Source organism: Strix aluco, chromosome 5, assembly GCF_031877795.1.
Source record: "Strix aluco isolate bStrAlu1 chromosome 5, bStrAlu1.hap1, whole genome shotgun sequence".
In the NCBI taxonomy this organism is placed as follows: Eukaryota; Metazoa; Chordata; class Aves; order Strigiformes; family Strigidae; genus Strix; species Strix aluco.
Genome location: NC_133935.1, coordinates 19,233,957 through 19,305,851, shown reverse-complemented (window position 1 = coordinate 19,305,851; position 71,895 = coordinate 19,233,957). Strand labels below are relative to the sequence as shown.

General features: G+C 44.3%; 2 protein-coding genes across 6 annotated transcripts; one reads left to right on the top strand and one right to left on the bottom strand.

Annotated features, from left to right (window-relative positions):
* Positions 1–25,295: 25,295 nt before the first annotated feature.
* BPGM (bisphosphoglycerate mutase) lies at positions 25,296–54,288 on the bottom strand. Of its 5 annotated transcripts, none has more exons than XM_074826278.1 (5): positions 54,230–54,288; positions 41,602–41,694; positions 40,452–40,632; positions 38,628–39,283; positions 25,296–28,518 (listed from the first exon to the last, which is right to left on the bottom strand). In XM_074826278.1, exons 4-5 carry the CDS (start codon positions 39,226–39,228, stop codon positions 28,340–28,342), a joined length of 780 nt encoding a protein of 259 aa, XP_074682379.1. In that variant the 5' UTR covers positions 39,229–39,283; positions 40,452–40,632; positions 41,602–41,694; positions 54,230–54,288; the 3' UTR covers positions 25,296–28,339. The 5 variants fall into 5 exon arrangements, with proteins under 5 accessions (XP_074682379.1, XP_074682378.1, XP_074682377.1 ...); XM_074826277.1 differs by lacking the exon at positions 54,230–54,288 and adding an exon at positions 43,293–43,474; XM_074826276.1 differs by lacking the exon at positions 54,230–54,288 and adding an exon at positions 42,626–42,886.
* A 65-nt stretch (positions 54,289–54,353) lies between these two features.
* Positions 54,354–62,456, top strand: LOC141924198 (aldo-keto reductase family 1 member B1-like). Its single transcript, XM_074826265.1, has 10 exons — positions 54,354–54,494; positions 55,122–55,289; positions 56,559–56,675; positions 57,955–58,032; positions 58,684–58,806; positions 59,277–59,377; positions 59,554–59,635; positions 60,145–60,228; positions 60,987–61,069; positions 61,807–62,456. Exons 1-10 carry the CDS (start codon positions 54,429–54,431, stop codon positions 61,847–61,849), a joined length of 945 nt encoding a protein of 314 aa, XP_074682366.1. The 5' UTR covers positions 54,354–54,428; the 3' UTR covers positions 61,850–62,456.
* The last annotated feature ends 9,439 nt before the right edge of the window (positions 62,457–71,895 follow it).

Here is a 71,895-nt window from a genome sequence, read left to right as displayed (position 1 = left end):
GAACAATTTGGGTGTATAACAGGACACAGAATTTTTATAGGCCATTTTTCATCATGGTATTTTTTCAAACCCCCCACTCCCCACAAAGATGTGGAGACCCCACATTTTACAGATGTCCCCTTTCTAATTCTCTGACTTTGCTTCTTTGGTGCTCCTGGCAGAAGCAAGTGTAGACACAATGCTGGTTTGGATTTTAGGGTATTTTGCATGGATTCACCTACTGCGTCTGAGGGTGTTGCACACCCAATAATCTGCAAGGCTCAGGTTATTCTGCTTTGCAAGGAACCAAAGGCAAAGGACACAGCACAGGACAATATGGCATGAACCAGGTGGTGCTGTCATCAGTCCAGAGATTCTCACAGGCTTCCACAATGCAGAAAAGAGGAGGGGACATGAAATGACAGACAGAATATTAAAGCAAAGGGAAGAAGCAAAGATCCTCCCCAAGCACTCTCTCACTGCTCCTCTGTAAATAAACAAACATGTTAATAAAGGAAGAACAAAAATTCAAAATGACTTTGCAACCAACTAAAGAAAGCCCTAGAAAGGGACAGGGTCTATGGAAGCCAAGATACACAGAAATCATGATAGAAAGAGAAGTGTTGGAAGGAGAAAAAGGCAGTGAAACATAAGATGGCAGGGAGAACCAGAAACTCAATCAAGATTAAAAAACATTTTTATTATACTTGGCATTAATAACGCAAGTCCTCTGACTATGGCTAAGATGTAGAAGGAACATCTATAATACCCCATTGTATATTAATTTAACATCAAGAAAAAAATTAATACTCTGGGAACATGATGCACCCTTGCTGCCAGCTGCCCGCTGTGCCTTCTTGCCCTCCTTGCCCTACCCCTGGACAAGCATGCTTTCAGAAGAGGGTCAGTGAGGTCTGGGGGCTGGAGCTTGCTGCACAATGAGGCCTTGAGAAGGGAGAAGGCAATGTCCTTCCCTGGGGACATGCCCCTGCTGAGGCGGGGGACAGCCCCTCTCCAGTGAGTGGCTGAAGCCACAACCCCAAGACCCTGGTTGCAGGTTTTCAGTTTTAGGAACAGTCTCTGTTGCTGCAGGGGGTAACACATCATCAAGGCAGCGTGTTATCCAGCAGTGCAAAGCAGGCGCATCACGCATTGTGTCCAGTGCTTTGGCTGTTTCACACACACATGCATGATGCATGCACACACACAGGGGAAGGCCTGCAAATAGCAAAAGCAGAGAGCGGTGGTGGACCATCAGCATCTGTCTTTTACCATGTGGCACCTATTTCAGTATGCACTCAGCAGTACTGTTGAGATGATCACCCAGTCAGCAACCTGTGACCCCTCACACCCAGAGCCTTTGTTTTAATCCCCAAGACTGCTGGAGATGGCCTGTGGAGTCTCAGAAATGGGGTTTGTGTAGATAGCGCTTGAGGTGTAAAGATTTCTAGTTTTACAAGCTAAATCATTGCTGTGACATTTCCCTCAACAGAAGTGCAGGCCTCTGCCACTTGAGCTAACAGAGAAGAGAAAAAGTAGAGGTGGCGGTGCCACCAAATGTGGGAGAAAGTAGGAAAGAAGGGAAGGGCAAGGAGGCAGCAGCCTTTGCGAAGGAAAGTTGTGGCAGTGACATCCCCTGGGGTCCGCATTGGCTGTGAATCTGCCACCACTCAACCCCCAACTACAAATAGTCTGAGATGGCTGCACCTGCCCAATGAGGGGCTCCTCAGCTTTGCTAGACACTTAGTAAGCCACCCACAGAGCTGAGGCCTCTGTCCCATGCAGTGCTAGTGTCACCTGGGGCTCATCAGAGCTACAATCAGACCTTACATTTTGCTGTGAAAACCCACTAGTGATCATTGGTCTTAACTCTGAAGGATGCAGCAGCACTGGCAAAAATGCTATGCTAAGAGACACCTCTGCCTGTGACATGTAATACCTTTGCTAAACAGGAATATCACAGGTGTAAAGATTATTTCGCTGTCCTCCCAAAGCACACACAGTCTGACTGGGAAACTGAAGAACCTCTCTTTCCTATGCATATGGACTTTCCCTCCATGTTTCCAGCTTCCCAAGATGATGCAAAGTGTGAGATTTAAAAGTCATGACATTTCCATACACAGAGTATCAGTCACCAGCCCAGAACTTTGCCCATCCTGGGCATCTTTGAGGGAAACACACCTGAACAAAGCCACAGCAGCAGCCATTACTGCTGCACTTTCACTTGGTAAAACAGATTTCTTGTAGGGGGACCCTTTGATGTAGAACATACTAAAAAGAAGGGTCTTTTGCTTTTAATGTTTCACTTACAAGGAAAAGCTTTGACCGCTTTGCATTTCAGGGCTCAGTAGGCAAATTCTGGACCACAGCTAACCAGGTAAATGATGACTGCTATTCTCTCTTCCTCTCTCTTCCCCAGCTGAGGAATATATTATGTAGGATCCTGCACAGTGGTTGAGCAGAGGTTTGTCAAACTGAGGGGTTTGACAAACTGAGGGCCAAGTACATAACAGAGACTTTCAAGTGGTTGTGCTGATGCAGTAATTTCATAGTTTGCTCAATTCCAGACTTTAACCTCAGTGCCAAGAATCAATGCCACATAAAAATGAAAAGTCTAAAATAATTTTTAAATACACACAGAGAGAGAAATGCAATACAAAATATAGCTAAAAATAAAAGAGCAAAAGTAAGCAAATAAGGAATGCTCAAAGTGGGCATGGCAGTTTCCTCTGGATCAAAATTAAGACTTGGTTACCACCCAGTCTAGTGAACCTGGAATGGATCTGGAAGACATTAAAGATTTGGAATAAAAAAATACAGAGTTGAAAAATTATATTTAAGTTTGGTTACTAATTAAAATAAACTGCAAAAATAACACCAATGGGTTGCCAATATTATTTGTACTTCTATACTACTTCCAAATACCCTGGGCAGAATTGCACTGTTTAATCCTTTGAAAGAGTAGAACATTTGAATAAAAATGCATAATCAAGTTTAAGACTTTAAAAACAGTGCACAGAAATATGTATGTTCTGAAACTTAAAAGCCAAGTACCAATTGTATTGGCTCTTGATGTTTTAAATGATCATCATGGTACTAACTCGATCTCAAGGAGCAGCAGGAATGGGGACCCCCATGCAGGCTCTGCCCTCACCAGCAGGTACAGTCCCAGGGGGCTGACCACAGGAGGCCGGGCAGGTCTGGGGGCTGCTAACCAGGTCCACTGTCACCCCCCAGCAGGGCGAGAGAACAACCAAGTCCAGGTCCATGCAGGGGGTCCCTTCAGGAGCAGGAGAAAAGGGGCCAGACACAAGACTGGAGATGAGGCCGCCTGCAACATTGGGTCAAGATTCAGCCAGGAATCAGGGCAGAGGCAGGGCTGAAGACCTGCACACCTATGGCATGGCTCAGCTCAGACTAGACCTGGTGCCCAGGCTGGATCCAAAATGAAGCCCCTGGGCCCACAAGCAAAAGGTGCAAGGTAGGGGTCTCAGCTGGCAATTCATACACCATCTTAATTTAATGCATCTTTTGGCTACTGAGTGTATTCAACTCTATAAAGTGCCTTTGGATTTGTATGGAAATGTCTTCAGATATATATTTTTTTTTCTAAAATGGATGTTAAGAGTACTGAAAAAGAAAAGCAAAATGCCTGGGTTTTTTTCTTCCTTTTTTTTAAAGCACAGTCTGAACTAAACTAGGTCCTGCCAACTACCAATTTGCTGTAGACAGTTTGGGCTGTGACTCCATGAGATCAGCCAAGGTCAGAGAGCGCAGGACAGAGCCCTGCTGAGAGGTCTCCCGGAGGAAACCCAAGTGCTGGCAGACCTGGTGGCAGTGATCCCCCAGACAACCTGGATCAGAAGTCCAAAATTGCTTCTTATGGCTAAAAGATTGAGTCTTTCACGTGAGATTAAAGATGGAGCTTGTGGTCCATAAAAAGATCCCCTTAGACATTTTGTGTCAAGAGGAATCCTTGCCCCCTGATTCTCATTCCCCCACTGCAGGACACCAGTCAGCTCAAGAGACAAAGAGCTCCCAAACTGCTGCTTGATTTTCAAGGGGACTTGCATTTCAGAGCATCTGGCCTATTCTGTCTTCCTGAGTTCTTTCTGGTATTTGCCCTACATACACAATACATCCATCTTAGCCCATGCTGAAGACACCATATGAACAGACTCCTCAGATGCTGTCTGGGCACTTCCATTTCCAGGTCAAAATACCAGGTAGAATGGTCTTGAGTGGTCTACAGGGTAGGTTTGATTCCAGGTTCATCTGACCATGTTCACATACAAAATAGTTCAAGGGAACTGAATGTCCTCCAACATAAAACCTTCAGAGGACCAGAGATTCAAAAAACTGATCAGATGACTGGTTCATTTTTACTCAAGAAACTATGGTATGCTTTAAAGTCTCTTTTGCCTTTGATAAATTACTTGCTCTCTTGTACATTAGCCATCCCAAACCTCTGCTCAGCAGCTGCCACCCCACTGTAACATCTTGCTTTCTTCTCCACAGGAACTTTGTAAATTCACTATCCTTTTCTTGTAATCCATCTCTCTCATTACTTCTGTCAAGGAACCACTTCAGCTTCTTTAATTCACCCACATTTTCCCAGGCACAGATAAAAGCCTTTGGTTGTGTTCATGACAGGAAATGCCTGGTTATCTGTTAGGTAAGGTGAAAAATTAAACACCAAAAGCTTCCAGGACAGGTTTTGGTCTTTTAAAAGCAGTTCTCAGCCCAGTCTTATTGTCCTGTTTCCTTAATACAATCAGAGCATCTTTGACCTTTGTCTGAATCCCGTGGCAATGCTTAAAGACCCTACCAGGGGCAGCAGTGGTCATGAATGGCACAGATCTTCACAGGATTCCCATCAATTCCTGCACTTCAGCAGAAGGCTCTGGTGGTCAGATATTTTGAAGGCTTCTCCTTGATGTTTTTCACCAAAGTGTATCCATTCCTTTTCCATGGGTTCAAAAGATCAGCAGTCAGTCACTTTGTTTTATGCTGCCTGTCTTCTGCCCTCTGAATGCACTTAGCATTGCCTCAGAGGAAAAAAATAATACTTGGTTATCAGATCTCTACCATTTCTAATTAATCTAGAAGTTTTCCCCATCTGTATTTCTTCCCTCTGCCTTTCTGTATTGATTACTTAGCTCAGGAAAGCAGATCCTGAGCAGATTTTCTTATTTCCCTAATGCAGATTTCTGATTTTTTTTATCTTTTTACCTGCAAATGTTACCTGTTCACTAGGTCAGATGTGCAAATCTAAAGTTTTTGATGACAGTCTATAGGTAAGAATGTGGAAACCCCTGAATCAGGCTCATATAATCCAGGGACAAGTAGGATGAGAACACGACATTTTCACCGTGAGCTGTGAAGGTCATGCAAGGCCACAAAACCCCAGAAGTGAAAAAGCTATGATCCTTAGAAATAATAAGTAATGACCTCCTTTACCTCCATTGTGATGTCCATAGGGACTGTATCACTCACAAATGAACTAAGCCAGTTTATAGATAGAGCAGTGAAGTGATCTAATGGCTAGTAATAACAAAAATAACTATTTAAAATGGAAGAAGCTGAGAACACTGTCGGTCTAAAGCTTCATGGTAAGATAAACCAACTGCCTGACCTGAAATTTGTCTAAGACAGGACTCCCGGACAAACACTACAGCAAATGTCACCTGGGCATTACTCAGCATTCACTGTCAAGATCTTGGCTTTTTATCTCTCCAGAAAAGCAGGATTTTAGCACCCCGTTACAGTCAATAGTGATAGACATGATAGACACACAGCACAATGTACTGGACCAGTATATTGCCTTCAGTGTAGTCCTGAGAGTCCTTCAGGCTGACAGTGGACCAGTGGACTGTGGACCAGTGGACCGTAACACCATCAGACTTCTACCAGGCAGGCTCTCAGTGCCTCATTGTCTGCTGGGGAAAGGGGGAGGTAAGTATGGGAACAGACTTCCTTTACCATTGCTCCAACACTTGTACCCCAGAATTTATAGAAAAAATAATCTTATTGTTTAAGAAAAGGATGAAAATGGTACTGTGCAAAAGAATTATACCAAGGATATTTAATAGCACAGAGCACTGCACAGAGGGAACTGGATCAGGCCCTCTATAGATGGCTATGTGTTGTTCACTGCTACTCTGGCATTTAGTGCTGGACCAATAAACAAGGCAGCCAAGGCCATGCAAAACCATTGAGATAGTCTCTAGAATTCCTGTATAACTTTGGCCTTAACAGGCAAAAAATATCTTTACATCTTTTTATGGGGTTTTTGGTGGGGGAAAGAAACCTTCCTTATTAAATCTTTTTTGAAAATAAAAAACTGTTTTCACTTAAAAGCAAAAAATCCTGTTAGCCATGGAAGCCCTATGTCTTCAGCTTGCATGTTTTCAGAATATATATATATATTTTAATATATGCTGTATATATATCTATTACACGAGCCTAACCAAACTCAGAAGTAATAACAGGAGTTTTCAAATAAAATTAGGAAACTTCTATCCAAAGAAAAAGGCACTTACTGTGCAGTCAAGTGTCCCTGCTGCTACCATGCTACATAGTCATCACATGTGGTTGAAATATGCACATCACATTGTCACCACTCCATAAAACACATGCATGCTCAGACAGAGCAAACAGGTCTCGGTCATGCTGCTTCCAGCCTGGTCATGCATGGTCAGGGGGCTCAGGCAAGAGGCGGTGGAGGGTGAGCCTGGCAGCAGGTTTGGGCACCCTGCCAGCAGGGTCACCTCACTGGCCATGGCCACCAGTCACAGTCAGGACAACAGGGACAGAGAAGGCTGTGACACCTGGCAGGACTGTGAGGCACAAGCCAGGCTGAAGAGAAAGCAGCAAGGTGAGGATGGTGCCCAGTGCAGGTCAGGCTGTGGGGTGCACCAAGGGGCCTGCTGGACCCATGGGTCTCACCCAGAGCCAGTTGAAAAGAGCAGTTTTCTTCCATGACTATCAAACAGGACCCCAAAAACAAACTCTGAGAAAAAAATACCATATGGCCTCTTTTTTTCTCCTTTCCTTGTGTTCCTCACTCACAGTTTTATTGAATGTCTTATGGAAAGAGAAGAGGAAGAACAAAATGGGGAATATGGCATGAGATGTGTCTGTCAAGGGTTAGGCAAGATGGTCTCAGAAGTAGAAAGACAAGGCAGGATGGAAGAAGGAAGGGGCAAATCCTGACCCCTCTGAGCTTAACAGGGGTTCAACAGGCACCAGAGAGGGTCCTGAGCATTTCTATGCTGGCGTGCCCTGTCTCCACTCTTCTCTCATCAGTGCCCTGCAAGATGTGGCCCCTCACACAGTCCTCAGAGACTGCTTTATTGCATTAAAGATCTGCGAGCTGGTGCCCTCGTGTTCCTTCTATTATAAAAGAGGAATGCAATCTGGCTGCTGAACAAGAACAGTAAAGATGGGTTATAACAGATACAGTTAAAGTACTTAAACCAACTTTTTTCATTTTATCTCTTCTCCCCCATTTGATTCACATAACAAGTAAATCCACCCACTGAATATAAACACAAATAGATTTTCATGGGAAAGTTCATTAAAAAAAACCCAAGTCTTTCTAAAAAATAATTTAAAAGACATGTCAGTGAGCAGCTGTAAGCTAAAATCACTGTCATTGTTACTCTTCCAACAAAATCTAACTTAGAATCTTCCTGAGTAATACCCATTTTTGCATCGGTCAAATTCATAAATTATGTTACTTTTCCCCAGGTCCTCTGCACAGCCAAAACTAAGCCAGGATATGCAATAACTTTACTCACTAGATGGAGCAAGAGTATCTAGATAGTAGAAGGTATGCCAAAGTGCTATAATGTGAGTCTCAGAACTGGGACAGCGCAACTTCACTTGTAAGCCTCAGAAAACCATGGACAGAGTTGTTGTCTTTTAGGCTTATTCCAGCAATGTCAGTGTCATGCTTAAGTAGCTGATCAATAGTCAAAAATTATGGGGAATTCCCTGGGTAATACTGATATGGTGAAGCTCTTCAAATTGAGAGGGGCTTCTGCAACCCCTTCCTTTCTTAGTTCCCATTCTCAAGAATGCTGTTATTGGGAGCTTCAAGTGACCTTTACAAACTGCGCTCCTACTGGCTTTGTTTCTGGAGGAACAGTAATTTTCCGTGGTGAAAGCACTTCTCTTCTTCAGAGCAAGCTCCACTGTGCAGAGCTTTCTCCCTTTATTAGTGGTACAGGGACACCTTGCGTACTGCAGCCCCATGGCAGAAAGCTGCCTTGTTTTTTGTCTTAAAGGCATGAAAGGCACCTCTGCGTAGCCACTGTTGGAGTTACTCTGATGCTGAGTGAGGCCAGTAGTCAAGAGCTAGAGTAACCATCATCAGAGTAACCAGCTGAGAATTAGCTCGCCTAGTTGATGGCTAAAATCTTTTCACATATCTTGCAGCTCACTTAGGGATAGGGATCAGGTGGTTTCTGTCTCATTTATGATTTCAGTCTCTTTCTCCTCCTGTTCTTGTGACTGCTCTGCTGCAGAGAAGCCTGCCTCCTCTGATTCTTTCTCCCGCTCCCTCTCAGGAGAAGCTTCTTCACCCCTTCTAAATGAGCTGACTTCTGCTTCCATTGTTTCCTTTTAGTTATAGGGCTGACTGATACAGTGTCTGGTTTAGCCATAGTGTCTGTTGGTATGTTTTCAGATCCAGAGATCCTTTCTTCTCCTTGAGGGCACTGCATAATATCAAGCAGTGTTTGGTAGATGCTGGCCAGGGTCCAGCACAGTGCGGTAGGTTGTGCCTCTTCAGAATAGCCACAGCATTTTTTTTTTTCCAAACATTCTATCAATTCATCAGGATCCTGCAGTTGTTTGGAAGTGAAGTTCCAGACGGTTGGAGGTGAGAATTTTTCTAGATACCCGCCCATATTCTCCCACATGCCTTGCCACCCATGGCCATACTGTCGCAAAGCCTGGGTCATATTCCTAAATTTCTTGTTCACCTTTGACAAAACCAAAGCAACATTACTAAGAAATACCAATAGAAGTATCTTAACTACTCAAAGATGTTCAGGACACTGCAAAGTTATTGTTAACAAGGAAAAAAACATCACAGAAAAAGGTGGTGAAGGTGCCATTCTGTATTTCCTCCACAAAAAGCTCTCAGAGGAAGAAGCATAATTGTTAATTGTCTCTGTGAGATGGTATCCAAAGTACAGTAATGGCTTCAGTACAGAGCCCAAGCTCAAGGTCACTGTTTTAATAACAAATCTCCCAGGCAAAACATCATTACAGAGCACAGCAAACTGCAAAAGCCAACACCAATCTTTAATGTGTACAGCAAAAAAACCAGCACGGCACAGATCAGATGATAAACTAATATCAAGAACAGATGAATCAATATCATGACCCACAGCTGTTAACAAATATAAATCTCTTCTAATACGCTCTGGTCAATCTGTTATTATCTAAAACCCTTTGAGCTCCACGCTGGGCACCAAAAAGAACTGTCATGATTTAAGCCCAGCTGGCAGCTAAGCACCACACTCCCCTCCCCAGCGGGATGGGGGGAGAGAAACGGAAGGGTAAAAGTGAGAAAACTTGTGGGTTGAGACAAAAACAGTTTAATCATTGAAACAAAATAATAAAATAATAATTGAACAATAAATTGTAATGAAAAGGAAAATAATAAAAGCTAATTTTAAAAGTAAATAAAAAACAGAGAGAGATAAACCCCAAGAAAGTCAAGTGATGCAAATGAAAACAATTGCTCACCAATAACTGACCGATGCCCAGCCAGTCCCTGAGCAGTGGTCCCCCGGCCAACCTCCGTCCTAATTTTATTGCTGAGCACGATGTCATATGTGTGGAATATCCCTTTGGTGAGTTGGGGTCAGCTGTCCCAGCTGTGTCCCCTCCCAACTTCTTGTGCACCCCCAGCCTCCTCACTGGTGGGGTGGTGTGAGAAGCAGAAAAGGCCTTGACTCTGTGTAAGTGCTGCTCAGCAATGATTAAAACATGGCTGTATTATCAACACTGTTTCCAGCACAAAACCAAAACATAGCCCCTTACCAACTACTATAAAGAAAATTAACTCCATCCTAGCCAAAACCAGCACACAAAGACACGCCCCACACAAGCTAACAAAGTAGCTGCCCCTTATCCTCTCAAGATGCATCTACACCATTGCATGAGAGCAGTCCCAAGGCTACGTCCAAGAACAAACTCACTTCTTGCCCACGTCTCCTACTGTCGGAGACGCCATCAGAACACTGGCTCTGAAGCAACCTGCCTCCTCTGCATGGAGAGGCATATACCCTGTGCTTTATATGCACAGATATCTGTAAGAAGACCCTGGGCTCCAGAGCTTGCTCATAATCATGTACCTTCTGTATCAGCTTCCGATGCCCATGGAGAACAGATAATGACTGATAACAGGCCCAAATATCACCTGTCACAAGGACGCATGGGATTTACAGGCATCTCTATCCAAGCTGCCCATAAAACAACACAGACACCATAGGCCATGTCTTCTGGAAGCCCCCAGTGTTGTGGCACACATAGGACTGCTAGGGTCTGCACCAGCAGGAGGCAGACAACATATCAGTTGCAGTTCAATTGTCACCTCCCTCTTAAACGTTAACTGTCACCCTTCTGCTGACCCTTCTGCCTCCTCCCTCCCAGCCCCTCCACTTTCAGGGCAAACTGCATCCTTTCCTCCTTCTTCCTGAGACTTCACAGTGGCAAAATAGTTTCTTTCCTAACTGGAGACTCAGCAAGCCATTTGTGATTTGGCTTTTGACACCCATTTTGAGGAAAGGTTCTGGTGAGGAAAATATCATTCTGCAGGGCTGAAGTTTAACAAAAATATTAACAAGTGAAAATAGGATCTAGGCAAGCCTAACAACTTTTTAAGAATGTTAGGCAACCTTAATTATTGGCCCCATTGTCAACTTCTGCTGCTGTCAACTTCTGCCACTAAAAGAAATGACAGGACAAATAGTAATTAAATCTACTAGCACAGAAAGCTATAAATGCCTACAGACTGTCTCATGTTAAAAATAAATCATACACTGAGGATCATTTCTCCCCTGTATTTGACAGCCCAGAATTAGAGTGAGTCTTTGGTGAAACATAAGGAGAAAACGTCACCTTTCTCCACAACCATACCCATGTGTAGGGGCAGCAACTTATCCCACCTCAGAACCCATAACATCGTGAACTTTCTGCTGTCTTTGGAGAGCTGCAATTTTACATGGAGATATGCGGTTTCTCAACATGGAAAGCGGTTGACATGAGAACAATGATTTGGCAAAATGACATATACGCTATACTTTTCAGAAAGGAAAAGACAACTCACTGCAAACATTCTTTGTGGCATGAAACTCTTCTATAACATATATCTCCTTGCAGAGAGCTTTAGCAGAGTGACTTGCCCCCAGGAATGCCATCTTGCAACAGGAACCTTCCTTTTTGTCACCTTCCTTTGAGACTGTGACATATTTAACAAAATTCCTTGATAAATAATATTGCATCCTGGGAAGGCTATATTCTGACAATTAAGAGACAGAGCGAGATGCAAACAAAGACATAGAAATGATCAAAAAATGCCAAGTATTTTTGTAGAAGATTACAAGATCTTTTTTTCCCCTCACAAATTGTTTTCCTTTTGGACAAAGAAGCCTGGACTTAAAACTGAGTTTTCTCCTGTTTTCTTAAAACAATTTTCTATTAAAACAGAATCATTTCCAGTTTTTATAAACAAAACATTTGTACCTCAAAGTTGAGGTTTCTCATTTCACTTTTTTTTTATGCATGAAAAACTTTTGTCTTCTGAAATGCTCTAAGGGGAAAAAAACTTTAGCAGCTCTTCACAATAGTAGATGAGAGACTTCCAAGTCACACAGAAGATGGTAAGAAGATTGCTCTTTCTGCAGCAGCCAGTGGCTTGCAGACTTCAAACTGCTTTTTTCTCTTTTATCTCAGTAAGTATCTGTAGACATAATGAGACAAGATTTCTGACTCATGTTTGCTTGGATTCTCACTGGAAAACTTTATACTGTCTTTAGGGTCATATATGGGGAAGAGGTACATATACTCAGTATCTTATAGTTTGGGGGAAATGCTTTTTCTCTCCACCTACTAATTTTTTGCCTTGTTTCATGTGGAAAACAGGATTGTCAGTCATGCACCATGCCAGTGTCTCTGATACATTTTGAACCCCTTTAAATTCCAGCAAGGGTGGAGGATTGACAAATTGGGCCTAGTTACCTGTGATCTTAATCTCTAACTTTGAATGAAGCAGGCCCCAAGCCCCTGCATAAATACTCCATGGGAAGAGAATGGAAACGAGAGGAGAAGAACTTAGGAGAAGAATTCTTACAACATATTTAGAAAGCAGAGAAAAACTTAGCAAATCATAGCAAAAGATGTCAAGCAAGCAAGATTCAGTTGGATCCCTACAGAACCATCTGTCTTCCATTCTGCTGCTCACTCCTCCTGACCAGGAGGTACTTAAAGAATAATTTGTTCAGTTGCTTTTTATTTGTATTTATCCAGCTATTTTGAAAAACTACAAGAAATAAATCTTCCCACCTTGCTGCAGGTGCTCTTCAGCTTGTTCCCATGTACATGCAGGAACCTAGCACCCCTGGAAGCATCCCAGGCCCTTCAAGCACACAGCAACGGCTCCATAATCATCAGCAGCAAAAACACTTGCAAGACTTTTTAAGGGTCTTCTCATTCCCTCCATGTTGGAGAAACAAATAGGACTCACAGCTTTCCTGGAAGACCAATAAAACAGTTATTTGAGCTCAAGAGCAAAGCAAGCAAGCACTAACGCTCAAGGGGCTTCTGCCAGCTGTTCCTCACAACAGCAGAGATCCAGCTCTGCTCCCTGCTTCTCCACCCCAAAAGCGATGGGATAATGCTCAGGGAGGGGAAGCAACTGGTATTGCTGCTACAGATGGCATGGTACAGCCCCTTAGAAACCCTGCATCGCCAAAGTTTCTTATATATAAAATGTAAAAATGTGTATGCTGTTACATATATGCATATATATATAGATAATTATCTGTTACAGCCTTTGACATTTTTCATGCTTGCTCTTAGCCTAGAGTGGAAAAAAAAAAAAAGAATCCTTTGAGTTTTAAGAAATCTAATTCATTTCTGCTGGTTGGGGTAGGGAGATGAAAAATGTCAAAAAGCTTTGTGGGGTTTTTTTTTTAAAATAAAGTTAAATCTTTTTCACTTTAAAGAACATCAAGCTACTATGTGCAAACACACCAAAACAGGCAATTTTAATGAAGTAACAAGTGTACTCCATTTGTATGATTTTCCATTACAATTACTGTTATACTGTCATATATAGGACAGAGTGTATATTTATACATAGAATAGAATTTTCATTTGAAAACTTTTCTAGCACTGAATGTCTGGAAATGTTAATCTGAGAAGAAAGGCTAGTAGACTATAAGCTTGCAATTGTATTATTTGTTCTTTCAGGCTTACAAATAGAGCTAAGTATTCCATCATACTTTTAGGTCACCAGATGTCCCATTTAGTGGTGCTGTGCATGTGTCAGCATTGCCATGCAGGTTTTGTGAACTCTAAAGATCCAGAGTATTAGTGGCCCAGTGCTGAAGACTCACCTCCAACTTGTAAGAAGTTACTTGTAAAGTCATATCACAGATTGAAACAGGAGAGTTTGTGAACATTTGCTCATTAATGTCAGGTAGGTATCCACTGTCTCCTAAAACCAAAATCATTGAAGAGATAATTGAGACATCGCTGTCAGGAAGACTGGAGCTTTCATCATTTGAAATCTCTCTTACCTGTACATACACATCAAATACAGCTGCTGACACACTCAGCAGCATAAAGGAAGCAGTTCTAAAAGGATCAATGGGATCAGGATTGAGCCTTTAATTATCAGATGCATCCAATTATACTGACTGCAAAGTAATGATTGGGTGCTGACATTAATACTGTAAAAAATGTTTTACAGTTACAATGACATCAATGAAAACCTTAATACATTAATTTCCTGACTCAGTTTTATTTACTTCAAGAGGCTTGAGCTTGAGAAACATAACTGAAAGAGCATAACAAATTTGTATTTCTTGGTATTTTGCCTAGATTTGTTATGCAGCTGAAATCTAGACACTGGTCAAATGATTCTTTATGGGTATTAGCCATAGGTCTTTCCTTTTTACTTTAATTTCCTGATACATTTCTATTTAGAATTTGAAATTGTCTGTCCTGAGAATTTCCCTTGTGGTTGCTCCACTTTAATCAGAGAAATTCATGTGGGCATTTTCTGGAAGCTAAGTATGCGCAGGTCTGAACTTTTTCTCAACCCTTCAGACTGCAGCTTTCAACACCAGAATTCTGTAAAACATTTAACACTGATAGTGAGAGAAAAGAGCCCAGTTCCCTCCACCCTGACCCGTCTCCCCAGCAGGACCTGCTGGAGCCTACAGCAGATGAAAACCAAAGTACTATAAAGCGTTTGACTTTCTGAGAAAAAACATGGATCTGTTTCTCTCGTGGGTCACACTATATTTCCCCTAATGTAATTCTTCCGATTTGTGCAATCACAGCCTGAAACCAGGAGTGTCATATCCCCAAGACATCTTTTGACAGCATGGGTTTGCCCACACTGAAGCTGAGGAGCAAGCACAGAAGGGCAGCCAGCAGACATCCCCTCAGGGTGTTTTTGGGCAGTGTATGAACCTGCAAGGCATGCTGGAAGCTGTCTCCATGGCCCTGGACGGAGTAAAAGAGAAACTGTAGTCATACATGAGACCAAGTTTACTGGGTCATTATCTTTATCAACAGCAAAATCCAGCTTTGGAGCAGATGACAAAGTAGAGCATAAATGTACTTGTCCATGGTTTTATTTGCGTGTAATGTGTCACATCAAAATTAATTCTGCAGCTACGAAACCAGGTCTTATCAGGCAGGGTGATGCCTCTGTGCAGATACATGCTTCTGTAAAACACATGCTAAATTAGATGTAGTCATACTGGAGCTCCCCAAGTCACTGGAGAGAAGCAAATAGTGGGAAGCCACCATTAATCTCACAAAAATTAAATGTCTAAAATAGGTCCAATGACTCACATCCTAAAAAGGCCTGTTACTCTCTTATTAAAAGGAGCTAAGGGAGAGTCTTGCTCAAGTGGGGATATTTCTACTGCAGACATGTACAAGGAGATGGGGTAAAGCCTGTTCCTCTCGGTAAAGAAAACACTGTTATCAGGAACATGCCCTGAAGCGCTGCATCACAACAGGCAGGAACTCTTCCTCCAGGTCTAACTTTGTTATCATGGTTGTTTAACTCTAACTTGAAAAAGTCCCTGGCCATTTGCAACAGTATTACAAAGACTTGTGAGAATGATCTTAATGCCTGTTGCAGAGCTGGAAGTGGTCAGACTGGCCTATTGCAGGCTGGTTTTGGACATTAATTTACTTGTATGAGTGAACTATTGAAGTGATACTGGCTGGCACCTACAGCATGATTCTACCAGTGCAATGTAAATTGCTGCCAGACACTTCTGAGCTTTATTCTCTTTCTACAGATTTTACATTGTAAATGCTTGTAACAGTTCCTGTAGTAAGAACTAGAGAGGTCACAAATACAGTAAATATATATGAATTTTTTCATCATGGCTCCTGGTTTCTATGACTCCTGGGGGCAGTTTGCAATGCCCCCTGCAAATCCTGCCTCAGAAATCCTCCTGGAAAGGATCACTGTCCACAGATTACAACTACACAAACAAACAGACAGTGGTCCATGCCAGAGTGCTGCTAGCAGTGGGATGGGTCTGTCCACAGGGATCCGTACTGTCAGAACCGGGGGCTATGCTGCTGCAACAGGGAGACTGTGATTTTGGTAGCAGAGGCGGGAAACGTGGACATCGGCTCTCTCCACTCTCCTGTCCTGCTCAGTACACCACAAAGCTGTTTCTTGTGCTATCCACTCATTTACAGGGACCCAAACAAAACCTCTTTTTGCTCACTCTGAGTAGCAGTACGCCTGCAGCCTGGGTAGCTGTTGACATGATCACAGGATGGCCAGTGCTCTCACAAAGCAAGCAAAGGCTACAGGGGCAAGTGGGGTGCTGGGGCCCCATGCATGTGGCTAGAAGAGCAGGGAACTCCATTTTAAAAACAAATTAATCTTAAGCACACACAAAACCAAAATGCACAAAACCCTTGTAAACAAAAGGTTTCAGAAACCTCATTTTATTACTCAGAGCTCCATTAGGTGAATGACCAGGCTAGAATTTAGGATTATTCATGCTTTGCAATGTCTAGCCCTCTTCCTGTCTGTCCATCAAGGCTGCTGCCTTTAAGAGCCCTCCCAGGAATCTAGAAAGAAACATGCTGACGAGATACAGAGGTTACATTTCAAAGTCTGCTGCTTTATTTCTGCATCCAGAGGATAGAGAGTCTCTGGTGAGCCTGGTCCTCTCCCTCTGCTGTCAGCAAGACTTCCACCATTTCCCGTAAGGAAAACAAGGATCAGGATCCCAGGTTATAAAAAGCAAGGTGAACACAGCAAAACATGAGTGCAAAGAGAGAGATGCACTATTGTGCTTTCAATCAGGAGCTCTGTTGTCATCAGTGGACACACTGAACGCATGAGGGCTAAGCGTTTGTGGAGCAACTGGACCTGCATGACAAAGGCACTTCCTGGCCTCATCTTCCCGCCCCCCCCCCGCCCTGTCTCGGAGAGCTGTACAAGATCACGTATTCAAACACATCCAGTTAGATGACTCTTCCAGTGACTGTTTTTTCAGAAATGCTGAGTACAGTGGAAATTGTTGCATTGAACACTTAAAAACAGGGACACGGGAGGCAAACCTATTAAGCACCTTGAACCAGGCTTTATAAACCCTTTTCCATGAAACCAAATGCAAAGCTACAGAAAACTGGAAAATACATTGCAGTGTTTTGACAGCCTTTAACTTATCCTTTCAGGAGGACAGGCATATCTAATATAACACCCTTAATATTTCTGTAATCAATTTTTCCCTTTGTTAACTCAACCAATTTTTCTTCATTCCTGGCACACTACCCTTGGACCCCAAAGGAATTAACATCAACTGGTGCCTGTAAGTATGACGCTGTTTGTAGGGACATCATTAGCAAAAGATCTGATCCATGAGGTGATGAACAACCACAAATCTCACCAGCAGTGGCAGAGGCACAAACTGAAGTCTTTGGCGAGCCACAGCAGTAAAAAAAATCATTTGTCATGTAGCACTGCTGAGCCCACGCACAACAGAAACGCTCTGCAACAGCCCATCAGATCATAGCATCCTCCTAATGCATCCAATTGGTCCTGCTGTGCAAGTAGTTCTGTCAGCTATGAAAAACCACTGTGCATGAGCGGCTGCTTGTGGGAGAGAGAGTTTCACTGGAATAAGAGAAAGAACAAAACAAGCAGAGAAAAATTAAGAGGAAAATGGGTCACTTTAATGTTTCTCATGTGGGGGGCTTTCTCCAGTTAAAATATAAAAATCTTCATTTTCCCCTGTGCATCACAGGAATGCAGACAGGACTGTCAAATATAAAACGTGATCCAGCTGGAAATCCATACCTCAGCACAGCATTTCTCAGGCCTTTTTGGCTATATCTCCCTCTCAGATCTATTCCACACTCCACCCTGTCTCCTCCCATCTAAGCACCTCTTATAAGCAGGTCTGAAACTAGCAGGGCACAACACTGAGGAAGGTGTCATGCAGGTATGCTGCATGGGAGCTGCTGGAGAAGGTACTAGGTGGTTGGATGTAGAAGTTTAGGGCAGGACCACATCAAGGGATGGGGCAGAACCACAAGACTGCAAAGATGCAAGAAACACGGTAGCCAAAAGGATCACCGAGAACCAGGTGGTGACTTCTCAAACAAACATGAAGGCCCATGTGATTTTTCAGTCAACCGTCATTTGTTTCTTTATTGCATGGACAGCAGCTTTCTATGGAAATGGTTTTGACATTTGCTGGTGTTTGTTTTTTCATTTATGTCCTGTTCTGAACGAAGTCGTCAGTATTTCAGATGGATTCTGACCAAATCTGATTAATGCTTTCTAAACTGAGAAATCATCACCAAAATCCAAGCTCCTCTGGAATTTGAGTTCTAGGGTAGCAGAAGGGAAGAATGGAGAAGCTAAATAAGGAACTAGAGGAAGATAGGAGATAAAGTACTTTGAGGGTATTGCCTCATCTGGAAAACCCTAACAACTTTACTGCTGATTTATTGAATATGGCAAGTGACACGCATTATCAAGCACAAAGTCATGATACTTACCTTTTGCTCCTATGCTAACAAGCAAAATGGTCCACTTAAACTTGGAATGCAGTTATACAGTAATTTCCACTGCTACCCAGTTTGCCCTCCTGCAGATTTGCACCACAGGGAAAACCTGCATGTAGTAGGCCTAATCCCAGTGCACACAATTGCAGATTAGAATCAGTCAATAGCAGAAGACTACCCATAACAGGAGGTACTGAGTATATACATAAAATGGATTTACAGAATTAGTTGGGGGTTTTTTTTATTTGTTCTAAGTCTGAGGCATAAGACTTTCTCATTTCAAAGCAGCTTGATACATCTATTAAAAGAACCAGTGGCGCTTTCTGGAATATTTGTTAAAGCCAGGTTGGAATCCAGACTTAGGTCTTGGAACAGTGGACACTGTTCACCTGGACTTCAGCAAAGCATTCAATACTGTTTCCACAGCCTTCTCCTGGACAACCTGCCAAGATATAGATCAGATGGATGGTCTGCCAGATGGGTAGGAAACTGACTCACAGGCCACACTCAGAGGGTGATGATCAACAGTTTTTACTCAGACTGACGAGTCCCCCAGGGATGGATACTGGGCACCATGCCGTTCAACATCTTCGTAAGTGATCTGGACAATGTGACTGAAAGCACCCTCAGCAAGTTTGCTGATGACACCAAACAGGGTGGTGAGTTAGATGCGTCAGAAGGGAGAGCCATCTTTGAGAGACCTGGACAGGCTGGAAGAGTGGGCTAGCAAGAACAGTATGAAGTTTAGCAAAGAGGTGCAAAGTCCTGCACCTGGGATGACATAACCAAGGAGCCCAGTACAGGCTAGGATATGTGCAGCTGGGGAGCAGCCTTGTTGAAAGGGACCTGGAGGTCCTTGTGGACAACAAGCAGTGTGCTCCTGCAGCAACAACAGCAAACTGGATCCTGGGCTGCATCCACAAGGGCGTTACTAGCAAAGATAGAGATGTGATCACCACACTCTACTCGGCACTTGTCAAGCCTCATCTGGAGTGCTGTGTCCATTTGATCCTCACAATTCAAGAAAGAAATGGACAGACTGGAAAGGGTCCCAAAGGAGGCCCAAGAAGATGATCAAAGGGCTAGAGAACCTGCCCTATGAGGAAAGACTGAAGGAGATGGGTCTTTTCTCCCTAGAGGAGGCTCAGCAAGAACTTCATCACAGTATTCCACAGTAAAGGGCGGCTACAAAGAAGACTGAAGTTCTAACTTCACAAGGAGCCAAACAGAGAGAACAAGGGGCAATGGGTGCAAGTTGCACCAGGAGAAGTTTCATTTCAATACAAGAAAAAAACTTTACAGTGAGAACAATCACTGGAACAATATCCCCAGGGACACGTGTAGTCCCTGTCACTGGAGGTTTTCAAGATGCAATTGGACAGGGTGCTAGATAATCTCATCTAGGCTCCCTTTCCCACAAAAGGTTGGACCAGATGATCTTTCAAGGTCCCTTCCAACATGGGCTGTTCTACAATTCTGTGATCTTATAGTTCTTGAAGTCAAATTAAATTATCTGTATTTCTGAAGCCAGTTAAGTATTAAGCTTAGCCAAATTTTTTCTCTTAAATTGGAATTGAGAAGAGAGAAAAGAGTAACTGCAGGCATCAGTTTTACTGTCCTATGTACAAGAAATGAAAATCATGTCCATAAGAGACTGCAAGTTCAAGTGGCACTAAATTAAAAACTTGGGACGCAAAAAAAATCTTAAACATTGTTATAGTTATACTGATTAATAATTTTATTAAAACATTGATATTGAAGGTCATATCCTTCCCTTTCAGAAATAACTGTGTTTACATTTTCCCCAGGGTGATATGGACCCAATATATTTCCTTTATACAGCACTAATATTTATTTTTTCTGAACATCTTTAGCAATAGCCCAGCCTGAGGTATGAACAGAGTATAAAGATGGTACACAGCTAAGGGAATCTGCCCTAGTACATATTTGCAATACAACCACCACTGCTTAGTGCACTGCTCAAGCAAGACATGGCTGTCCTTTGCAGAAGTGGGAGGGAGTCCCTAATTTCTTCCACATCAATAATAACTGCTCCAAAAGCATTGCCAGAGCTAAAAGCCAAAAGAAGGGCAACAATACTCCTCCCATCTGGGAGAACCCTCTTCATATAGGCAGTTCAAGCATATGCCTAAAACCCACTGTATTATACTAAATGTTAACAAAGTTTTGATTTTATGACAGTTCACAAAGGTGTTGGTAAAGAGAGATGCCAGCAGGCCCATCTATTTAGTCATGAAAATGACAGGAGACTTCTGCCCCAAACCAATAGGTTCTCAGGCTTTTTTTTTTTTTTTTTTTAAATCTTAACACTGACTGCTAAACCCTTGCAGGCAAATCCTCTCTAAAGTGCATAAAGATTTTCAAAAGGAGCTTCACTCACATTGAGGCACTGAAACAAGAGCCACACTGTTGAAGCAAACCCTGTGCTGGAAATTCTACATCCTACTGAACAAGTCCGCTTGGAACATTTCAGCTCCTAATGAAAGTGCGCAGCCATACGAGGCCACAAAGTTCTGAGGTCCCCATTTCACAGATGAGAGAAGTGACCTGCCTGTGATGAGGTGCCTATGGCAAAACCGAATCCGCAACTTCTAACTTACCAAAGTTAGAAAGTACCAAAACCTGTAGCCTATCCTCCTAATGAATAATAATTTGCTACAGAATTTAATTAACTTGTTACACTTAAAGCCATAGCTTACTGAGTTCATAAATTAAGAAAAATCAAAATGCAGAATTCCTGTGCTGCAGAAAAATCACACTGACAAATCACATTCTAGTTAATTCCCTGAGGGAAGCCTCAAAATAAATCAAACCCTCACAATCATAAATTCTGATACTTTTGGGAAGGTAAAACACTAAGAGGATACTTAATGTGCCTGAATTTTCAGTTCTAAGATCTATTAAATAGAAAATCTGCCCAACTTCAAGTACAAAATATATTTGTACTTCAGCTAAAAATACAAACTTCACCACCAAAACGTTAGCATTTTATAGGCAAGTTCTAGATTTGAGCAAAATGAACCAAGCTTACAGATCAGAAGTGCTGATATGGTGATCTCATTTTCCACTTTAAATATTGCACTTTAGGGAATTCAGACTTATGTACCTACATAAACCTACTTGACAGTGGCATGAACAAGGACATTCAGAGCATAGGACTGATAATAGAAAGTTTTACTTTTTTTTAGAAAAGTTAGAGAAAAGAAAAATAAAAACCAATTCATCCATTTATATATGCATAACAATAACCATGTGTATTTGTAATCATTATTTGCATATGTGTCTGACTGCATCTGATATTACCAATGTATGTTACTTAATGTTAAAATGTAGTTCATCTACTATATAAGCCAGCAGAAGACTGGGATCAGATCAAGCCCAGTCTGGCATCAGGAAGAATTAAAGTTATGAAATGTAACAGGGACTCTGAGAAACAAATTAACTTTACCTATAAATAAGAGAAGGCACACAGTTTTAAAATTAAGAGGAATATTTGACCTTATATTACTAATAATCACTGTATAGGTACCTCAGTTATCCCCAGTAGTAAGACGAGGTGATGAAACAATGGTTCTCAGATCTTCCCAGAAATCCCTTATCAGCAGCTCACATGAAGGATTTACAGCTTCATGGAAGGTATTCCTAGCTGTTGGCTGTGGAAAACACTTTAGCCAACCACACGAAAGAGAAAGCACAGAACATAAGATTTCTAGTATTGAAAGAATACTTTTCATTTCAGTAGGTCTGCTAAGGCTTTCGTCTGGGAAAATGAGACCTGTGAAAGTTGATTCTGCTTTGTTATTGCCTGACAAAAACTGAGTGTCAGTTCCCACAGTACTTCATTAAATTGAAATTTGTGTGTGTGCATGTACTTAGAAAAACATTCCTTTACAGACACGGGCTGAAGTATATGGCAAGTGCAAAAACAAAGCTCAGGAGTTTCATATCACTAACAAGCATTTTTCACACAAACATGTTAGAGAAGGCAGCAATATTGGGGCTTACAGTACAAGACTAGGAGTTTGGTTTGCTGGGGTCTTTTTCTATCAGCTACACCTACACACTCACTCCACTTGGATAAGAGGGCATTTAGACTGTGTCCCTTAAAGCTCGATTTGAAAGCATTTAAAATGCTTGTAAGTTTCCAAACTTCTGGTGGGGGAGAAAGAATACACAGTCCTTTGAAAAAATTAGTACAAGAGTATCTGAAATCAGACCCCTGAAACCTGAGGCACCCTCCAACTTCTATTATTTTTTGAAATTTATTTGGCATCTACTCATTGCTGAGCTCCTTTTCTCATGGAACACTGACTTCCCCTTGACCTTTCCTGACACACAGAGTTAGGAATATGTTATCACTGACTGGGACTGTGACCTTTTTATTTTTTTTTTCCAGACTAAAGATGTCTGCAAATAGCCAATCTTGCTCCTATTGAATTTATCTAGTCTAGTGAAGCTGCTGATGCAAGACAAAAATAGAACTAATTGCCAGTCTGCACAAGCAACCTAGATGATGACTGCAATTTATTCCACACCAGAACTAATTCACCTTCACACCATTTGTTAAACTATAGGGCAGCACTGGCAGAGATAAAACTGCTACCTTTCAGGAGAGGCTGATTACACCTTGTTATCCCTATCTGCACACAGGAGTGTAAAATTGTTCCGTACTTACATACTTGCCACAATGCACTTGCTCCACCTGTTGCCCACTTGCATTTCTGCAAATCCATCTACTGTTGCAATCTGTGTAAGAAATTGCTTTGTCGTTAGGGATAGTTATGAATCTTTATGCCTGCTTGCTCACACCTAGCATAGCCAGTACCACTGCCTTCTCTACAGATCCTGGAAAGCACAATCAACAGAATTTCAGAACAGCTGGAGAGCCACAGATCTGAACCAGAAAACTAGCTCAGCTTTCATCATAGTACACTATAGAGTTAGAGCCTGACAAGCATCTATCAGGAAAGTAGCATTCACTAGGTAGTTAACTCCTCAAAGCATCTCCAATTTAGATTATGTGATTACCAGCAAATGCACATTCCTCCTTTCCAGCACTTCTACTAGGTTAGCACCAAGAACAAGGAGAAAATATGTCTTTAACTGAAAGAGACACTAAACAGCACTGGCAGCAAAGTCCTCCATGGTACTCCATTGTGCTGCTTGTTCCTAATGGCTCAGAATGACTGACCTGGGAGATGGCAAAGTGCTGCTTGGCTTCTCTAAGGCCAATAGCAACCAAAACTTAAGATTTGCTGTCACTGGGCTCACACTGCTTTTCTAGAAGAGATAATTTCTTTTACCTAGTTAATATGTACTAGTACTTTTCTTTCATGCAAGTGCCAGACAGAAGGTGGGGAAATGGCTCAAGCTCATATACCATGCTGTGGGGGAGCTGGAATAGATCTAGGAAAAACACAATTATATTAATGAAGCATATGCTTGCAGACACAGCACTTCTAATGCCAAGGTCCCATTAGGGCCACAACTGCTTTCTGAAACCCAAGAGTAATCACAGCATCTGTGTTGTCATCTCTAAGCTGTGGATCAATGTCCCATCCTTTAAAAAACAGCAATCAGGTCACCTTCAGGACACTTTACTGTACTGAGCTTGACTGCACAGCACAGCAACATCCTTAAACTGGTATCTGCTGCCCTCCCCTGCTCTGTCAGCATAATGTGAAGAGCAAGAACAGAGAACCTCTTCCCACTCTGCCCCCTTCCTTCTGTAGAGTGAGGACAACACAGCTGCTAAATTCTGCTAGAATAGCCCCAAGGAGGTCTGGGAGCTGACTAACAAGCTAATAAGGAGGTACAAGGGAAGAGTGCCCTGTCATAGCCATTCTGCCCTCTGTGTGATGCTAAGTCAAGTTCCCTGTTGTATTCACTCGCTGCAGAACCTTCAGCCACCATAACACAAGGAAGAAGCAGCAACACCCATTTGGCAGAGCTTTCAAAGGGGGGTTTCTTCTCTCCAAACCCTTCTGTACTCCATGTGAACCACTGAGTCTGTTCCAACCATAGCTGAGCTTTCTTGAGCAGCAGTTATTATACCCGATTTCTTTCCTGCCCATGGGAATTTAAGACTGAGAAGAGGTTATAGCCAGCACAGAAGATGGACAAGGCAGTTTCCCAACACAGAAAATGGTGGACAGGACTCCAGAAGAATCTGAGGTGTAACTACAGCAGAATTTAGCCAAGGCAGAGCAAAGTATAAAAGGTGACTGGGGGAAGGCAGGGGGGCATCACAGAACATCTTAACACACCAATACAATTTTGAATTGGTTGGCAGCACTCCCACATTAACTGCAAAATGTTAAATATCAGTACACAAATGGCTCAGGTCTGCTCCATTCCCCACTCACTCTCAACACAATCATAAGACCAACTTTTTAGAAGTCAGTTTCTTCCGTACGCTTTTGTTTTAAGCCACAGAGTTGCGTCTTCCCCATTTCTACCTGAATTGAGGACTTCTTTAGGACCTTTATACTGCCTCCCATTACCCCAGTAGCCAAGACCTTTCTGTGAAGGTCAATAACAAGGAGCAGTCCTCATCAGGCTTGCAGTTCATTGCACTTGTCATTTGAGTCATAACTCTACTTGACACCAAGTACTTTGGAGAGTGAAGGGGTTGTCTTTGTCTCCAGAAGCTAGTTTTAAACACACCATCAAAAAGTAATGCTTCTTATTAAAAAGAAAAGCAAGCATGGGAAACAGTGAAGCTTTATTGTTGTGGAACTGTTTCATCTGTTGTTCCTATACAAATACCCACATAGTTTCAAACAGGTATGTATTCCACTCCAGCCCAGGTTCTTTACATGTAAACATAAGTCAGTGTTTAACACTATTTTAACCCAACTGACTGCATGATATGTGATTAACAACTGCTTGATGACTTCTGGGACCCTGCTGGTCAGTTTTATTTACCCATCAGCCCTGGGAAGGCGGCAAAGGGGAAGGGAGTAGAAGGAAGAAAGACTGAAACGAAGTTAAATTCTATTTCAGGTGAATTTATTGAGTTACAAAGAACCTGGCAGCTCCACCATATTTACAAAGGTTTTCAAGAGTATTCTAGAGCTATTACTGCTACTGAACCACAAGTTAAAAATGCATAAACAAACCAAATCAGCTATATCCACGTCAACTGTAGAAACACCAGTTACCTTACAGGACTTTGAGGCATACTCAGACATGGATAAAGTCTTTTCCAACCACTGATCTCTAAAGCCACCAGCAAGATTCTCATTTCTCCTTCTAATGTAGTTATGCCTGAAGATCAGGCATTCTCATACAACTGTTGATGGCAGATTGTTTCTGTTCTTCAATATACATGTTTTGAATCAGGAATTTAAATCAGACAGCTATTCAGAAGCAAGCATTTCAAGGCATTAAAATAATCTTAAAGAGCACAATGAAATCCCCAGTTGGTTCCATTTGATACTTTTGGGAGGTGGTATCGCTGCCAGATGTGCACGTAAAATCCTGTCATCACTTCGGAGTCACAAAGCAAATGAAGTCAAACTTTCCCAGGGCACTGTCACTATTGATGTCTTAAGCAGCACTGCAGAAACTGCTGTTCTCTTCTTACTGTCCATGACTCTTTGAAAAGCTGTTTACAGTCGATTTCATCCATTTGACTGCAAGAAGAGATATTAATGCTCTCTATATTCACTCATCCACCTTTCCATTCCCCACTCCCTCCCTAGAATAGATCATGAATTCTCTAAGAGAAGGGGAGGAGAGAGCATGTCACCCAGTTCAGCTGGGTTCGTTTCCGAGTATTTCAGCTGCACCTCAAGTCCTGAAGAAGTTCTACATTACAATACCACAATGCCAAATGGATATGGACAGATAGACAAGGCCTGTAAGCCCACACATCTGGATGCAGGCAGTTCCCACTGACAACAGGTGGCTCTGCTTGCCTTAAACCTACAGTAACTTTTATTTGATACTGAACTTGACACATTGCAGAATGTTTGGGTAAGAACCTAAGCACTCAAGTGCCAGCAGCCCCCCTCAGGGCTTTGACAGGTGAACAGTTGCTGATCAACAATCTAACTCTGTAACACTGACTTGTAAAATATCAACTAAGATTCAGAGTTACTCTATGCACAGAAAACTAAAAACCCAGAAAGGAGTAAGTCAGTATCAAACAGTAGTAGGGAAGCTGCTAATAGTATTTCCGAGAAAAACACTGAAATATCATTGCTTGTACAAAGCAAGAGGAAACCTACCAGCTTTACGTTTAAAAGAGAAATATGTAAATTTATTCCTACTGCAAGGGCTACAAAAACAAAACCAAAAGGAAGCCCAAGCATCAATCATGCAAGAGAAATTACCATCTAGCAAGTCTTTTATGGAGTATGTGTGACACTAATGTGAACTGACACCAGACCTGGCAAGTCTACCTCTGTATAGCAGGGAGACTGTCAGAACCACCCCACACTGTCACACTGCTCTCCTCAAAGGAAAAAAAATCCTCTTACACTTATGAAGTGAGCTACAGAGCTGCTCACTACAAAGCAGCAGCTACTCTATGATTTTAAAAGTTCATACTATCATCATACCAAGGGAATTCTCATCAACTTCTCGAGATTTGTAGCTGGGACATGCTGAGAACACATTTAGCTCAAATACACACAAGTGCCAGCCATATTGGTAACTGAGATCAGAATCCAGATGCTCAGGTGTTGAAACACTGGGTCAAATATAAATTTAAGTAACAGTTTTGTATTTGCAAGTAAGATCAGAGCAAGTCTTCCAAAGTGGAATTACCCTGATGCTTGTATACATGAAGAAAACATCAAACTGCCATACATGCTACACTACACCCAACCACAGTATGAACTGTTCGAATTTAGTGCCAAACACAACAGCAAGGCCACACTCAGCAGGAATCAAGCTATGATTGTGAGGAGAGTGTTATAGAACACTTTCAGGCATGGCAGAATATCCTTCCCTACCAGCATGATGGCCAAATGAGCTGTACCCAGTAACACATCTTACATGCCTTATGTATCTTTTCCAGCCCTCCAGAGAAATTGCTACAGAGAATGCCACATAATATTACTGTGGAACATGTTATCAAGAGATCTTTACAACTCAGAAATGCTGAGAGGGAGATTTTCCTACATCTAGTTTTACTGAGGTAAACAGGAATTATTCTAACAACTTGACTAAGAGATGATCAAACCTCTAGTACATGTTACTTGAGTGTTTCAGAGCTATTCAGGTCACTCACTAAGAGCTAAGTGATAATTTAAACACTGAGCAGGAAACCTCTGTGCTTGTTTTTGGACTAAAGTCTGAGTTAAATCCTGTTATTGCAAGTCAGCAAAATGCAGTCATGCTAGGCTTTGCAAAGATGGTGGAGGAAAAGGGATTCCTTCTAGATTATTTAAGAACTGGAATATAGTGTAACAAAAGACAAGTATGGTAACTATAACAGTCTGAACATCTCTACAAAATTCTCTGGACCATGAACTGGCCTTGGAAGACTCAAAATATCAAAGGCAAAGAGCTGTACAGCTGAAAGTGTTCTAAAAGACTGAAGGAACTCCATCCAGAACAAACTGTCATGGCCACTGACACAGAAGAATCATACTGAATAACTCTGTTACCTGGTGCCCACTTTATCAGTGAGAAAATTTTAGTACCTATAACAACCTGGACTTTGTCCAGTAAGCTGGTGCTTTTCCCCTTCACAGATTAGGACTGATTATTGGTAGACACCAATAACATATCCCTTCATTTCTGTACTGGGCCACCCCTCAATCTTACATCTGGGGCAGACTGCCCTGCAAGTTCCCATTACCTGAATGATCTCTGATTTTTCAGTATTTATAGCCTCATGCTGAGATCTAAATTCCAGTTTTTGAAAGGCAGAGGGTTAATCTACCAACCTGAGACTCAACAGCTGTCCCTTCCAATTATTTAGTGCTTGAAATTGAGACTTTCACACAGTGCAACCTAGCAGTCATACATCAATCATCACTTATCACCACACTTTGAAAACAGCTGTGTTAATGGGATTTTACTTCTCAGCAGATTTTACTTTCCCTTGATCTTCCACTTTTTTGATGGCAGCTTGAATAGCTTCTTGATCACCCAGAAACTGGTGAGGGCCCAGAGGGTGCAGATTCTCATCAAGTTCAAGAAGTATGGGCACACCAGTGGGGAGAGTAACATTGATGATGTCCTCATCAGAGATGCCTGCCAAAGAAAAAAAAACAAAATCAAAACAGTTACACCTAGTGAACAGCTTCCTAATTGTCTATCTAGCTCAGCCTTATTTCTGAGATTATCTAGTCTTAAAACAGCCTCCAACACCACCAGCTACTCAAGGGTCAATTCCCAGCTAGACCGCAGCTTGATTAGTGCTTTAGGAACAGCTAAAGGAGGGGATTCCCACCAAGGTGAAGACAGTTTGTTTTTTTCAGTCTACACCTATGAAAAACAGGAAGAGATTGCCCTGGAGACTATACCTTTCATTTAATACAGGACACTGAGGACAATAGGTTCTCTTCCATATCCTCCCAACTCATTCATCACAAAAGAGGATTAGAGTGCGCATGTGCTACTCCAACGTGAAACCACCTCTGCTAAGCAACCAATACAAACAGCCTCTTTAAAAAGGCACAATACCAAGGTTAATTTTTCTCTTATGTTTTCTATACAAAGCTTCTCACACAAGCTGTCTTACAAATCAATATTTAATTCTTCTAGTGTAAGAATCACTGTTTGCTCACATCTAATTTCTCGAAAGCAAGTTTATAGTATCTTGCCTACAGTACTATTTTCAGAATTACTAGGTACAGGATATTCATTTCCACTTTCAAGTGATGGAGAAGGCAAGAAAAGTGAGAAAGTCAACTTGTACAACTTGGAGCATTTTCCTATATTTTTCTACTTCACAAAAATAACATGTACCTGGGGAAAAAATTTATTTTACCCAGCTGTGTTTAATTAAAATATTCTGGAGCTCTCATCTTAATGAAATTGCTGGTTAATTTTACAAACACACAAGTCAGTAAAGCATCCAAGTAAATTTTGAGACCAAACCTCCTAGTAAAGTTTCCACACAAGGTCTAAATATTTGATTAAGCAGCAGTGACTGCAAATACATTATTCCTCAGAAATTGCATGCAAAAGAAATCTAGCGTCATTGGGAACATCAGATTTTCTTTTTTGTCCCCTTTTTGGAAGCATTGACATCACAGCAGCAGCCTGCTGTTGTAAAGCAGGCCAGCTTCAAGTAATTCATGCTTACAAAATGAACACAATCAAGCTTCTAAAGTGATGACACCATATAAGCTAGACCAAAGTGCATGAAGAAAACATCCTCTTGAGCAGCTGACAAAACAGATGGTTCTCAGTACATATGGGTGCAAGTTTACCAGTGATTTTCACATTAAGTAGAAAAGCAGAACATATTAACAGGAAAACCCACAAAGTCAAGCCACTCAGCAACAGTGGGATAACAACAGGTCAGAAAACACAGAACTAATCATGAGGTGAGAATCATTTTATGCCCCTGCCCAGAGACTACACAAGCATGCAACTTTTGCAGTGACCTATTCTTGTTTTGATTAGGCTAAGCACTAAGTTCAGCTGTACATTAGCCCTAAATTTCAGAAGGGCACAGAGCAAGAGAAACAGCCAAATCCTTGCAAGAAGCTTACACCTTGTTAAATACTGAGCCATCAGTCCATTAAAAAAGTCACACACTGCCAGTTTAAACAATCCCTGTATACAAGGGATAAATAATTCACCTGTTGTAGGCAGCAGAATCAGACCTACAGAAAAGCACTCAAGGAGAATGTAAAATTTTAAAACCACACAGAAATCAATGGGAAAATATACCAAGTCTATTCACCAGACACAAGCACTATTCTCAAGGACTCTGGTTTGCAAAACAAGCAGCCAAGCTGCCTGAACTCTTATTTCAAGGATTCTTAAATATATTAGATTTTAAGAACACATGCATGTCACCATGTATCAACACAGAATCTGGCCCTAGGAAGTGTTCTGCCCACCTCTCAAACTCAGTCTCCCAGACTAAACCATTCAGATATATACAAAGGAGATGAAGTCATGCAGGAGAATTTAGGCAAACCACATAAAGTGGTCAGGAGCCAGTGTATTTAAAGGTTTCCTCTAAAGATGGATTAAACAAAACTAGCTGTAGCTACATGGATTCAGAAATGCTTTTTACAGAACAGAGTGACCACATCAATGTCAACTAGTATTGATTTACAAAGCAAAACAGTGCAGTCTAGGATAAACAAGCTGCAGCAAACACGTTGGCTTTCTCAGAATTATTCCTCATATAGAAGTGTGGCCTCACAGCCAGAAGGCTAAAGCCAGAAATGCAAGTTGAAGTCAGATGAAAATCCTAAAGAAACAATAGCGTCCTGTTGCTTTATTTCAGTACTGTTACTGTATTTGTATAGTATTTCTGTTCTTCAGGAAGCAAGAAGTTGATCAGGCTTGTCACACAAGCTCCTCAGGTGCAGGCAAAACGCACACAGAACACTCCCCACGCAGCCAGTTAGGAGGACAGTAAAGCAATCACATCTTACACTCCAGACATTGCAAGTGCAAGCTATCTGCTATCCGGTTACTTCATGCGCTGTAACTATAGCAAAGTGACCTTTTCTTGCACTTCTTCTGAGCTGGCCTGTGTCACAACCCCATCCTATCTCACAGGGAAGAAGGGTTAAATCAGGGCAAGGACTCAACCGCTAACAAGGTGCAATGGGAAGTAAGACCGTTGCAAAAGCAATACTCTTCCCTCCAGTATAACACTAAAGCCTGGGTCTCAGCACTGCTGAAGGGTATGGTATTGCTGGAAGCAGTCTTTCCCCAAGAAGGTTTAAAAGTAAGGTCCTACCTACTTACAGCCATGCGAACCCACATACATTACTGAAGTACTCAGGATGTCTTCCTCAGGACCCCAGGTAAGATGCTGACTGGGCAACTACATTCCTCAAGTGGACATCTCCCATGTTCTCTCTCATGAGCACCTGTCAAGCACTATTCCTTAATGGCAGTTGTATAGCAGGAAACGGTTAGGTACATGAACATTGTAAGAGTTTGGTACAGCACTTATTTCAAAAAAGATCTTCTAAAATCATATTCCAGAATTCTTTCCCACCTCACTTACACTCCATTTAACTGAACTAGGTCAAACACAGAGACCAGTAATATCTCTGTGCAAGCTTAAGAATTCACCTTTACCTGGTAGTCCATGAAGTGGTTTGCAATACTTGCACCCTGGAAAGTCCTAGAGGCAAACCCCACTGGACTTGACTTTGAGCACCTACACCTAACTTCTACAAGGGCTGGCTCAGCTTCTCCCTCCCTCTCACCTGCTCTTACCAAGTTCCTTCTATTCCTATGGTCAGAGCAACACAAAAAACACAACAGCTATTGAGAATAGCTACACCCCTCCCCTGCATGTCAACTACACTTGAGGCCAGATGATTCATCCAACAAAGCACAGATGATCATATGCATAAATTCAGCCACAATGGGCTTGTTCTAGAACTGGTGCTTTGTAATTGAGATCCAAATCAGGTCATAGCATCCTTCCCACATGCTTAATGAAAATACTGAAGCTTTAGCCTAATAAGTTAAATATTCAGGACCATATTCTGCCTTCCCTGCAGGCCAGCAGAGGACCTAGCTTCAGTAGGGTAGAGAAGGTAAGTGGGCACAGCATTAGAATCTGGCTGTTAATCTTTACAGAATGTTAGCTCACTGGGCAGATTTTAAGGAAAGAAGGAAGATGGGTGGGCTTACAACCATGGCTGCAGCGTATTATCTTTATCTGTTTCACCCTTATGTCTGCCAAGATTTTGTATGTCTCTATTGGGTTTGCATGGCAAGGTTTCAGTAGCAGGTGGGCTACAGGGGTGGTTTTTGTGAGAATCTGCTAGAAGCTTCCCCTGTGTCCAATAGAGCCAATGCCAGCTGGCTACAAGTCAGACCTGCCACTGGCCAAGGCTGACCCCATCAGCAATGGTGGTAACATTTCTGTGATAACATATTTAAGAAGGGAAAAAACCACAAAAAACCCACTGCTGTGCAGCAGCAAAGGAGAGGAGTGAAAATGAGAGAAACAACTCTGCAGACACCAAGGTCAGTGAAGGAGGGGGAGGAGGCACTCCAGGCCCTGGAGCAGAGATTCCCCTGCAGCCCGTGGTGAAGCCCATGGTGAGGCAGGCTGTGCCCCTGCAGCCCAGGGAGGTTAGAGGTGGAGCAGAGATCCACCTGCAGCTGGAGCAGGTGGATGCACTCCAAGAAGGCTGTAAACCCATGGAGAGCCCACATTGGAGCAGGCTTCTGGCAGGACCTGTGGTCTTGTGGAGAGAGGAGCCCACACTGGAGCAGGTTTGCTGGCAGGACTTGTGACCCCACAGGGGATCCACACTGGACCATTCTGTTCCTGAAGGAGACTGCACCCCATGGAAGGGACACATGCTGGAGCAGTTTGTGGAGGACTGTAGCCCCTGGGAAGGACTCACATTGGAGAAGTTCATGGAGAACTGTCTCCCATGGGAGGGACCCCACACTGCAGCAAGAGTATGAGGAGGAAAGAGCAGCAGAGACAGCATGTGATGAACTCACCACAGCCCCTATTGCCTATCCCCCTGCACCACTTGGAGAGGAGGCGGTAGAGAAATCAGGAGTGAAGTTTGGCCCAGGAAGAATGGAGGGGTAGGGGAAGGTGTTTTAAGATTTGGGTTTATATCTCATTACCCTACTCTGGTTTGATTGGCAATAAATTAATTTTAAATTTCTCCAAGGCAAGTCTGTTTTGCCTGTGACAGCAATTGGTGAGTGATTTTTCCCTGTCCTCAACCCATGGGTCTTTCACATTTTTTTTCTCCCCCTGTCCTGACATTGTATTGGGTCTGGCTGAGATGGAGTTAGTTTTCCCCATAACAGCCCTCATACTGCTGTGCTTTGTAGTGGTAGCTAGAAAGGTGTTAACACACCAGTATTTTGGCTACTGCTGAGCAGTGCTCACACAGCATCAAGGCTGTTCCTCCAGCATTCCCCCCACCACCCAGTAGGCTGGGGGTGGGCAAGATCTTAGTAGGGTCAACTGTCCTGGCTGTGTCCCCAAGCTGACCAAAGGGATATTCCATACCATATGACATCTGCTCATTTTGCAAGAAAAGCTAAGAGAAGAAAGGGCTGGGGGGGGGGGGGCACATTCATTATTGTGACATTTGTCTTCCAGAGCAACTGCTGTGCATACTGAAGCCCTCCTTCCAGGGAAGTGACTAGACATCACCTGCTGATGGAGACTAAATTTTTTGTTTACCTTTGCTTCTGTGCACAGCCTTTGCTTGTGCTTTATTAAAACTGCCTTTAACTTGACCCATGAGTTTTCTTCCATCTTATTTTCTTCCCCCTACAGTCCTGCTGAGAAATGGAGTGGTCAACCCACCACAGTTCTAGTTCTTTTGGGCACCCAACATGGGGCATGAAGAACTGTGGGCTACTACAGGGAAAATTAACTCCATCTCAGCCAGACCCAATACAATGTCATTACATAAACAGCTCCTGATCAGTCTGACTTTGACTGTGGTCATTACTGAGAAAATATGACACAGTGTAGGAAAGCAAACCATGAATCTATTATATTCCCATGCAGTAGAGAAATCCAGCCTGCCTTAAACTCCTCAAGCAGTCCAAGATTAAATTGGCTGAAAGAGGCATGAGATTTGCTACTACCAGCACTAGCTGTCAACTATGGCATTAGGTAAGAAAGCTCCATAACTCTTGAGCAGACCCAGGCTGCACTACCACCACCAGGAACTCAAGGCAACACTGACAAATGCGCATTTGAGTTCTCTGAGCATGCAACTCTGGAGCCTACCAGCACACATACTGCCCTGGACAGAGCTCTGACAAAAGGTTCCCATCTCTGGCTGAAACACTATTGAGCATCCCTCAAACCCACATTTGTGAAAACCAGTCACTAACAACTCATGTCTGAAACTTTTCTGTCCCAGCTGCAGGTCCTGATCAGGCTGTTCCAGCCTTTTTGCACTATCATTAGGTACTTGTCAGCCCCTTTCCTGAGCTAATTCAAACCACCAACATGACTAAAAACTATCCACTCCTTGCTGCTTCTTGCCAGTTTACAGGCCAAGTTAACTTGCAAAAAGGCCCAATGAACTCACAAGAAATAAGCAGTAGAAGCAGAGAACCAAGACTGGGATGAACGACAGGGAGTGCAAGACTATCTCATTTCAGCAGCAGCAAGTTGACATTTCAAGCTGGTTTCTGTAACTACCCTCAGACACTACAGTAACATAAGTAGTACCTCCTTAAGAAAGTCAAGCAACAACAAAAAAAAAAATCAGTAAAATAAACTTACTAGGTAGTCCTCAACACAATCCATACCACAACTCACAATGTGTAACTCCAGCATGTTAAACTACTGGAATATTGTAACTGCACAGTATCACACTCACTGTAACGCAAGAAAGAAGAATCCTTGAGGGCACTGCTCTCCCTGCTCACCAACTGGTGACACCAGCATCAGGCCTTCCCAGTCACCAGATTCTGTCAGCAAGCCCAGTTCCAGAGCTCTGCCCCAGCTGTGTGACCACAACCAGACAAGCCCAATGGGTGCAACAACTGCGTCCTTCAAGAGACCAGGTAACTCCTCCCCTCATTTTTTTACCCTGAGCCTGACAAGGCTCAGTGACCACCATACCACATCCAAGAGATGGCAACCTTTCAACAGGGAGGAAATTCTATAATGAGGCCTTCCACAAGACCCTGTCTTGAGGTACTTAATGTCAGTCCTCAGGGTTAAATGGTTAGGAGGGAAGAAAGTTGAGACAGCTCATCAATCCTTCTGCCAGTCACATGCAAAATTAGTCTATTAGACTTAGTCTCCAATTAGTACTTCAACAGAAACTGGGCAAGGTGGTCACAACTATTACTAATGTTGTCTTCACAATGGGACAGTGCTAAGAGGGTCTCAATCTGAAGTATCAGTTATTAACTAAAAGAGCAAACTACTCCTTCAAAGAATTTTAAAAAATCACCTGTAAATAGACCTTGTGCACCTAGGATGCTTGTTTAGCAGATTTTAGCAAGTGATGCTTTCATAATCATAAGATTTTACTTTAGATGCCGAAACATCAATTGTACAACTCTGATATGGTTACTTTAGATACCCTCCTCATTAACATCTTGCTGCCATTCCTTTTTCAAGGCATCAGATGGCATACCATGAAAGAAAAAACATGGCCTGTCAAAGACTTGAGTTACAGGTCATGGTCCATACCAGTAGGTGTCACAGAATAAAACAGTTGCTAAGTTATGAAAAGACACTTCTACCAGCAAGCACAAGACTGCTGCCTAAAGAAGAAAATATTACTTTTAGAGAGCCTTTCCAATGTTAACAACATATAATGAAAACTGCCCTCTTGCTCTGCCAATTTTTAGTTGTGGCAATGATTCCTCTGAAAGGACTAGACAAGCTCAGTTAGAGACTTCAAAAATTGATACCAACATAGTATCTTTGACAGGACAAAACAGCTACACTTGTCCTTGGTGGGATTACCTAGAAGGAACACAGTCCAGCATCCCCACTGGACACCAACAGCTCACAGCACCAAGATCTTCAGCAGCACCCTCTGGGAGAATGTCACTCAGCCCACTGGGACAGAAGAACAAGCTCTCAGAGAAGCTGCTGTTTCTGATCTCCAAGTGCATACAAGAGTGTGGACCAGTTTGTGTTAAATACTGTTTCCAGAAAGACTACTGGGGTTTCACTTTTTAAGTCCTCACATGCAAACCATGACAGATCCTACAGACATTTTGTATACCTTAATGAGGTATACTCTGAGCACTGAGAAAACAAGAACAAAATCCAAACCCACAATCAAAGCCTTGTTAGCCTGACATTCTGTTGATCTGATGATCTGCGTGCAAGTAGAAAGCAGATCCACATTTCAAGCTCTTTAACAGTTACTCATAACAAGGAAAACATTCAGATTGAGAATTGCAGGCCCATCTCAAAAAAATACCTCCTTGAAATAGTAGCTTCAAGCATACTCTGAAGTCTTTCAGAAAAGACACTAAATTTCACACTGAAACAATTAGAATCATTTCATCAGATCAAACTGAATTAAAACATTCATATTTACTGCCATTTAAAGTTTCCAGGCTACATCTCCCAAGATTAAGTTATCACTAAGACATCCAAGCAGGCATGTAGGATTGCTGCTTGATGCATTTGGAGCCCAATTTTCTAAAAGCCAAAAACCATGGCTCCAGCTAACAGAGGGGCCTAGAAACTTGCACTCCAGTGCAGGACACACTAAGCTTGTCAGAAGTCCATAAAAAAGCCCACCTCACAGTGAGTGCTATAGATACAGTAGACTAACAAACTTTAAGCACTGTTGAATCAGTTCCAGCTCCAGCAAGGCCCCAGCGCAGCTCAACTCACACCCTTTCAGAAGAGAAAGGGAGAAACAGTCAGCAATGCAGACAAGGAACCTCTTAGATCCAGCCAGAGAGAGACTGGAGCTCTGAAAGAAAGAGCAGGCTGCAATAACAGGGGTCTTAAAGCTCTGTTCACACCACCCTTCAGGCCAGCTCTGCAGCAATCCAGATCTCCACTGCATGAAGGGCAGAAAAGCCAGCATGTATCTGACAATTGCTCCTGTGTGGGAGCTGGAGTAGCTGATGGACAGTCCTCAGTCAACAGAACTAGATCATCTGCCAAGGATTCTTCACATTTCCCTATGTAAGCACATGCTGGGAGGGACAAGGTAAGAGGTAGGACAGGCAAGAGATACAGCTCTGTTCTACTTTGGTTGAGTATGGGCAGCCCTGAAGAGTTATACCCAGTAGATAGTCCCAAAGAAAAGCTTTGCAGCTGCTCTTACACTGTTCTCTTTGATCTCAGTGCAGCAAGGAATCCAGCCATATTAACTTTCAGGTAACCTTTAGCAGTCACTGATGCTGTCAGCTCTAGCCTTGGTGCATGCCTGCACAGAAGGTGGCCCAGGGTCTCTGCTGAAGCTGTGGTCCTCTTGCAGCATTTCACCCCCAAAGGGCTTGGCCAGCATGGCTTCATGGAACTGGTTCAGTTTGGGGGGAGGGGTGGGGTGTGCAGGGGAGACACTGTGGTTGCAGATCCCCCTACCCCTTTTCCTTTGTAATTCTATCATTTCACATAGTGTGGACAACCACCTTGACCGCATCAGTGGAACTGGCTGAACCAGCCTTCCTCCTTCATCTAAGCAGTGATCTGTACCCCAGAATTCACAGCCTCTATAGTTCCAGAAGCCACTTGTACATGCTTATTCCCTGGGCTTCTGACTCCTGCTAAAGCATCAGCTGTCCTGACTGTTCCAGCACGCCTGAATGCAAAAAGTGCTCAGCAGAGTCAGAGCTGTGGAGGCACACACCAAAGGGTTTTATAACTAAAAAAACTGAGAGGACGCAATCCAGTCTGTGCATACTTGCAACTACAACTCTAGTAGGCTGCATTTGTACATGTGTTATCACTAAATTCTATTCTACGCACGAAGAAATTAATATAGTCCATCTTCCAGTTTAGGATGACCTAAATTAGAAGCCATGTCATTAAAGAGAAGGCAGGGGGGGAAAAAAAAAAAAATCAAGCAATGACTTAAAGATAAATCACATCCTTTTTACATTCCAAATAAATAAGCAACCTTATGCTAAGCTACCAACTTAGCTGTTTATTGGTAAGCATCTTCTATATTGGGAAATACAGTATTTGCATAAGCTTTAGCAAGTATCTACTCTCTGAACTCTGTCACAGCAGTTTTTTTAAGTAAAGAATTACCAGGAATGAAGCCTCAAAAGTCACCCACCACAGTAACAGTCAAGAATGTCTTTCACAACCCAAGACACTTTTTTCTGCTGTGTTACAGCAACGCTTGTTTAATGAACAGAGTATTAGTTCAACCCTTCCAAAGCAGCCAGATAAATCCAAAAATAGTTAGAGCCTGAAGAGTTTTTGTCTATCTAGACCAACCTCAAAGCTAGTTTGAATACAGTAGTTTAAAATGAGCAGTGAGAAACACAGTGGAAGCATCTTTTCTTAACTACATTAACCTAACTAATTCTCTCCCCCTTCCGCATCCCCCAGTTTGATTTCTGTTCCAACAGGCCAACTTTTTACTCTCTCCTTGAAGACCACAGACATTGGCATTAATTGCCCAGTAAGTAACATATGCTACAGATCAAGATGTAAAGCTCTAAGCAGTTGAGTAAGGAGAAGAGGGAAAAGCTAAAAGAAAGTCCCTTACCTTCCAGGTGCTTCAGCAATGCCCTGCTGCTGTTACCATGAGCAGAGATAAGGATCATTTTGCCACTTTTCAGTTCTGGCACTATTTTTTCATTCCAATAGGGAAGGAGTCTATCAAGCACATCTTTTAGACTTTCAGCCTTTGGGAGATTATCCTGAGAGACATCACTGCATTTATACCGGCGATCATTGTATATCTCTTCATAGTAAGGATGAGATTCAGCTATGGGAGGTGGGGTAACATCATAGCTTCTCCTCCATATTTTCACTTGCTCCTCCCCATGATTCAGAGCCATTTCGGCTCTGTTGAGACCAATCAGTGCACCATAGTGACGTTCATTCAGCCGCCAGGAACTCTGAATGGGAACCCACTCTTGGCCCATCTCTTCCAGGATAAGCCATGCAGTCTGGATGGAACGGCTGAGTACAGAGGTGAAGACGAGGTCAAACTCAAAGCCCAGCGCTTTAAGGTGTTTGCCACAGTTCTGAGCTTCCTTTATCCCATCACTGCTCAGCTTCTGGTCCACCCAGCTGCAGAAGCGATTCTCCTTGTTCCAGGCTCCTTCCCCATGTCTTAAAAGAACAAGCCTGTACTTAGCCATTCTGGTTGCAGCTTAGCACAGATGACAACAGGTCTGGCATCTAATAATGATGCATCTGGACAGAGACATGAGACAGATACATCAAACATCCCATAGATAATGCATTACAAGTAGTCATATGGCAGCAAAGAGTAGACAACTATCAGAATCAAAACAATCAAATACAAGTGTCTGCTGAGTATGTTTTTACCTTTGAGGTCTCTGAATTCCTTCCCACCCTCATGTGGGAGGAAAAGCACCATCCTCCACCCAGTTTGTTGCAACTAGCCCACTTAACCAACTGATTAACAGCAGATTTGCACAAGCTGCTCCTGCCTACAGATTTCCCTCAAATGCTTAAACAGAGCCTCATTCAACATCAGAGGCTCCCAGACAGAGAAGTAGATCTCGCTCCCACTGGTGAACTTATTAGAGGTGAGACATGGAGCCCAAGCTCTTAAGAGCTGCCCAGACCCACACTGCTGCCAAGGGAATGCAGGCACAGACAGCAGCTGTGATCCTCAGCCAGAGCAACTGGAGAAGATGACCAGAATTGGAACCAGTAATACACAGAACTTTATTAGCTTTCCTCAAAGGAGATGTCACCATAATCATGCTCTGCATAACTTGTTTCCTCACATCCCCATCCTGTCCTGCTAATTATGCCAGTTTCTGCTTCATTTTTCCCCAGCCCACCTCCTCCATCATCACTCCACACAAGTGTGACAGCACAGCTACTCTGGGATGCAACGCACAACTAGTGAGTCCTCATTTCACTGAATCCAGAAGTGATCTCAGATTATTCCATCCCCTTCCTGACTTTCAAGTATATTTTTTCTTCTTATGTCTATGAATTACAATGCCAGATTCTGAGGCACCAGGATTAATGTTTTTACTTATGCAGTGGGCACAAATTTGCTGTCCTCATTAAATAAGACAGCTACACATTCATAAGGTCAAACAGCACCTTTCCCTGCTCCTGTTGACTAAGCAACACCACCTCTGGATTGTCTTCAATGGGAGACAGATTTTGACCACCCACCCAAGCTTTTGCAACATGGCGAAAGACCTTCTAGCAGATTGTGCTATGTCTGAAAGACTCATCTAACACAGCACTGCAACTCTGATGGGGACCATCTGATCACTCTGACCTGAGATGTCACAGACTAGACAGCAATGGTCAGAGCAATGGAAAAAATACAAAAATACAACTCTCCGCACTGGGAGTACTGCTGTATACTCACATCAAGTGCTCTCAAAACCATGGACAGTGGGACACTGAGGTCTGATTTCTGCACACCCAACTTTCGATCAGGTTTCCGTAAGAGACATACATGTGGGAGCTCCTATCATCTCAAATCAGTTGGAGCTGGTTCAGTCACACTCCAAGTCCTCAAGTGTCTCAAATTCAGGCCTGCTGTGACCCTGAATTAGGTCAATAGGACAGGTTAGGCCCATGCACTCTGGGTTTTGGGAATTACGCAGTACAATACCAGCATTCATTTTTACCAGACTTTCAAAAAGTGCATAGAAAAGTTGAATTCATTAACAACCTCAGTAATTTGATCTTAACTGTAACAGCAGCTTACTTCTTCACTCCCACAGAAGACAGACTACATCACACAGGGACACTACACAACACCTCCCCAGCTCTAACAACTGGTACAGCTCAGGATTGAAAAGCTTTTGAGGACTGAGATTTTTAGAGTATCAGGAGGTATTGTCTGACACACAATAGACAGTTGGTAAATACAAAGGAAAGTCTGCTGTGATTTCATGCAAAGGAGGCCTGAATTTTGCGTACAAGGAGCATTTCAGACAAAATCCCAGACATCATGTCACATCAGATACAATAGTAAAGTACACCCTTTAAGATCCCAGGTTTGTAACAAAAAGGAGTATCATATAGATCACATTGGCTTTAGATGGAAATGCTTTCTCCAACATCCCACAGGTATGACTAAAAATTGCAGTGTGTTCACAACATGAACTACTACACAAAACATAGTCCCATAAAAAGCTCTATCTCTGCAGATACCTCATTCTTCAGACTAATTGATTGTATTATCCACAGGAACAGATTGCATAATTTACCAAAAAAACCAAGACCCAACAATAAAGGAGATGCACCTGTTCACACAAGTTCTTAGCTGGCTATTTTTGACCAAAACCAATAAAAACCTCAATGAATATAACTAAAAAAAGACTCATACAAAGACCCAAGATCATCTGGGGACCATAAACTCCAGTTATATAAAAGATTAGGCAGAATCACCGTTCTTAAACAAATTTAGGAAGGACTGGCAGTCACAGGGTTGTTTAAATACCATTCCACTTATGGAATCATTTAAGCTAGAAAGCCTTAGAGCAACACATGGAAGTAATCCTACTCACCTTTCCTATGGCAAAGGAACAACCTACACCAATCTCAGCACAGACTCAAGAGCTGCTTTATATAGAGGCCACCACACACTCTTGGCTAGTTACCTGCAGGAAGAGAATAAACACCAAGTACTCACACAAAAAGAAGCCATAAGTGCAAATGGTTATGACAACCGTCAGTTGCTCTCAGAACTGTAAGAAAATAGAGTACACACCCCTTGCACAGGCTGGGAAAGCTACCAATTGCCTTCTCCCAAAAAAATGCAAATGCACAGGTCCTGCACTTCCAACAAGACAAAGTTTCTTGTCTCCCAGATGCCCCAGGATATCATTTGCTCCCCAAGACCTGTTTAAACGGCAACTACTATAGCTCTAGTGCACAGAAATCTACTAAAACCTCTGGGACACCATGGAGGATACAGCCAGGATACCTGGACCGGGAACAGAAACACAGAGTTCCAGCTCAGCACAGAACAGAGCAAGGTGCTCTGGACAACATCTTACATCCGCAGAGTTTTTAGCCAAGCATAGTTTTAAGGTCTAACTGCCGGAGGAAGTCGTTTCCAGGGCTCCTCACCCCAACCAGCACAAGCTCACCTGCTCAGCCCTTCTATACAAATTCCTGTGAGGTCTGCAGTCCACCTGTGTCCCTCTCAGCTTTCCCTAAGAACGGAGAGACTTACCCGCTAGCAGGGCAGCAACTCCCCACACACACACGAGGTGCCCCATAGCTACGGCCCCCTCAGGAAGCCACTACCTGCCCCAGGCCCCCGCACCACCGTCCCTTCCCCTCAAGGATCCACCACACACAACAGGCCGGGTGCGGGCCCCGGCACCCGCCAAGGGAGCCCACGTACACCCCGGCACTCCCCGCCTCAGGGAGTCTCCCCCAGGCCCCGGCAACCCCACTCCGTGGGGCCGGCCCAGAACGCCGGCACAACCCCTCCGAGGGAGCACCCCCGCCGCCCTGGACTCCAGCGCCCTCCCCCCACGCTCGTCTTCAGAGAATTAACGGACTAAATCCGCGCTGCCTCACCGGGATTACCGCAGCCGGTCCCAGCCTGCCCGCAACGCCACCACCGCCCTCCACGCGCCGCCGCCGCGCCGGGATAGGAGGGCTGGGCCCCGCGTCTTAATGAGGCCTCGGCGGCCCCGCGCCCGCGAAGCTGCGTGAGTCTGATTGGCTAGTCCAGAGGATGAGCACCGCCCTCGGCCAATGAGGCCGGGCCTGCGGGCGGTGACGCGTGGGGGGCGTGGTGTCCACGGGCGCGCTCGGAAGGGAGCCAGGCCCGGGCCGACCGGGGCCGCGCGCAGTTCCCAGTCCGGCGGAGCCTGGGGGTGCCGGCGCCGTGGCGTCCCCGTCCTGCGAGAGCAGGTCGCTCCTCTGCGAGGGGTCACAGCAGAGGTGTTGGTGCCCCCCGTGGTTCTGGACGCGCAAACGCAGGCGGCAGTGGCGTGGGCGATGCTGACCGCTTTGTCGGCGCCACCCACGCGGAGAAACGGGGCCACGGCAGCCTGCGCAGAGCAGACCAGAGGCAGCCAAAGCCCCGAAACCACCCCCGGCCCGGCCAACCCCGCACCGGCAGCAGGTGGGCTCTGCGCCCCCCGAGCCGCGGCTGCCGCCGGCCTCCGGCCACCGCCTCACCCGCCGCCCGGGCCGGGCGCTGCGGCAGCGGCCGGCAGGGAGCAGGGCGCCCACTCACTCGCTTGCCGCCTCCGGGAAGAGGCGAGGGAAGGAGCCGGGCTGCCCGCAGCCGCCGGGCCCCCCCTGCCCGGAGCCCCCGCCGTGGGTAGCACCGATGCCTTGGGCTGCCGTCCAGCCTCTCGCTCGTTCCCCGAGGGGAGGAAACAGGGCGCAGGGTCAGGCAGGCGGGGGTTTCCCCAGGCAGGGTTCTCCTTTTCCTCTGGCTTGAGGACCTTTTGGTTTTGGTGAGAAGCAAGGGTCCAAAATCTCATTACTCATAATGAAATCAGCAGGAAAAAAAAACAGACGTTAGTCTTCTTAACGATCATGCTATCTACCCTCATACTCACAGGCTGTAATTCCAGTTCAAAGTAATCAAACCCAAGTGGACGGAGCAGCTGTGGTGAGAAATGGTGTGGGAAGGTGGTGTCCTTTACTGCTTCTATTGCCATAGGTCTGCTTTTATTTTTAAAAAGAATCAGAGCACATCTTCTGTACATAATCAGTTTCACATTTTCTTCTGCAAGTGCTTACCCTGGAACAACCACAATGTAAAGTTTAAAGGGCCACAAACTGAATGTATACCGAATGTGCTCGATCACCCTCTCTACAAGAGAGATGGAGGTGGTCTTCCATTTTTATTAGGTTAAAATGATAGTGCATGAAAATGAAAGATGGGGGACTCAGATTCCCATAGAAAAATGCAACACAAGGAAATTTAACAAAATTTGGGGCAGAGGTGTTAATGTCTCTAATGTGCTGTGAGGAAAAAGAGTGTTTTGTTTTGCAGTTACAGGGATTAGATCCTAACCTGTCAGCGGGAAAGAAGGACCAGCCAGCTGAAACACTGCTTCACTAGGCTCTCAGCACGGCATAGCACTAAGTGTGCTAAGTGGTAAGAGTGGCCAGGCTGTAAGTGAGCAGCATCCTGTGTCTCTTTGGTGGTTACTGCACTGACTTTGTTCCTCATTTATCTGGGAAGCTCTGGAAAGCATTCTGCATCTCAGGGAGAACATTTTCAATGCTTTTCCTGATAAAAAGAGCTATGCCTGACCTCAATACAGAACCACATTAAATCTGCTGCTTCTGCAAAATATTTCCACTGGATGGGAATTGCACTTACAGTTACACATACAATCCTCTTCACCTCACCCACTAGCTTTAATGTTAACAATTACCTTTCATCTCTATCGACTTTGCCTAAACCAGAACCTACAGTATAAAGCCAGTCCAGCCTACGTAATCAAAGTAGTACTCTTAAGTTCACTGTACCAGAAGAGTTTGATTTGCCTCCCATCAGCTCTAACTGGTAAAGAAAAATGCTCCCACATCACACTGCGTGATCACACACCGGCAGTCATCCTGCCTCCAGTCAGATCAAACCTGCCTCCTCTTGTACAAATGTACTAGTGGTACAGCTCTGAATATGGGTGCATCACAGGCAAACTGGTTGATTGACTTTGCAAGGAAAAGAACCAAAGGTCCTAGAGATAGAAAGAAAAATATCTATTCTTGAGCATCAGCACTATGTATTGGCTGTACTTCAATTATTAAGAATACAATTAACAGAAAGAAACATTATATGCCCACAAGGCATATAGTCATAACTACAAGGGAGTAGACAACAACCCGTGCCATGTGCCAGGACCTCCATGGCCATTAAATACAGATTTCTTATCTCCATTAGTCTTTGAACAAGACCGTTTCATCAGCATGGCAAAAACAGCCTAATGACTTTGATCTGACCTTGACTACACAAGGACAGAAGAGTCAAAGCCATATCCCCATACATGACTTCTTGCAGACAGCTACACTCATTTGGCAACTATAATCTCTCAGACCAGCTGGGCTGTGTTTTTCAGGGTCTCTGCTCTGGAGCCCTTCCAGGCTGTAGAGTTTAGCTGGAATGTTTATGGCAGAAGCAGTTCAGGAAACTTCTTTCCTCAATACATAAACTTCCACTTGACACCAGCACAACTGCATCACACTGAAAAAAGGCCTGAAGCTGAGCAAGGCAGGAACAGACGGAAACAGAACTGGAACAAAAAAAGACTGATTCATGATTGATGAAAACTGTGGCAAACAGGAGTGTTCTTTACTGATAACGCCCTTGGTACTTCTTAATAGAATAGTTATTTTGTTCAAAGCTAGATCAAGTATTTGCCATAGAGCACTGCAGACATACCCATTGTAATTTCAAGAAGAGCCTGAGCTCTTTGTTTAGAACTATTTGCTATATGATCTGTCTTCATTAATAATTTCATCTTCAAAAGAAACTTCTGTAATCAAATCCTCACACTCTTTAATAACTCTGAAACCTCCTCTCTAAAACTTCCTCCTGGGTGTTTTTCTACTGCATGAATTTGTGCCTTCCCTCCTAGACTCTCCCTACTCCTTTCCATATTTGGTTGCTGCCAGCAGCATGCCCATTCTCTCTGCCACCCAGATGCATGCCCAACCTCACCTTTTTCTTGGATGCAGGCCCATTCATGCTATTTTCAACGCTTGACAGTTTTTCATCTACAAAAGTCCTAGATTCCATCTTTTCTCTGTCTGCTATCCATGCTATTGTTGTCTCACATTCCTCTGCAACTATTCTGATGGTCCACTTTCATTTGAGGCCAAATTTGTATTGAGAAGGGTCTGGGAGTACAACACAGTACACAGAGACATAAACACCTCCTTGTTTCCCCAAGAGGACTCAGAACTGTTACACCGTAAAATCACTCTGGCTACATCCATCTCCCTGCCCATCATCCCTCAATACAGTGGTTATGTGTTCTCTTGTAAACTAAACACAAGCTTTATTTCTTGCAAGAAATCAACTGCAATGTGGACAGGGGCCTGGGAAGCCCACACAGTGTATTAATCTTCCTGTTAGCAGGACAGTGCTACCCAGGAAGGATACCCTTCCTTGTAACACCACAGCCATCTTATCCATCACGCCTTCAGTCTCCTTACGTATTCTTTGTACACCTCTGCTTATTCAGTTTTTCCAGTTTAAAAGACCACTTTATTCACTGCTTTTTTCAATCAACTCCATTTTTCCATCCCAGGCAGACTGCAAGTCCACAAGATATCAATATCATGTTTTCACCCAAGTCTAGTCTTTACACCCACTTGTTTAGCTGAATCTCAAGCAAACTTAAGTGTATTTATGGACTGGAAGCTCTTTTTCTTGTCCTGAGATCACAGCACAGTTCACGTGACATGCTGCACAGTCCTGTTGGCTTGAAGTCCTCCATACATCTCTATACACTAGACTCTGGTCTATAATATGAGGCAAATAAAGCCTTCTCCATCAGAGCTCAGAGAGCACATAGCAGGCAAGGACATGCCAGTCCTACTTTTGTCTCTTTTCTTAGAGCCACTCACCGCGTCTTGCATTAACCAGATGAGTGGTTGTCAACATTTTTTTGGCTCAAGCATACCTGTGCGTGGGTAATTTTTCATCACACACCTACCCCTATTTGCCAATATATCGCACCACCACGTCTTAAACCAAGCCTCTTATTACCTAAAACTTGGGGGTGCACCAGACAGAGCAGTGAGGCGTACCTTGCACACCAGTTAGTCACCCAATTACAGTTTAAGCTCTCAGCAAAGGGCCTTTTTCACCTTTTGTTTTACTAGTGCCTAATACAATGCTGCTTTCATATGTAAATACAGTGTGGCTTTCATCCTGTTTGGGTATGGAGGCAATATATAACTTCACCCATGGATTCTCTTTATGTCAAAACCAGAAGCCTAAGTCCCTGTGAAGGGTAAATAAAGTATTCTACTTTTTTTTTTTTAACTCTTAACTCCATTGCTTGGGGGGAAAATCTGTCAAAAAAAAAAAAAGAGAAGTGAGTGTGTAAGCACTTAAACTAACCCTGCATTTGTCACCAGAATCATAGCTTTAATCTTTAAGTAAATGCAGAAGTTTTTCTCAATTATTAAGTACCGAATAAATGACTGAGAAAGAGGAAGAAAATACATAAAAGCCTTCACTATATGCAAAACAGATGGAGGGAAGCTGCTATGTAAGGCATCGTATTCCAAACCTGAAGTGGGAACTGAATTTCTTATGTAATCCCTATGGCTAGATACTGGTAATGTTATTCTGAAGTAAAACATGTGAATTCTGTCTGTTCATCTGAAATCTTAACTCAAAAAAGTATTTTATTTCTGCATATCCCAAGCTGAAAACATACACCTGCGAAAAACCTTACATTCTCTATGCCCTCAAAAGCATTACATGGACATCATTAAATAAACACCTTACCACAACAGGTGCCTAGCTGCTACAGGAAAGTGTACAGAACACAATGTACTGAAGGAGACCTCATGGATACAGTTCTAGCCCCCAAAAATAGCTATAAAATAAGTTGTACAGTGTGCCAACAGCTAGGAAAACAAAATTTTCTCACAAACAAAAGTTTTCCTATTTCTAGAGCAAGAAACACAAGTTGAAAATCTACAAGGTTCACTTTTAAATTTTGTGGGTTTGGAGTGGTTTACATTGCAGGTTTTGGTTTGGGGCATTTCACTGTTTTCTAGTCATAATACTGTACAAATTAACTTACTGTAACAGTATCAAAAGCAAAGAAAATAACGTGATGAATCTGCCTTTTTTTCCCTGTGATCAACAAAGTGCTGCAGACATCAGACGTCACTAAGAAACTGTCTGGGAAGAGATAATTTTAAAGGGCCTCTGTAAAAAAGGAAGCAGCAAGGTGGTGTCTAGTCAAGGCATGATAAGTTAGTTAGAAAACAGACTGGATAGTGCTGATACTAGAGCATGGTAACAGCACATAAGAATCTGGGAAAATATAACCAAAAGGGTAAAATGGGAACTCCAGTGTCATTGCAGAGAATGGGGAGAACAACAAACACACACAAGACATATTCAAGTTCACTTGTACCAATGTCTGTGAAAAATTAATGGTTCACCTCAGAAAAGCTGCTCTAATGTTTTTTACTTCCATGTTACAATGAGCCATGGGTTAACTAAGAACTCGCTGATGTGTGTGTGCAGAGCTATCTCGGTCTGTATTTATTAGGTTTGTTTTATCACAAACACTCTACAAATCACAAAGATTTGTCTTGTGCTACTTACGTTTCTTTCCATGGTATGTGGCTCTCCTGCAGCATACCAGTTTACAAAACAGGCCTGACTGATGTTTAGTTTGGTTTTGAATGGAGCACAAAAATGAGTTTCCTATATAAAAAAATCTGTCCTATGTGTCATGATTAGGTAATATAAAGAGGACTGAGTCACACTGTTCTACTTTACTGTAACTTTTCAGAATTCACTGGGGTTGCTCCTGACTTTAAAAAGCAACAAAATCAGGCCTCTCTTTTACAGGATGTTTTCCTGGGAAACTTTAGAAGTTGCTAAATGAATAGCTGTGTATCACAAGTTAATTCATGCTTCCCCTCATTTCTCAAACAAAAAAGGAGCATGAGTGGAAAGGCAGACAGGACCAATAAATCATGCATAGATGGAGGGTCAGGATATCCAACTTCCCAGAATTTTTCAATTCTAATTTTCATCTCACACCTGTTTTACTTACATGGAAATCTATTCATTTAAATAATTTTGTGCCTGACTTTCCACTGGTTTTTGATTCAGAATTAGTCTATTCCTCTCTATTGCCATCAGATCTAGCTGTCCACAGAAGAGCCTGGAAAAAATATTTTGCCTGTAATTCAGTATCTCCTTTTTATATTACAAAAAAAGACACTTTTCTGCTTCCCAGAGATAGGAGACACTATCCAACATCTAGCATTTTGGATAGGTCAAGTACTCATTTAAAGATTCAGTACTGCCATCATTATTCTTCCCTGTCAAAGTCCACATCTGCAATATACCAAATAAGTAACTGAGCCAAGATCAATTCAATGGATCTTTGAGAAAAAAGTCTGGGGACTATGGTCCTGCCCTTCTTAAGAGGCATTTGCAGAAGTAGCATATACCTGGTAACAAACTATCTATTGCGGGGGGAGGCTTATAATACCTCTAGAAAGATACCATAAAATGAGGCCCATGCTTTCTGACCAAGGTCTCTTGCCCTTCTAAAGATATAGGTGCTCACAAACTTTAGACATGAAGAAGCCACTTTATCTGGTCTTCTTGGTTACACCTAGTTTATGGGGGCAGCTGGGAGCACACACAGGCCAAATTAATTTTCCTGGCTTCTGCAACAACCCACACCTGACCACCATCTTTTCCCAGCCCCTTGGGTTACAGACATGTTCTGGTTACAGGACACACAGGCGTCCCCAGACAAGATAATAGCTGGAAGCATCCTGCCAGAATAATTCCTGGTTTATGGCCTCCTCCCTGCATGCCCTGAATTACTTCTGGAAATGACAGATGCTGAGAGTGCGGAAGCCCATCTGACCAACCCTACAGCAAACCTGGAGCATACAGCGAAATAACTGCAGATCCATGGATTAATGAAGGACAATAACCCAAACTTTTGTGGGAATCACTGACCTTCCACATCCCCACTAAACGTTCGTATTGCCCATGGGTCCTGCCATGTGACAGGAGAAAGACCACATGAGGTTCTGCTCTTGTAATCACAAAACCTGAGTATCTCAGTCAGCTAAAACAATCTGGCTCTCCTGTTGTGTATGAGTTCAGGTTATAAAGCAATTTCTATTCAGCTCTAATTGCACAGATTCCACAGTGGTATTTTTCATGTTGTTCCTCATCAAGATGAACTCATTGGTTTTACTGTGTGCTTAATTTTGGTTTGTTTTTCAAACATAAGGAAAATATTTTCAACACTTTTCTGTTTCACAAATGGAAAACATATCCCTTCCACCACTCTTAAGGCATTTGAAGCACCCCTTTTCTTGTCAAAACTAGACACGGCTGATTGCTGAAACTTGAAATGGAGCATGAAAATCTTTTTCCACAAGGACAAGAGCCTCCACTTGGCAAGAAAAATAGCAGGCTGCTCTCAAAAGTGATGAGCTTTGGAAAACCTACAGTCTGCATATACAAGAGAGGAAAATCTCATTCCTGTGATAACCATGCCTACCGACAGAACTGGACAGGAATGTAGGTAAGGACAGGGATGGGCAAATTTTCCATTTCTGGATGAGTTGGGTTAGGAAGCTGGCCATGGTGTCCTTCCTATTCAACTTAAGTTGCTTATCCCCTCATTACAAAGCCCATTCTTCCACAGAAATAACAGAAGGTATGGTCTTTGTTGATGCTTTGGTACCTGCTCTTGTCACAGGGCTTGACCTAGAGAGAATCAAGCAAAGTAATTGCCAGTCCAACATGAATCCACCTCTCCAGTCGATGATCAGAAGGTTTCTTTTTACAAGTTTGAGAAAAGACACAAAAGTCACTGACATGATTGTGCTTCCACAGCAGCCAGTCCTGACCTGTGCCAGGAAGTTGCAGTTTAATTAAACCAGTTCAAAAACTGGTGCTGTTAAATTAACGCTAAGTCTGTGGGAGGTGCACTCCCACAGCTGAAGAGTGCTTTCTACTGTTTTAACTGAAGTGGTAAGGAATGGATTTAAGCTAAATCAATACACAACATACTTCAACTGATATGTGTCCAAAAAAGGCATTTACATCAATGTAATGAAACAGCTCAAGATTTGCATGTTGACAAGACTCAGAAGAAAATGTAGCCGTATTATACTTTGGGAATAATGTGAACATGCCTTGTTTTGCCCTTGTCTGCTGTCAACACCTCCTTTACTGCCTTCAGGGGTCTGCTACCCAGTGCCTGACAGTTTTATTAACTATCTCTTCCTGTCTTACTTACCCTCAGGTACCCACTTATTGGCAAGTTACACTTCTCTTTATCACCAAACTACCCCATTTGATGTAGCTCTCAAAACTGTAGTTTCCTGCAGTTCTGCTAAGTTAAAAGGTTCCTCTCCAGGGTAGTTTCAAGCTGATGTTCTACAGGCTTTCCCCTATTTCCTCTATTTGTAACAGTAATAGTTACTACAGCTTCAGAGCCAGACTGGCAGGGGTTCACAGAATCACAGAATCATTCAGGTTGGAAAAGACCCTTGGGATCATCGAGTCCAACCATCAGCCCTACTCTACAAAGTTCTCCCCTACACCACATCCCCCAGCATCTCATCTAAACGACCCTTAAACACATCCAGGGATGGTGACTCCACCACATCCCTGGGCAGCCTATTCCACTGTCTGACCACTCTTTCTGTGAAATATTTTTTCCTAATGTCCAGTCTGAACTTCTGCTGTTGCAGTTTAAAGCCATTAAGTTCCCTCCAGGCTTCTTGTGTGTCCAATGCTGTGGAAATGTCAGAATATGACTACTCCTGGGAATTCCATCTCTCTCCAGAGGGTGACACATGGTGACTGAGCAAAAGTATAAGAAAGGCCATAAAGCATTTTTAGAAGCTCTGCTTTCTTAGATTGGCATGATATCCCAGCACCTGTTCAATCAGCTTGAGCCCACTGGTTTACACTACAAACTGGGGAAAGTACTTAGGAAAAGGTCAGTTCTTACTCTTCTGGCTTTTCTTGATTCCTTCCCCCAGACACCAACATGCTCGAGCCAAGGCTGGGATGCAGATCCTGAGGAATTTTGTCTCCCCCATTGTGCCCAAACCACCACCATGGCCATCGTGAGCTGCAGCGGGGGGAACAGAGGGGATCTCTATGATGAAGCACTGGAAGACTTATACAGTGTTGAAATCATGATGTCCAGCCATTCTGAGAACATCAGGGCCAATATACAAAATTGGTTAGACAGAGTTTGGTATTAGACTGGCTAAACAGAGAGCTGACACTGTTGGCAGACATTTTAACAAAAAGCTTTCTCCAATGCTGTTGAATCAATACCAAATCTCCCAATGGAAGTAGCCTCTGGCCGCAAATGTGCAGTTAACAACCCAACTCTGTTCAGCGCATACTGCTTCTTATGAGCTGTAGACAGCCCACAATCCCCACTGATTGCTGCCGTCAAAAACAAGCTGAAGGTGCTGAGCACACTAGAGTGTTTGCCGTCATAGTAAATCCAACCATTCTAAATTTTAGACAAGTCTTTCTGTTCCTCTAGGATATACAACATGTTGTAAATAAGTGCCCAGTTAACAGAATAGAGAAAATAGACTTGATTTCCCCCACCACATATAACAATGCTTAAAAGTACAAGTTTTGCAACATCTTTGAGACAGAGTGGTAAGTTGAGGTGGGAAAAGCGGTCTCACACATTTCAGTGCAAAACACAGCAGGGAAAAGGAAATTCTTTTCTCTGCCTTTAATAAGGATCAGACAATTCAGAAAGTATGTACGTAAGTAATAATTGCTAATTTCCTCTTCAAAACTCAGATTGTATCTTTTGAGTCTTTACCAGAAAATTTTCATGCCTCTTTATTTATTACAAATGTAACCCACCTTCATTTTTTTTTGTTCTTATCCTTTTTAGGAAAAGAGACAGAGGAAGAGAGATTTCCACCTTCTCATTATTACAAAATCTGAGGAATGCAATATGCAATTCAATCTGCTGACAGATTATCGAAGAAATTCAAAAGCAGCAGTCACACACAAGTTTAACTCTGCCCCCGTGTGTGCAAACATTAAAATACACCTTCCCATCCATTACCTGGATTCTGTTCCATTTTTGTGCAAAATGATGTATCAGTTTATGACACTTAATTATATATGACATCCACAATGACCACGTAGCTACAGGATACCTTTTCTACACTCACGTGTCTCTCTCTGCATTACGAAACTCTCCTTTGTGAATGCATTGGCCACTAAAAATACAAGCCATAGAGATGTGCCTCTTGCCTGTACTAATAAAACAAGGAGAAGTAAAAGTGAAAAGAAAAAACAGGCAACTCTTGAATTTTACCAGATGGTTCTGTTAAGATCGGAAAAAAATGGGGACTTAATTTTACTTCTCACCTTTGCCACACATGCCCTGTGTGAACTTCCCTGTTCTCCCCTGTGCCTAGCTTCCCAGCCTGTGAAGCACAGATACCATCATCTTCGTGTGTGTGCGTGAAAAGGACCTACTTCTTCATCTGTAATCTCATACCAAGGTTTCTCTTAACTGTCTCGCTTCATCAGCACACAGGGTCACAAGGCTCCTGGGACCAGCCCAGGCCACCATCACTGTCATGGGGACACACTGCTCCAGCCAAAGAGCTCAGCCCTTCGTCAGCCCATGGCTCACAGCACACAAACACCCGGCCAGCAGTGAGGGAGCAGCTCCATGAGCTGAGAGCCAGAGACCTCTGCCTCATGCCCTAACCTGGGACTCCTATTTATTGACTCATTTTGGGACACCCCTTGGCTTTAGCAATGACAAACCGTGGGCCAAAGTGCCACTGAATGAAACAGGCTCTCCATCAGGTAACCGATAGGGTGAACTGCAACAGGGTGTTGCAACACCCCAGCACGTATCACAAGCAAGATACACATGAACAACCTGTGGCACAGGGACCGGGCGCTGCAGGAGCTGAACCCTGCACAAACACAAGCCGGATCCGGTCACAGACGCCCTCAGCGCTTCTCTTTTGATAAGGAACTTCACCAGGAGGAGAGGTCCACAGGGCGCACCCCGGGGGTGGGGGTCATCACCTCCGCGACTTTTAGCTGACTTCAGCTCTCCCAAGAGCCCACACGAGCCGGGCCTCAGCAGAAGGCCCGCCCGAGCCGCGGCTGGCCTGCCCTGGAGCGGGCGGTGTGAGGCCCGCTGAGCCCCTGCACGGCCCTTACCGCCCGGCTCTGCCGTAGGCCCAGCCCGGCGGCTCCTCCGGCCGCCGCCACCCGCCGCCGCCGGGCCCGCCTGACCAGGCCATCGGCTCCGGTGAGAAAGGCCAAGCCAGGCCGCGGCGGGCGGGCGGAAAGGAGAGAGCGGGTGCTGGGGGCAGCCAGGGAGCGCTGCCCGCGCTGCTCCCCCCACCCCACCCCGCCCCGTAGGTCCCCCCATAGGTCCCCCCATACCGTACCATAGCAACCGGCCGGGACCCCCATTGGCTGCCCCGCTTTGCTCCTGATTGGGCGGCGCTGCCATCGGGGCAGGACCTGAGCGGTGATTGGCTGCCAAGGAGGGGCAGGCCGAGCGCTACCAGCCGCCGGGGTGGGTGGGGGGCTCCACCTCTGGGACGGGCTGTACTGGCAGCGCGGGGCGTGTTCCCGCGTGGGGCCATGGCGACCTACGTGCGGCTGGGTGCTGCTGCCAAGGTGCCCCTCCTGGGGCTGGGCACATGGAAGGTAACTGCGCCCGCAGCCAGTCCTCCCGCAGCGGAGCCCGGGGCTGCCGCCGTGCTGCGCGGCCTCTCGCTCCCGGAGGGGCCGTACCGCTGCCGGCGCCACCGACACCCCGGGCCCGGGGTCTCCGCCGGGGCACCCCGCTCGGTACGGGGCTGCCGCTGCGGCGCTTGGCACCGAGGGTCCTTCCCTGCCCGCTGCCCCCTCGCAGCAGCCCAGGCTCAGGCACCGCTGCAGGGCCCTGCCCGGGGACGCGGGTCACCGCGGCCTGGGTTGAGGCCCCTCGCTGGGTTAAATCCCTGCCCGAAGCTGCCGGGGGCTTCTCCTCTGAGAAGCGGTGTGGGGAAGTGAGGAGCCCTGGGCCCGGCCGTGGAGAACGGTGCTGGTGTTGGGGCCTCAGCTCTGCAAAGGCTTTTCAGAGCCCAGCCTGGGAGCGGGGTGGGGGGAACAGAGGAACGGCTGGAGTCTGGCTTTAAGCTCAGGTGCCTGTGCTTGAGATGTGTACCCAGGAAAGCTTTATGGAGAAGCTCCTCTTAAAGCCCCTTTGTGTGTTTACCTGCTCTCTAACTACCTAAGGAGCAGCAAGTGAGAATCCCAAATCAAGACCTATCATGCCCTGTTCCCCTTCAGTCCCCCCCAGGTAAGGTGGAAGCTGCAGTGATGGCTGCCATCGATGCTGGGTACCGCCACTTTGACTGCGCCTACGTGTACCAGAATGAGAAGGAAGTTGGGGAGGGGATCCAGGAGAAAATCAAGGAAGGCGTTGTGAAACGAAGTGACCTCTTCATTGTCAGTAAGGTATGGATCAGATGGTCTTGGATCATGGACAAGCTGGTTTTACCTTTTTTACAGTAGGAAACTAAAGTAGTTGGAGAAGCTCATAATGTAAATGAGATCACTCCTGATACTACTTTATTGTTTCACTTCATCAGAACACTGATGGAGTTTGATTCTTTCCTGTCTACTGATAATAATATTTATTGTTGTAGCCACTGGATAGGAAGAGTATGTTCCTTGAGCTCTGAGCAGGGAGAATAATCACCCTTATCCTAACTGTCTGGTGGCAGCTTTCTTCCCCAGTCAACCCAATAACACTGAAGGAAAACAAGCTCTGATTTTCCCCCTGCAAAAGCTACAGGAAGCTTGAGCACCACAGCCCTGCTGTGATCTGGCACTCTGCTGAGGAGACCCAGAAGTGCTGGGGGATGGATGAGGAGGAACCTAGCTCTGCATCTCATACCCGCAAACCAATTGATGCGGAAGGGAAGCAGGAAAAGGTAGAGTGGGCCAGGTAGCACCAAGCAAGGTAGAAACCCGTGATGCAGAGGTCTGAGACCACTTGGTGTCATGGACCGATACAGAGGCAGAACCAGTTTGGTAATGGCACTTCACTGACTGCTAAAGCCAGCAGAGGAGAAAAGCCTGGCAGTGCCTGGTGCTTGTTCCAGCAGCTGGGCCCGCAGCCCTGCCAAAGGGGTGTCTCTGCTGTGTAAAGAAGATGAGGTTCTGGGCACCTTGGGACAGCGTAATCTGTTCAACATGTGTCCCAAGGCAGGTGTGGTTGGTGAGTTCTCTTTCTCTTGCTTCCTAAGGAAAACAGGATATTTAGCTGGATTCTGAAGTTGCTTCTTACCTTAGTAAAGGTTGGTGCTAACCCCTTCTTTGTGGCTTGTCTTATATTTTCTTGGCTTTGCCTGCTAAATTTAATGCAGGAGTTTTATGCGTCCTCAGGAATGACAGATCTATGTCTTCATTTAAAAGCCACCTATTGCCAAGGCAGATGCTGTGTAAAAGGGGGGAGCACAAATTATGTCTTAAGTAATGGAACCAGAGGATTTTGTCTGTTATGATCCTGCTCAAATACCTGTGCTGCCACTGCACACACTGCCTTCAGTGTCATGGACCAGTCCCATCACAGAGCAGGCCCCATCTGAAGAGTGCTAGGATGGCCTCATTCCACATCACCTTTCAAAGAAGATGATAGAGCATTTCTGTCCTGTACAGGAGAGCACGCAAGAGCTTTAATGCAGGAGGTCACAGTGTGCCTTGTTTTTTTTTTTTCTCTAGCTATGGTGTACGTTTCATGACAAACCTCTGGTGAAGGGAGCCTGCCAGAAGACTCTTGCTGACCTGAAACTGGATTACCTGGATCTCTACCTCATGCACTGGCCTTTTGGTTTGAAGGTACAATAATAGTAATGCCCTTGGTTTTGTTTCTTGTGACTACGGCTTTTGGAGAGCTACATGGCTTTACAGCCCAACAATTGCTCTGGCTGAGAACGACAATCACGTGTCTGTGTGCACCAGCACTGCTGTGGTGCTCAGCTTTACTCTGGCTGCATGAGCCAGGCTCTTGATCTTTGCCTCTGAGACTATTGCTTGCATACCCCTTTGATCCTGGAAATGATGGTCTGAAAACTAGGAGCAGGTCTCCCAGCTGCAAGCATAAACTAGGCTGCTCTTCCTTTCTCTTACAAATCAATGTATGCTCATCTCAAAATTACCCCTTGCAGGAGGGAGGGCTGCACTTTGCTGCCTGTCAGAAATTTTCCCCTCTGTGTTATTGAATCACAGAGCAAGAGAAAATATTTCTGGTTTTCATTTCTCTTTTTAATCACTAAGTCCTTAATACAGTACAGATTGAGCCGACCTTGCCTGTAGGAGTCTTAGTGTTGCTCTGAGACAGGAATTCAAAAGGTGAAACTTCTTGGGGGCCTAAACTCTTTCACAGGTTAGTGAAAGAGTTGATGTCTCAGTCTGACTCTTTCTAGTCTTAGTCTTTCTGTCCTGCTACAGTCCGATCAGTTTCCATCCTACTTGTTGTTTTTGAGATGCTCATCTTTATTTCATACTCTATTTTAGCTTTATGTTAACAAAACCATGGAAATGAAATTGTCTCATGGTGAGAGTAGCAAACAGCTGTTAAATATATTTCAGTTTTGGTGTCCTTTCATAACTTGTACACAAAGGCTCTTCTAATTTTCCTAGTATTAGTGGCATTACACTGAGCTTTGTCATAGAAGAACTGTCACTGCACATAGTACCTCTCTTCAGCAGATCTGGTGTTGTGTAGGCCAAAGCTGTGTGTTCCTAGTACCCAACTAGGTCCCTGATGCCCTTCTGGGAAAAGAACAAAACAGTTCCTTCTAAGTGGGCACAAAAGAACAATACATGAAATGAACATGTATGAGACTGGAGGCTATAGTTCTGAGTGGTTTGTCTCCTTGTAGGTGTTTGGGTGAGTCATCACTTGAGGGGTCCAGCAGAAAAACCTGTCTTTATGGGAGTGGTCACAGGCAAAAATGCCTTAAATTCCTCCTGCTCCTCAAAGGAATGACTGAATGTAGACAAGAATTAGTGTTCTTGCGTGCACTAGGAGTTTAAACTATCATGGTTGTGAGCTCTCGTGATATTAAGTGAACTTCTCAGTAAATTTTTCAAGGATTTTCTTTGTCACTGACAGGCAGGAGAGGAGCTGTTTCCCACAGATGACAAAGGCATGTCTATACCCAGCAATACAGATATTCTACATACATGGGAGGTAAGTTCAGCCACAGTGGAAGAGTCATGTCTTCTGTCTTCAGCAGTGGCGTTAGCTTCAGAAGTCACAGAATGCCTTATGCATGTATGCACAATTAGTTGGAAAGAATTCACAAAAGTATGTGGTAGCTTTTAAAAATGTGCATGCTTAGTCAAGCTATTATTCCTATTCACCGTGGTTTAGTGTCTCAAGTCACCAAGCTACACAGTCATTTTCAGTGGATCTGCAGACCAGAGTGAGGCTGGAGAAAGTTATTTACTCAACCATAACTATACAATTGTTCTTCACTGCAGTTCTCATGCAGTTCTTGAACTGCTCAAACAGATCTTGCAGAAGTAGATGCTTAGGTTGTGATCCTGCCCTCCTCCTAGGGCATAGCCCTCCAGTGTTGTGACAATAGTAGAGTTAGTCATCTTTTCCTTGTGTAACTCAGTGAATTTCATAGTCTCAACAATGATTTTGAGCTTTGGAGTGATAGAAGACATGGCACAGATACTAACAGTATCCACTTTTCCACTTGAGAATCAAAAACGTGTCAAGTCCAAACAGTTACTCTGTGCTGCCCATGAAGGGAAACAAGCCACATCAGGAAGAATGTGTTCAGGTCGTGTCTTGTACACTGGGTGCTGACTTTACTCCACTTTGTGTTAGGCCATGGAAGAGCTGGTGGATGCTGGTCTGGTAAAAGCCATTGGCATCTCCAACTTTAACCGTGAGCAGACTGAAAGAATCTTGAAAAAGCCGGGACTGAAGCATAAGCCTGCAAATAACCAGGTAAGCTGCAAAGTGACTGCAGGTGAATAGTTTCCAGGGATTATAAAGATCTGATAACAGCTGAATGAGGAGATAGAAAAAGGGAGAACAAAATAGACATAGCACTTACTCTTAAGTCCTGCTCCATGGATATTTCTCAGTACAAAAAGGACCAGAATATTTCCTTTTTGTCTCACCTTGTTGAACCACTTTTTACAAATTCTGAAGTATTTTTCTATGAAACACTCTCTGGAGGGATAAAGAATCCAGACACGAGCTATCATTCTGACTGTAACCAATGACTTTTATAAAGTCTCTCAGAACAAAATACAAAAAGTACTTAAGGACTCAATAGAAAAGTTGGTGCCCACGTGCAGGTTAGGATGAAGGCAGCCTGTAATTAGGAAATCAGGATTCAGAAAAAAAGTCTCTGGAGTATGGGAACACTACAGTAGTTCTACAGCTGTCAGTCACTGCTCCTGTGTTGGCAGATCGAATGTCATCCATACCTCACCCAGGAGAAGCTGATCAACTATTGCCAGTCCAAAGGGATCACTGTGACAGCGTACTGTCCCCTTGGACGCCCTGACAGGTAATTTCCAAGTGTGTTGGTGTGGTTTAAGTTTGAAACATTCAGATTAATCGAATGAGTAATGGGGCAGGTGTATATACATTTTTTTACTTTTTTTTTTTTAAATTACTCATGCTAAGTAGAATCATTCTGGAGTGATTCTTTGCTGTTTTTATCTTTTTTTTTTCTCTGTGTAGGGCTAATCCAGAGAGGCCTTCCCTTCTGGATGACCCCAAGATCAAAGACATTGCAGCCAAGCACAATAAAACCCCAGCACAGGTATGTAGGTGCTGGACAGTGGGTACAACTTCCTGTAACACGGCCATTAAGGAAACTGTCTGAAGAGGAGGTTCAGTGTTCCCTATGAACTGTAGTGCTCTGTTGTGTTAACAAGCAGTGCAGGTTGCCTACTCTGTGGCCTACAATATATGCTACTAGTATCTCTTCGGCCTTCAGCCAGGAAAAGATTCTTGACCCATCTTCAGATGTCACTTCCCCTCTCAAGTCCTCTTGCAGAGAATGAAAGCCTCACATAGACTGCTAAAAGCCCAGGTAGGAAAAAACTAGTTGACTGTCCCAAAACTGGATGGGAAAGGAGGCCTTCCATGTGGGCCTCCACCACTTCTCTCTGCTCTCCAGGAAGTGCTACCTCCGCCACCGGGGTGGGAATGATTTGAAATGCAGCTCTGCAGAAGTGGCTATAGCTTACAGAAAACAGCTGTTGGAGCAGGCTCTGCTTCCTCCAGAGCAGGAGACATCCTCTCTGACTCAGTGATCTGTTCCTGCAGGTTCTCCTTCGCTTCCAGATCCAGAGAAATGTGATTGTGATTCCCAAGTCTGTGACACCACAGCGCATTGTGGAGAACTTCAAGGTGAGTGATTACAAGTAAGCCGGGTGCTGCCCTTCAGGGATGGTGTGCCTTCCCCCTGCAGAGCCAGCAGTGACCCTTTCTCACCCTTCCCAGGCCCTCCAGCAGGAGGACTGGACTTTTTTTCTCTGTCTGGAAGCTAGGGCTACAATGAAAACTAGAGCTGGAGAAAAGATACAGAGCTCTTGGAAACAGTATGCTGATAACCTTATCAGCCACCTTACATAGTGTCTCTTGTTCTGTGACTTGTGGATGAAGTGGCGGGCAAGGCTTGCTTGGAGCCCAAGTGCAGTAACATTCCTCAAAATATAGAATAAGCAATGTTAAGGGAAGAGTCCTGGTGTCAATAAGCCACATTGCTCTTCTGACTGTTAAATCAGGGTTTTTTTCCTGATATTGGACATCAAGATTTCAGAAGTAACACAGCTGGATTTACTGAAATATGAAAGTCTTCCAGATCTTTCTTTGGAATTGGAGAGAAATGCATCTTCCACAGATAGAGGCATTCTGCAACACTAAGGTGCTTACCAAACATCTTTGAACAGCTGGCACATGTAACTGCAACTGGCAATCTTTTTTGTTTATTTCTTCCCCCCGCCAGTAGAGTCTCAAAAATCCAGATACTTCTCCTTTCCCTGTCTCATGAAACCATGGTTTCTAACCAGCACTCTTTCTGATGTGAACTTGTTCTTTAATCTTGTGATTCTTGCTTCTGATTTGATTTGTTCAAAGAGGTGATTTCCAGCTGTTTCTCTTGCTAGGTGTTTGACTTTGAATTGACCAAAGAGGAGATGGCAGTTCTTCTCAGCTTAAACAGAAACTGGAGGATCTGTGAAATGATCACGTAAGTGACAGCTTGTTTCCTTCAAACTCTTACATTTTTCAATCTTTATTCTGATCTCACAAGTACTGGTATAGATGTTTAAATTGGTATATTTTGAAATCTGAAATCATTTAGGGGATGAATCTGTTATTTAACATCTTATTGGAGTTATAGTTTCACTTTACTGACTGAAGGATGAGTGGAAGTCATATTGTGTATTCATTGTGAATCCCTTCTAGAGGAAACTTTGTGTGCCTGCAATTTCAAAAGGAGCGTTCTAGTTGATAACTTTGGCTATGTCCATATTGGAGAAATGAGCATCAGGCAGTTTTAAACTTATGGTAATTTTTTCCTGTGAATTATAAACTGATGTCAGCTCTTACATAGGTAGTTGGGGGAGGGAATGACCATCTGAAGTGCAGTATGAACAACTGCTTGCAGATGTGCGCCTTAGAAGCCTATAGCAAGACAAGAAGTATTGGCTGAAAGGCCACAGAAACTGCTGTTTTCTCTGTAAGCAGTGTGAACTTTAACTCTATCTAGAAAGTAACTTGGTCCCACCACTGTTCAGTGCCTGAATAATAGAAAAACACTTGAACTTGTTGGTCATGTATGACATTTCTGTGCTGATAAGCCTTTTAAAGTCATTCTGCATTTACACAATTCAGAGCCTCCCTTGAAGGCTCCTCTATACACTCATTTCTATATAGCATTTACTTCAGCCTTGAGAGTAATCTTTCCTCTTTGATTTTCTCCAGGTGCAAAACCCACAAGGAGTACCCTTTCAATGCAGAATACTGAAGATAATTTTATCCTGCCCTCCTGCAGGCCTCTGGGGTCCGAGCTTCTAGCGTTGCCTAGAGTTGTCCACTATGTAGCTTGCACACTGTGCATCTCCTGCCAGCAAAGGCACTGTATATGTATTCAGTGACTTTGGGTTTTTCTTCTTTGGTGGAAAGAAATAGTAAAATTGTTCTGAAGAACAAAATATGGGCTATAATAATGCTCCACTCATTAGATGAGTGTCCCTGCATGGCTGAAATGGCAAAGCAGAAAACATGAAGAATGAACCAGCAACTGATTTTTTTTTTTTTTTTTTTTTTTTATCTTCTGTCTTGCCACTTAGGGCTGCAGGTTAAGGATATGTTAGCACAGAAGAAAGATCCATCCTAAAAGAATGAACTACATAATAATAACAAATAATTGAGGATAAAGACAGCAATTAATTTTCCTTTTAGATCATAGCCCAAAGCTTTCTGGGAAAGAATAAATGGGAGAAATGTCCAGACCTACAGATGCATGCCAACTCACACTGGGCCTTACTTCAGTCGCATTCTTTTACAGGCTGAAACTGGGCAGAGATTGTGTTCAATTTTATTCTTATCCAAAATAAAAAATGTTTAGATTACTGCTGGTTTGGAAGTTCTAGTCTAATATGAAAAATTGACAAACCAAGCCACTTGCATCAACAATGTCATTGGAAACCATCATCCATACTTAATTTTAAATGATGTCACAGGAGCATGAAGATCTTGTCTTGATCAGAAGTTGAATAACTTGGTATAATGAGCTTTGGTTGACAGAGCAATGCTGACAAGAACAGTCAAGAATGACAAGTCTTATTATAGATCCTGGATCAACAAGTAACAGGAGACCAGCACCTGAAACTGATGGAAAGCTGTACAGTGGTACCACTGTGGACTGACTTGGTTGGTAGCCTGTGCTGACATCTGGCTACTAAAAACCCAGAGTAACAGACTGGGAGAAGAGGGGGGGGGACTGTGTTAAGCAGTCCAGAGGGAACTGGCAGATGAAATGGCTAAGCCACTATCCATCATAGTTGAGAAGTTGTGGCAGTCTGGTGAAGTTCCCACTGACTGGAAAAGGGGAAACATAACCCCATTTTTAAAAAGGAAAAAAGACCTGGGGAACTACAGGCCAGTCTGACCTCTGTGTCAAGCAACATCATGGAGTGGATTGTCCTGGAAACTATGCTAGGGCACATGGGAAATAAGGAGGTGATTGGTGACAGCCAACATGGCTTCACTAAGGGCAAATCATGCCTGACAAATTCAGAGGCCGTCTATGACAGGGTTACAGTGTTGGTGGATAAGGGAAGAGCAACTGACATCATCTACCTTGACTTGTGCAAAGTGTTTGACACTGTCTTGCATGACATCCTTGTCTCTAAATTGAAGAGACATGGTTTTGGTGGATGGACCACTCAGTGGATAAGGAATTGGCTTGAAGGTTGCACTCAAGAGTTGTGGTCATCAGCTCTGTGTCCAAGTGGACAGCAGTGACGAGTGGTGTTCCTCAGGGGTCAGTGTTGGGACCGGTGCTGTTTAACATCTTTGTTAGTGACACGGACAGTGGGATTGAGTGCACCCTCAGCAAGTTCACTGACGACCGAAGCTGCGTGGTCTGGTTGACACTGGAGGGAAGGGATGCCATCCAGAGGGACCTTGACAGGCCTGTGCAAACCTCACAAAGTTCAACAAGGCCAAGCACAAGGTCCTGCACATGAGTTGGGGCAATCCCAAGCACAAATACAGGCTGGGCAATGAGTGGATTGAGAGCAGCCCTGTGGAGAAGGATCTGGGGGTAGTATGGATGGAAAACTGACTATGACCCATCAATGTGCACTCGCAGCCTAGAAAGCCAACTGTATCCTGGGCTGCATCAAGAGAAGTGTGGCCAGCAGGCTGGGGGAGGGGATTCTCTCCCTCTACTCTGCTCTTGTGAGACCCCACCTGGAGTGCTGTGTCTAGCTCTGGGGCCCCCGGTGTAAGAAGGACATGGACCTGCTTGAGCGAAACCAGAGGAGGCCATGAAGATGATCAGGGGGCTGGAGCACCTTCCTTATGAGGACAGGCTGAGAGAGCTGGGGTTGTTCAGCCTGGAGAAGAGAAGGATTCAGGGAGACCTTATAGCAGCCTTCCAGTACTTAAAGGGGGCTACACGTAAGATGGTGAGGGACTCTTTATCAGGGAGTGTAGGGAAAAGATGAAGGGTAATGGTTTTAAGCTGAAAGAGGGTAGATTAGATTAGATCTAAGGAAGAAATTCTTTAATGTGAGGGTGGTGAGGCACTGGAACAGGCATCCCGGAGAAGTTGTGGATGCCAAGGCCAGGTTGGACAGGGCTTTGAGCAACCTGGTCTAGTGTTCCCGCTGACTCACTGGCATGGTAGCATGGTAGCTAGGCCAGGTCTCTGTTAACTGTAACTATATGTATGATTAAACTCACACTACTCACTGGACTAGTAGGTGAGGGACACATAATATTACACCTTGTGAATACTTCCAGGTATTGTTCTCCTGTACCTTCACAGCCATAGCTCATATGTACCAAGACTCCTGTGCATATGTAACTACTGTAGGCTACTCCTCCAGTGGTTCACTTGATGAATTCAGCTTAGCAGTGTCACACTGCCTGGTGCTCCCTTACCCCATGACAAAAGCAAAAAGAACTTAGCCTTTTTATGTGATTAAAGAGAAAGAACCTTTTTGTTTTCAAATGAGGTGTGAACAAAACTTCCACTTTTGGCTTGAGTGTTATGGTTATGAGAGACACAGGACAATGGACCTCAGATACATTACACCTTTAGGTGTTGTTAGTACCCATTTACATTTTCCAACAGGAAAAAAACACAGCATGCAAATATTTGTCTCAGTACACTGATATATTGAGATCACATAAGATATTCTAAAATATATATATAAAATATATATTTATAAATCCCTAGAATATATGTAATATGCTTTTCAGATGGAGCTCATCCAAATATTTCCAACCAAAACTTCCAAAAGAATGTAACATGCAACCTCAAGATGAGGCAAAAAAATATGGAAGAAGTATTGCAGCACAAATCTTAAATCAGGCAAACACAAGAATCAGAATTTACAAGGTGCAGTGCTTTCCCCTTGCTGTGTTTGTGGGTTTGGTTTGTTTTTTTTTTTTTAAACACAGTTCCATATCTGAAGTGCTCTGCACTGGCCATACTTGTCCTTTATGCCCAGGTCACATACAGCAGTCTCCCTGGGGAAATTAATCTCACCTAACTTTAGGTGTCCACAGTGTGAGTGCAAGCAGCCACCTCGGCCCACCTCTAAGCTTCAGTCACAACAAAGAGATGTTTGGGCAAAACAAGGCAGCAGCATTCAGTGTGATTCATTACACCCAGGGCCAGGGCTGCTCGTGGCTCTGGCCCATCTTGCTCCAGACCTAATGCATTCTATCTCCCTTTCCTGGAAACAGAGGTTAAGTCAGCTGCAGTCCCCTGCACTTAATGGACATGAACGCTTCCTGGGACAATTCCCACCAATAAAACCATGCGGTGCTTTTCCTACAGGCATCAGAGGGCAGCCAGCCCTCAGAGGAGGCTTGAATTTCTCTGTCATTGCAGGCCAGGAGCAAACCAGGCAGCCTTCCTCCTGGTAAAGGTGGTTTCCACTGGGACCTACCCACTTTGATAATTTTAAGTCTTGTTTTTCTCAGATACCAAACTGCTCATCTCTTGAAGCTATGATTTTTGGTGAATTAGAATTACTACATGCAGATGTCAACACAACAAACCTGAAAGGTGACACAATAAGCATCCAGCTTTAGCACAAACCTTTGCATTCAGATCAAATCAGACCCTTCCTCACACACACAGTTCCTCATCTCATGCAAGGAACCCTTGGGCATTTTATCAAGCACACAGTTTGCAATATTTCCCAGAGTAGTCGTCCACTGATGCATGTGGTACTTCTTTCCCAAAGGTCCTACCATCATCTGACAACCCCAGCCATGCCTTCAGGACAGAGAAACAACTGACAGCTCCTGTGTCTTGGCATGATCTGGGGAAAGTCTCACACCAACAGGCACAAACAGCAAAGCAAAATGCAAACCTTCTGCCCCAAATGCACTCTTAAAAGACCCAGACATCTCTCATTCAAGAAACCATTGGGGAAAACCAAGCACTGGCCTTCACAGGAGAACAGGAGGAAGCAACACACAATCTCAGAAGAAAATGAGAGGAAGGACAAATTGCATCTCAGCTGTGCTCTCCACCAAGTCTCATTATGTTATCCCACACTCTACCCAGTTCCTAGCCACAGGAATGCAAGGCTTTGAAATGTCTCCCCAAAAAGACAAGCTCAGAAGAATGAGAACAAACACTGCAGGGCTTTCTGCCCTTTCTTGTAGCAGATCCCATCTTACCAGCCAAACAGCCGGGCTTTGCAAGCTTTCATGGACTTGTGGGGCACGACTCTCTGACGGTACCCATTCACCTTGGTGCTGCTCCAGTACAAAATCTGACTGATTCTGACAGTTCCTACACTGAGAACTACAACATATGGAGTCAAAGCACCACACTGCTGATATTAATAAAACATCAGCACAAGCTCGAGCATCCAGAAAATACAGAGGAGAGCAAAGGCAAACTGGTACTTCATCTGGTCTTCAGGCTGCCCTGAAAAAGCAAATCACAGTTGTGGCTCAACATACTATTTTGCCAAAAAAAAAAAAAAAAAAAAAGTGAAGTGCATATTGCATAAAATTTAGCAGTTGTCAGCAAAAAGGGGACAGTGCAGGTGATCACTTTGATATTTCAAAATAGGGTGACTTTTCTGGAGGGAGACAATCTTTGTCAGGACAACTCTCCATATGACTTCTGCTAATAATTAAGACCAAGACAGAGGTCAGGCATGGAAAACTGTTCTCTCTGAGCACAGCTAACACCACATAGTCCACCTCCCCAACCGTACTTGCTCTGCGTAACAGCTCTGCACCTCTGTTAACTTTAGCTCCAGTCCCTCGCCCACTATCAGTGGCGCTCAGCAGGAATGTCCACCAGGCACAATGCCATGACTGGCACAGGGAACTTCCCTACAGCTCTGCACACGGCTGGTGTCCGTTCCCCTGAACTGAGGGAGGGACAGTAGGAAGGCAAAAAGGAAGTGTGAAAACCCCTCAACTAGGGTGGCAGCAGGCCTCTCATGCAGCTTGCTTTTAATACCATCAATGGAACTCCTATTATCACAATCTTTCCACCAATTTCACTGACCCCAAAGCAAACTCCAAGAGTCTGAGCATACTCAGAGCAGATTTACGGAGAAGGAATCCAGAAAAATGTAAAAGACCATGTATATAACTGTTTTGTGGTGGAACTAAAACATCACATCCTACTGAGGATAGCTGATGGTGCTGACAAAAAACAGGAGGAAGATTAAAGAGACGACGGATTACCTTGTCTGCCCTCAGGTAAATGGAGCAAAAAGTATAAAGCTACAAAGCAGTTGGGCATCTGCTGTGGGAAAAGCACCATTATACTCCCAACTAATGCTTGCACCTGAATGAATTCTCCAAGCATGAGCAAGCTGCAAAGTTTCTCAGATGGCCTTAACATAACATCCAGGACCATCTATTGAATCCTGCAGGTACCTTTTTTTTCCCACTGTGTTGTGACCACTTCAACAAAACAGCATGCTATTATCTGCAAAACTTCAAAGCCAGTTTGTAATGTGAAATTACAGACCACCTACCATTTATATCTACACTTCTATATTTTATTCTGAAATATGGCCTGCACCTTCCTGAAAATAGAGGGACAATGTGATCGTCATGACGCTCATTAAAAACTCACTATTCTTCGACTTTCAAAGAACATTAAAATAAACTTCTCCCAACACTAAAACACATTCTTCTTTAAAATCACTTCTTTCTAAATTACCCCTACAAAACAGCTCACTTCCTCTCCTATCATCGCGACCATTCCAGCTTCGGCAGGGGCACGGAGGTCTGAAAGCTCCCAAATTCACCGAGGCCACCCGCACGATGAGAGCCCGGTGTCACCGCGGCCGGCGGCGGTAGGGTGGTGGCGGTCCCCGGGCGGGTCCCCGGGCGGGGCGGGCAGCGCTGCCCGGCACCGTTCCCGCCGGGGCCCGCGGCGACCTGCCGGCAGCTGGACACCGCGGCCGGGAGGCCCCTCCCGGCGCCGGGCGCGTTGGCGGTAACGGGCATTGGGCGGTGCCGCCGGTCGGGCCGCGGCCCCTCGCTCCCGGATCCGCACCCCGTCCCGGCGCCGTCTCCTCCCGGCTTCGGCCGGGCCGCGGGGGGTTCCGGAGCGCCCCGGGCTGGGGAGGGAGCGGCGGGGAGGGCGGCCCAGCCCGGGGACCGCCACCGCGGCCGGGGCTGCCCGCTGGGTGCGGCGGTGGCCGCAGGCCGAGCCCCGCGCTGCCTGGGGCTGTTTCGCCCAGCGTGCCCGCCGTCCTTCTTGCCGCCAGCCCCCGCGAGGGAGGGGCGGGCCTTGGGCCCCGCCGGCCCGGGGAGAGGCGGCTCCTTGCCCCGCTCCCGGCCAGGCTCCCGCGGCCGCAGCGCCCTGCCGCGCCCCTCGCCCTCCCCGCGGCGGCTGCGGGGACCCTCGGGGGGCTGCTGCTTCAGCGCCGAGCAACCTCAATCCAGGGTGCGGTTACCTGGAGCCACCTGGTAATAAGACACGGCTTTAGAAGACAATTCCTGCGCTTCAAGCAAGTTCTGACAAAGAGATTTGCACGCTGTTACGACGACTGCAAAATCGGTGAGCCGTACAGTGCCTGAAAACAAACGTTGCTGGATTTGTATGAGCAAGATATGCCAACGTTCGTGTACAGCTCTTACATGCCCTTTCAGGGTGTAGAAACACAGAAACGCACATCTCTTCATCTCGGAAGGAGGCAGCTGCGGTAACCTTCAAATTACAGGCGGGGTGTGCCCAGGGGAGCTGCTGGGCTACTCCGTGGTGATTATGGATGACTAAGGCAGAGACCCCTGCCCTTGCCATCAAACTAAAATTCTCCCAGCTGGGCAGTTGCCCACTGTTTCTCTTCTCGGACACAGCACTGGGAAGCGAGGTGCGCTGGGCGAGGGGCACTGCAGAGCTCACTGGCACAAAACTCGGTTCCCCCTGGTCCAGCTCTGCAGAACTGTCCTGGTGTTGGGGGCTCTGCTCTGCCCCGCTGTTGGGCTGAGCCTGCATGAGAGTAGGGCTACAGATAAGTGGCTGGAGGCTGGACTCAAGCCCAGGCGCCTGCATTTGTAAGACGAATACAGCTTTAAGAACACTGCATGGAAGAACTCTTCTTAAAACCCCTTTGTATGTGTTTCTTTCGTTTCTAGATAACCAGGAAATGGCCTGTATGCTTTGATTTGGGATCTTAACCTTCTTTTTTCAGTCTCAGGCCAGGCAAGTAGCTGCAGTGATGCCTGCCATCGATGCTGGTACCGCCGCTTCGATTGTGCCTACGTGTACCACAATGAACAAAGCTGGGGGAGGGATCCACCAGAAAATCCAGGAAAGGGTTGTGAAATGAGATGACCCCTTCACTGTCAGCAAGGTAAGGATCTGGTGACCTAGGATCCAGGGGAAGGCCTGCTTTATGTAGAACATGTTCATAGGAGGAAATTCAGAGCAGTGGGGAAGGCTGTGTGCTATAGCATGGAGTAATTCAGAGCATAGTTCAGGTCAATACTGGTGGAAGCTTCTTTTTGTCACCCTATTTTGAAGAGAGTTATCTAAGATAACCTCCATGTTCTCCATTTTCATGAGACTGTTCAAAGTATGTATTAAGCTCAGGCAGTCCCAGAAAGTGTGCTGGTTTTCCCCCTGCTTATGCAGGAAATCCTGTATTTGGCTCACCACTGGAATTATTATCTTAAAAAGAGCTCTTTAACCCATATCTGCCTGTAGTAAGTGGCTTTTACATGTCTTGACTAATGGAACAGGATGAGTTTTTCAGTTTACAACCCTGTTTGATCACATACGCCACCACAGCACATCCTGCCCTCAGTATCACTGGCCCTTGGCCCATCCCGCTCCATCTGAAGAGCACTGGGGTGGCCTCATTCCACATCGCCTTCCAAAGGAGACAGGTACTCTCAAGAATGACAGAAGGGTTCCAAGAGCTTTAACCCAGGAGGTCATGGTGTGCCTTGGCTTTTTGTCTCTAGCTATGGTGCATGTTTCATGAAAAGCCTCTGGTGAAGGGAGCCTGCCAGAAGACTCTTGCCAACCTGAAGCTGGATTACCTGGATCTCTACCTCATCCACTGGCCTCTTGGGTTCAAGGTACAGTAACAGCAATGCCTTTGGCTTCCCCTCTTGGGAGACCTCCTCAAAACTGCCAGTAACGCTTGCAGAACTACTGCTGCTCCAGTCCAGAAAGAGCATATGTCTGTGGTGTGTACCAGCACTGCTGCAGTGCTGCTTATTCAGCTTTACTCCAGTCACATGAGTCAGGCTCTTGTCTCTGCTCCTGAGACCACAGCTTGCACAGCGTCCTCTGCCCTTTTGATAGTGGGAGATGCAGACCTAGCACTAGGATCTGGCCTCCCAGCTGCAAGCTTGAGTTGTGCTGCTTTACTTTTGGCTATGCGCTGTCCTCTACAAATCCAAAGTATACTCATCTGCCAATGACTTAGCCTCCTGCTTTGTGGGAAGGAGGGCTGTGCTTTGCTGCCTGACAGAGATTCTTTCCTCCACAAGTTACAGAATTGCAGAGCAGAAGAAAATGCTTTTGTTTTCCATTTCTGTCTTCAATCATTGAGACCTTAATACAGTACAGATTGAGATGACCTTGCCTGTAAGAGCCTTAGAGTTGTTTCGCAGACCTTGGACTTCAAAAGAGGAGACTTTCTGACATCCAAGTTTTGTACTTCAAAGAAGCTGATGTCTCAGTCTATTTCTATTCTTAGCTTTTCCTTTCTGCTATAGACAGGTTAAGACCTCCATCCTATCTGTTGCTTTTGAGCTTGTCGGCTGTTTGTCTTGCTTTCAAACCTGTCATGGCTAGTTTTATGTGAACAAAACCCTTGAATAAAAGTGTCATGGCATAGAACTCTGTCATCTGCACAACACACTAGGTGTAGAGCAATATGGAGATGTGGAGATCTATCTCTGTTCTGATTTTCCTAGTGACACCTACTTAAGCTGAGGCTCTCCTCCCAGGAGACCTGTGTATGTACATAATACCTCGTTCAGCAGATGTGGCTCACCCTAGACCTAACATAAATGGACTGGGGACCTGAACAGGTCTTCAAAAAAACAAATCTTAAAAAAACAGTTCTTGTTCTCCCTTAATAGGCATGAAGAGCAGTACAGCAAGCTGGTTTGTTCTGCTTTGTTCCACAAGTGATGTGATTTGTTTATCTGCATGTGTTTTGGTGAGTCACCAGTTTGCAGGGTCCAGGAGATACACCTGTCCCTCCTACTAGGAATGGTTGCTGGCAAAATGCCATAAATCTGCATGAACAATGTAGTCAAGTATTAGTATTTTCTGTACTAGAAGTTAAAACTATCATGGTCCTCAGTTGTCTTGGTATTAACTTCCCACCAAAGAGTGTATCAAGCATTTTCTTTGTCCCTAACAGGCAGGAGAGGAGCTTCCCACCGATGACAAAGGCATGTCAATACCCAGCAACAGAGATATTCTACATGCATGTAGGTAAGTTCAGCCACAGTGGGAGAATCATGTTTTCTGTCCTTGGCAATCTTTTCCATGCTTTCATTAGCTTCAGCAGTCAAAGTTCTTATGTATTTATCATACAGTATACAATGCAGCTTTTCAAAACATACATGCTTAGTCAAGCTGATAATCTTCAGTGGAGCTGCAGACCACGGTGTTTGACCATAAGAACCACAGAACTGTCTTCACCACCACAGTTCTTAAACTGCTCAAATACACTTTGGAGGAATAAAAACAATTCAGGTTGTGATCTTGCCTACAGCCTGGAGTACAGCCATCCAGTGCTGGCTTGACAGCACATTACTGATCATCATTTTCCATGTATAAATACCTTAGTGTGAATTTCTGCCATTTCAAGA

Bases quoted from the DNA above. Each gene is read 5' to 3' on its own strand.
- BPGM (XM_074826278.1), bottom strand. From the start codon at position 39,228: ATGGCTAAGTACAGGCTTGTTCTTTTAAGACATGGGGAAGGAGCCTGG. The intron at 28,519-38,627 runs GTAAGGGACTTT...TTTCTTTGGCAG, and splicing joins ATTGCTGAAGCACCTGGAAG to GCATCTCTGATGAGGACATC.
- LOC141924198 (XM_074826265.1), top strand. From the start codon at position 54,429: ATGGCGACCTACGTGCGGCTGGGTGCTGCTGCCAAGGTGCCCCTCCTG. The intron at 54,495-55,121 runs GTAACTGCGCCC...GTTCCCCTTCAG, and splicing joins TGGGGCTGGGCACATGGAAG to TCCCCCCCAGGTAAGGTGGA. The intron at 60,229-60,986 runs GTGAGTGATTAC...TTCTCTTGCTAG, and splicing joins GCATTGTGGAGAACTTCAAG to GTGTTTGACTTTGAATTGAC.